A 72,089-nucleotide genomic window follows, 5' to 3' on the forward strand; every position below is an offset into this window, starting at 1 on the left:
AGGTTCTCATGGCTTTAATAAACTAGTTATTAAATCCAATAATACATGTAAAAATAAAAAGAATATTTTTTATGATTTTTTAACGTGCTAAAATATGCAAATATAATTTATTTTTGAGAGACTTGGTCATATAAAAACTAAAATAAAATTTTTATATTTTTTAAAAATATTTTTTGTTGTTATTTTTGTGGAAGATAATCGATTCGTTTAATACTGAAAAAACACCTTGCGTGTAGGTCACAATTCCACATATTAAATATGCAAAGGTAGAAGAAAAATAAAGAATTCAAAGTTAATTGCAAAATGATCTTTCAAGAATTAAAAATTGATCGAAGACCGTGTTTGACAAGACACAAATAAAATATTTTTATCAAGGTTATTTTAACTATGATATCAATTCAAAACAAATTATCACTTATCAACTCAAAACCAAACAACACCAAACATCCACATAAATCTTCTTTCAAATTTCATGTTAATTTAAATAAATCAATACATACATAAACATAAATCATGAACCAATATTTAATATCCAAAAAATAATCACATCCCAAAAAATAAACTTATAATTTAACACAAATTATTAAACAAAAAATACATATTAAATTCAAATCAAATAATAAACAAAAATATGCACAACAATAAATAATTTGTGCAAAATTTCAGAATATTATAACGATTTATCCAAAAATTATTTGAGTTTATAGTAAAATGTTCAGGATATAATGAAATCATAAACATACTGATAACGTATGGTCTCACACGCCACTACCACTAGCAGCCAGCGTGCGGGTTCATGCACCACCGCCACCGCTACTGGAGAGATGCCACCTAGTGGATTTGAAACTCCACTCCCTTTTCACCTCCCTGCTAGCGGTGTCATGCAACGCCACTCCTAGAGAGAGATTTGGTCACTTAAAAGTTCAGTTATTTCCTTCTTTCTATTTTCAAATCTGCTTCTCTCTCTCTGCTTGTTTTTAACACCACCGATCGGTGTTGTGGAGGAGGGAGGTGAGTCTGATGGCTGTATAGGAGTTCCTGATAGCTAACAGCGGCGCGCACAAAGAGAGAAGAAGCGAATGACAAAGTGGGTCTGTTTTGGGGCTTGGAATGGAAGATAGGAGTTGTTATGGGTTTATTAGTGTGAAGAGGACCTGCTGGGGGTTGGAGAAGGTTGGTGCTTGTGTCTTTAGCTGTTGATATGACGGTGGCTTCGAGAGGAATGATAGTGTGTGGGAGGCGGTCAATTGTGTGATTGCTGTTGGAAAAAGAGGTCATTTGGTTATGGCGAATATGGATGGAGGCTATGGAGAGGAAGGTCGGCTGAGAGAAGGAGGTTGAAGATGGTGGCTGTTTGGTGGAATTGGGTCTATTGGAAGAAACAACTTCAGGTGGCTATGGAGAGTTAATTATTTTGCAGTTCTTTGGTTTGAGGGAGAGAGGGCTGTGTGGGCTGCTTTCACGATATGGAGAGGCTGCTGTCATAGGGGCTGATCTGCCGTCTACAGTGGAGGAGAATGGAAGGTGGCTCCTAATCTGTTGGGAAGGTGATGGAAAAAGGAGCTCACGATTTTCTCTGAAGGGTGAAGTACCTGCTTTGTTTTTTTATTTTTTTATTTTTTTAATTTAATGTGGGTGTTCGGATAGCTTGCGCACAGCTCAACTAATTTCACGGGTTCTGAATTTAACGACCATATAAGCCTCCAGTGGCCATCATATAAGCAACCACAGTGTTCGAGCCTGAGACCATATAGGGATCAAATCTCTTAATCCTAAATTTTTATCACTAGACCATTGCCTAGATGGTTTCTATTTTGTTTTTTTTTTTTTAATGTGGGAGATGATGGCTTTTTCATAGTCTTTAGGAGAGAGAAGCATCCCCTTTTTTTTTTGGTGTCACCATTTATTTATAAACAAAATAAACCTGTTTTTTTTTCTTTTAATTGCTTGGTTTTTAGGTAATTAAAAACCTTTGATGCCTTATTTTTTGTTTTTTACACTTTTGGTTTCATGTCCAAATATTTTTATATTTTATTTTTTTTGAAAAAAACAATGTTAATGTCGATTCAATAAAATTAATTAATGATTTTGAAATGAGCATGTTAAAAACCGAACGCGTTGAAGATAAATTTTTAAATTTTAATTCTTTTAAAAAGACGTTGAAAATACCAAAAAATAACACAAACACAAAACAATATTATTTGAATTTTTTTTTATTTTTTGCTATTTTTTTTGGAATTTTTAGAAAAGCAGGAAGAAAAGGATAAAAAATCAGGTTATGACAATACTCTTGAATTTAGACTACTAAATGAACATAATACTCAAATATAATTAGATATTTGAGACGTGAATGTAGATTTGTCAAAAAATATTAAAAATAAATTTATAAATTTTTTATTTATTTATTTGAATTAATTTATATTATTTATTGATATTAATGATTCATCAAATTCACCCAATCAAGTGTTATAATTTCCCTAATTCTCGAACAAGAAGAAGAAGAAGAAATGAGAGGTTAAGTCCTTGAAATTGAATGTAATCCAAGCTTGAATGGAAGGTTAGTACTCGCTACCAGCAGAGGAGGAAGGAAAGGAATATTGGGTGAGAAGGGAAGGGAGGATGATAGAAAAAGATTGTCTTTTGCGTGTGGTTGCCTATCTTGAAAATTAAAGTTTTTTGAAATATATATTTTAATTGCCATAAAATTTAATAATTGCTTTTTTCAAAAAAAAAAAAAAAAAAACAGGCAACACTGTGCAATTCCTGCCTCTTGAAAGGAAGCGGAGCGGGCAGACAGGTTAGGGCTTTTTTTTAAATTACAGTAATAATTATAGTTTAAAGTATTTTTTATTTAAAAATATATTAAAATATTAATTTTTATTTTTAAAAAATTATTTTTAAAATCAACATATTAAAATGATTTAAAAATATAAAAAATTTAGTAAAATAATTTTTTAAAATTTAAAGAAATATAGTTTTAACCAAAATATTAATTAACTCTTATTCTTAAGAATGTTTTTATTAAATAAAAAATTATTTTTTTTATATTGCTCTCCGATTAAAAAAAAAAAAAAAGGTGAGATGCCGAAGCAGTTTGGGTCCCTTGTAATTGCCCACCTCTACGTTGTCACAAACTAGATATCACATTTTCTTTATATTTAATAATTTAAATTTTATTTGTTTTTGTATTTTAAAAGTATTTTTTAAAAATATTTAATTTTTTTATTTTAAATTCATATATTTTTGATGGTTTTAAGTCATTTTAATATACTGATATAAAAAAAATATGTTTTTATAATTTTTTTTAAATATTATTTTGATATATTTTTAAATAATTTTTTTTAAAAAAAATCATAACTATATCTTCAAACAAGCTCATCAGAAATAAATTACACTAATTTCAAAATATAAAATAAATATTATAAGATAAAATTAAAAAAAAAAATACATGTTAACATCAGAATGGATATACTAATTGAAAAACCCAAAAAAACCTTATAATATAACTGAATTTTTCTGTGGAAATTAATTTTAAATAGAAAAGTTAAAAATTTGAATTTTTAATTTTTTTTAAATATTATTTTTAAAATAAAAAAATGAATTTTTTTAACTTCCACAATATCATCTACAGTAAAATAATAATAATAATGATTCACCTCTTAGTTTTTTCTTATAATTGTTAATTATCTCTATCTTCTTAAAAATATGATTTTGACCTTTCACTACCGGGCAGATAAAAAGAAGCCGCTTCCACTCTCCTCCCCGCTCTAGTCACCACAGCTCTCTGCTGCTCTTCTTTCTTCCCATAAAACAGACAATGGGAGGTAGCAGCGACCCAAATCAAGACGGGTCGGACGAGCAACAGAAACGATCAGAGATCTACACATACGAGGCACCATGGCACATCTACGCCATGAACTGGAGCGTCCGTCGTGACAAGAAGTACCGTCTCGCCATCGCCAGCCTCCTAGAACAGTACCCAAACCGGGTCGAGATTGTACAGCTGGACGAATCCAATGGAGAGATCCGATCCGACCCGAATCTGTCCTTCGAGCACCCTTATCCACCTACCAAAACCATATTCATCCCGGACAAGGAGTGCCAAAAGCCTGACCTCCTCGCCACCTCCAGCGACTTCCTGCGCGTGTGGCGCATAAACGATGAGCAGCCGCGCGTGGAGCTCAAAAGCCTGTTAAATGGCAACAAGAACAGCGAATTTTGCGGGCCTTTGACTTCCTTTGACTGGAACGAAGCAGAGCCAAGGCGAATTGGGACATCCAGCATTGACACGACTTGCACCATCTGGGATATCGAGAGGGAGACTGTTGATACACAGTTAATCGCCCACGACAAGGAGGTATACGACATCGCATGGGGCGGTGTTGGGGTTTTCGCTTCTGTTTCAGCCGACGGGTCGGTTAGGGTTTTCGATTTACGGGATAAGGAGCATTCAACGATAATCTACGAGAGTTCGGAGCCCGACACGCCTTTGGTTAGGCTGGGGTGGAACAAGCAGGATCCGAGGTACATGGCCACGATAATCATGGACAGTGCTAAGGTTGTGGTGTTGGATATTCGCTTCCCAACTCTTCCAGTGGTGGAATTGCAGAGGCATCATGCTAGTGTTAATGCCGTTGCTTGGGCCCCGCATAGTTCATGCCATATTTGTACTGCTGGGGATGATTCACAGGCGTTAATTTGGGACCTCTCTTCCATGGGTCAGCCTGTTGAGGGTGGATTGGACCCCATTCTTGCTTATACTGCTGGTGCTGAAATCGAGCAGTTGCAGTGGTCGTCTTCTCAGCCTGATTGGGTTGCCATTGCTTTCTCTACCAAGCTGCAGATTCTCAGGGTTTGATTGAATTTGCTAGGTAGGGATTTAATTTTTCTGCGTAGAAGCTTTAATGTGGTTAAAAAAAGAGCTTAATTTAGTTTTTTTTTTTTTACTGCTCTTTAAAAATCAAACTTTTAAATCTTTTTTGGTGTACTGCTTGTAGTTTGTGTAGCTTACCCTGTAGTATTTTTGTGTCTTGCCCCTCTGATTTGCTAAAATAGGAAACTGAACTCCTTCATTAATCTAAAGTAACTTGGACTAATAGCTTTAAAGCTGGTTCATGGTTCAACCATCAATTTTAGGATCTCGATAGGAAGATTTGAGAAATTGTTATATTGAAATGCTGTTCTCAGCTGAGACTTTTGTAGAGTAGGTACGCATTATGGGCCTCTCTGGATTATAGTTTGCATATCCTCCATTATGGTTTTTATGTCCCTTCCTCTCTGTTATCTTTCTGTACAAGAGACGAAATTTTGTGGGATACTACCATTATGATTTATGATTGTTATTGAAGCTATTTGGGAATTGAAGAATTCAAGATTTTCTTCCTTGTGGAAAGATGGATATTGGTTGCCGTTTCAAATGTAGGAATAATTGCTTGAAACTTTGTGCAAAGAAGTGATTAAAGATCATAACAAAACATAAATTTGGTTATGCAATAAATTTAGCATTTGACATTGTCTTCTGCAATTGGCAGAAGTGCAATTAGGTAATGGATTGGAGGCTTTTAAATGTTGAGCAGCAGCAGTAAGTGTCACCTTCATGCCATCTGTCATCTCACTTGTTTATTGTTTCTCAGCACAAAAGCTTTCTGAAATGTAGATGACATTGTGTATGTGTACATGAACTTGTGGGTTTTAGTTAAAATGAGGCGGTTCTATGGATGGCATAGGAAGAATATTGTTTTGGATCAAGGTGGTGCAGCAAATATTTTGCCACTTGCACAATAACATTGTGAAAGAACAACCTTGCGGTAGCATCAATAGCGAATTAGATGAGAGAAATAAGGTTTGTTGGATATTTGCACGTTAGTCTAGTAATTTACTGGTAGAAAGGGAGTATACTGTGTTTTTTTATGGCAATGGAAGGTTATTTTGGAAAGCGCAAGGACAGGTTTTAGAAAGAGAGGAAAAAAGGTAATTGGGCCACGAAATTTTGTTGGATTGAATTGTTTCCCAGGTTACATCTTCTATGGTTTTCGGTGTTGTGGTCACTGGTTAGAACTTCTCAGGTGTCTTATACGGAGGCAGGAGGAAAACTTCAAGACGTGTATGCTGTTGGAAATGTTCCTTAGAGTCCTGCAATTAATAATCTAGGGTTAAGGGTATCTGGACCTGATTGTGAATTGTTTCTTCCTTCAGTTGACAGTATAAAACTTTGTTACCATCAAACATTGTAATCTGTGCCACTTCTGCTATTGCTCTTGGCACTTGTGGGGTTGTGGATGATTTACTCTAAGATTCGCCGAGGTTTATATTTTCTTTTAGTTTTGTGTCGACATCTACCAAAGCTCTGTTTACTGTCATTAATGTAGTGTAGAAAGGTAGTGTATAGATCCAAACCAGAATGCGTGCAGCCATGGCTTGACCTTGCCACACGGATATGAACTGTTTGCCCTCTTTCTTAGTCAAATCTAGGAATAGGGAATCAGAATGTTGGCATATCATATTTTATGGTTATCTAGTTTGGTTTGAATTGCAACTCGTTCTATATTCTTCTGTTCTGCACAAGCCCCAAGTGCCAGAATATGTTCCATAGGCAGATAAGTGGTGGAAAATGACCAGCTTCGTTAGTTAGATTTGGTACTAGCATGTTGGCATGTCTTATGCCGCGGTCATAATAATAAAAAAAAAATTAAGCGCAAAATGTTCATAATGTCTCTTCAAAAAAAAAATTTCGACTGAATTAAATGATATTGAAATAGAAAAACACTTGATCCACTGAGGTTAAATTGGGATAACCTGTAAAACTGGTGGGATAATCGTTAAAAAAAATTAATAAGTTATTTTTAAATTAAGTTAAAAAAAATTAATAAGTTATTTTTAAATTAATTTAATATTGGAGGATGAAATTGAAAAAAATCAATATTTAATTAAAAAAAACAAGTGAGTTTGAATCAAAACTACTTGCAGGAGAAGTCTTGCACGTTATTTAATTTAATAAATTTTTTATTTAAAAAGTTATTATTTTATTTAATTACTTGACAATAAAGCACGTGATAGATTTTTTATATGAAATATTTTTTAAAAATTAAAAATTCATGATAGGTTTAACTTAAATAAAAAAAAAAAGTGTGAAATTCATTGTTTTATATTTGAATTAAATAAAAAAAAATCATAGATAGTAAATAGTGAAATTATATATATTTTAAATTGAGAGATAAAAAAAAGCATAAAAAACAAATAACAATTTGGAGGTCAGATTCATTTCTGTTCAATGATTTGTTTTATTAAATATATTTAAGTCAAATATAAAACAACAACAATGAAAAAATCTAGTCGCGTGGCCTTGGGCATTAAAGAAAACAACCCAGGTGTGTGAGGCGAGCCTTCCCTGAGCTTGGCTCGTTTATTATTATTTTTTTAAAGGATGGATGATATATTGTTGGTTCTATTTATTTATTTTTCAAAAAAGATGGTAGATTGTTTCTACTTTTTCTAGAATCTGGCAATCAGGGTTTCTAGAAAAATCAACCTTTTAGTTTGTTTTTTTAATTTCAAATTGATTTTTCAAATTATTTTTTGACTTGAAATACCTAGAAAACATCATAAACATCTTGATAAATCTATATGTGGCCACCACAAGCCTAAAAAAACATCTAAAAAAAACATAATCAACTCGTCAAGATCATTCTCGTGGTCAGATTTACCTTTTCGGCTAGGAGAAGGAAAAAAAAAACACTTAGATAAAACTTTTATTATTAAATGCAACTCAATGACACCAAAATTGATCATTTTAGTGGTTAGAATCATCACCATAAGTAACTTTTTTTCTCTAAGCTAGAATCCGTCGATTTTCTCTTTTTTCTTTCACTAAAAAATGATTGAAAAATAAGAAAAATAAATTTTGGTACTAAAATTGGATTTTTAAAATTAAAAGGACCGGGTATCTAATAACTACAAAAAATAGGGCTAAAATAAGCTTTTAACATGAAATTTAAAACTGTCACTTATTTTATCCATTTTTAACTTCAATCTTCTTTCTTTCAATTCAATCTTTTCTTCAAAAAAAAAAAAAAAACCCTGCAATTGGATATCAATTTGGCTTAAATGACTTGATTATACTAGAAAAAAGTTTGAAGATGAAAATAAATTTTTTTTAAAAATTACTATTATAATCAATAGTGAAGTGAATTATGTGATGATGAATAATTAAAAAAGCAACCGTATTTAACCTTTATCCTCCATGTTATAGTCTTTGTTAATTTGTTTATGTGGTAAAGCACCCATATATGGGGAACTTGAGCTAAAAGATGGAATGTTGAGTGGAACTTGGGATGCCTCTAGGTGTTGTCTATACCAAAGGAATCCTCGATCAGTGTAAACCTCTCTGAAAGGACGGCCTCAAGTTCGTAGAAATCCTGAACAAGTCATCTGTTATGTGCATTGCTGATCGTTGAAGTATTACTACAGAATGGTCTTGGGGGCTCGTGGGAGTGGAGCAGACTAGAGCTTGGTGATAATATGAAGTTCTGATAAAGCATGTAAAAATGTCATTCAAGAAAATAAGTACCAAAATATTGTAATAGACACATTCAATAGTTCTTTCAGAACATCATGTTCTTCGGACTACTTTGAAGAGATAACTAACTTGTGTAATGAATAATATTTATTATGAATACAAACTTATTTTGAAGTTGACTCTTTTGAATTATTAGTACTAAAGTCAAGCTGATTTGAGCTCGAAATTGTTTGTGAATAAACACTCTGATGAGAGGAAGAGGACTGTATTTAGGGCAAGCTACTTTCGGTTTTAGCCCAGAGAGGAAACGTGCATGGTTTGTGGAGGCTGAGTTGTCTTGTGAATATGGCTGGAGAGACTCTCGGCTGAAGAGAAAAAGGTGACCTACTGGCTGCTGTGAACGGAGAAGAAGAAGTGGCTGCTGTTCGGTTACTGTGGTGCTTGCGGCGGCGGTGAATGGCCGCCTGTGAAGATGAGTTTTGGGAGAATGAGGAAGAGAGTGAATGTGAGGTGACGACTTGTCTTGGAAGACATACTATAACGCCACAAGACCTACGTCATAGAGCATAAGCATTTATTAATCTATAAAAAGATATAAACAATTTCCTAGTGTGTTGATTCATACGAAATTTCATTCAACTAAGATGCTAAATCAAGAGATAAAATAAATCAATTATTTTATATGTTTCAAGAGAAGTGTTAAATAAAATGCTATTTTATCATATTTTGTTTTTATAAAAATGCTATTTCTACATATTTTTGTAAAAATACTAAAACAGTATTCATTCTAATAATATTTTTTTTCTATTATTTTTTCTATTATATTTTTTTATTTGTTTTTTTATGAGATTAGTCTGGTTTTATAATCTATTTCATGAGTTTAATGAGTTCTCAAGTTATTGACTTAGTTGATTGAGAATTATCCGGATTTTTTATAAATTTATAAAATCAATTGAATTATAGGGTTGTTAAAATAGTTATTTATTAAAATATATTAAAATATAATTAATTCTTTTAAATAATTTTTTATTAGAGAGCGTAGATAAGCAAATATATATATATATATATATATATATATATATATATTATTATTAATTTAGCTCTTCTCAGTAGCATCTGTCATTCAAGATGCTTTTAAGTCTCGTATTCAAGTTCCATCCACCCAATGAGTGTTTTGAAGATATTTCCTATTAATTTCACCAACAAAAGTATGGTATGCCTCTGCTCTAAGATAGGTGCAGTCATCTAGAAAACAATTATACGTCTTGTAGTTTGTGTGTCGTCAACTTACTCATGTCAATTTAAGAAAAAAAAAGAATTTAATTTGAAAAAAAAATTAAGTTAAAATTTAAATTTTTTTAAAATATCTTTTTATGGTTTAATATAGTGAGTATAGAAATACTTCTAATTTTATATGTGAAAATAAATCCTATATTGCAAGCATTCTCTTTTCGATAAAGTATATGTTTTTTGGGTTTAAAACTAATATGTATATCGACAGATAAAAGGAGAGATTTTTAATTTTAAGAAGGAAGAAAAACATATTTAAACAAGGATCTAATAAGAAATAAAATTTAAGAGGCAGGGAAAAAATTAAATACTTTAAAAATTACATTAGCATAAATATATATACAATTGAAAAAAAATATATGGTAAGGGAGTCTCTTGCCCTCCCCAATCTCTAAGAGAATTTGCTCCTATTGCAAATTGATATTTTGATACTGATTAATTAAATATTTATATCAATATTTTCTTTTTTTTTAGCCAAAGAAATATAAAATTAATGATAGAAATCTTGATCTCAATAAAATAGTTTTTATTAATGGGATTTAAAGATCCTCCAATAATTAAATCAATAACTTTAAGTGGAAATGGTAATAATAAAATAAAGAGTTTTAAATTTTAAAAACAAGAGTATTTGTTCTTATTTATGTACGATTAATGCTCTAAGGACTTGGCTTGTTTGAGAGTGTAATAGAAGTTGATTTTCAAAGTGTTTTTTCATTTAGAGAAGTATCAAAATAATTTATTTTTAAAAATTTTATTTTTAATATTAGTACATTAAAACGATCCAAAAATTTAAAAATAATAATTTAAAGCTATAAAAAATTCAAAAATCTTCAAAAGCGTTGGTGGACCACGATGCTAAATAAGGCCTAAGATATATAAATTTGGAGAGTAGAAAAAAAAGTGAATCTTTTACCTAAATGACTCAAGGGGTATTTATACTCTGTGAACCTTGTCTTTCCGAGGGAATGGAGAGGTTGAAGAGTTATTTTCTCCATATGACATTAATGAGGGATAAAAATCTTTTACATATTATTAATAAGATAAAAATATGAGAGGTCTTTGGAAGACCTTTCAAATACATACATGTGTAAGGAGATGATTATTTCTGACCTTTTATACATCTAATGGTATAGGAAGATGATTATTTTGACATGAAAATGTCATGTCAATAATCTTAAGATAAAACCTTATAATCCTAACATGGATCTCTAAGGCCAATTGAGTCTAGCATGTAGCTAAACCTAGGAGAAATGAGTTTGACATTTCATCAGACTTATGATATCTTTGGCTCAGCCAGCAACTGAATCTAAGGATATTGGATTTAGAAACTCGCCACACCCACAATGACTTGGATTCAACTTGTGACTGAATCCAAGCATATCAGGTCTGACAACTTGTCAAACTCACCGTGATGTTTTTAGCTTAACTCATGACTAATTCCAAGCATATTAGGTCTAGCATCTTGCCAAACACAAGGTGAGTTAGACTCAACTCATGGTTGAACCTAAGCATATTAAATCTGGCATCTTGTTAGATCCATGGTGACTTGGGCTTAGTTAATGGATGAGTCCAAATATATTGGGTTGACATCCTGCTAAACCCACATTCAATTAGGTTAACACCTTATATTATGTGTTTGGGCTCTTTCAAAGTATAAAAATATTGAGTCTAAAATACTAACTCATCATATATTACCTTATACTCTAAATTGCATGGGTTTTCACTATTCATCCTCTCATATTTATTGAGAATGGACTATGCAAAATTTTATATATTTTTAATTTGATCCTCAAACTTTTTTTAGGCGAATTAGTCCTATTTAAGGATCAATTGATTAGGAATTCTTATGAAATGGTGGGATTGGAAGAGGGAGGGGGGGACCAAAATGAAAAACACGGCAAACATGGTGGCATACCATAAGTTTCGAAGAAGATGCATTTTGATCCTCCAATTAAAACAATCACGCAAATTATACAATTTCGATCATTCAAAATTATTCCAATTCCATTTTGGTACAAAAGTTTATTTTTGTTATTTTTTGATCTCTGGTTGAGAGAGAGAGAGAGATCGCTAAATTATAGTGGTAGAGAGAGAAACATATCGTTGACACTGATTTAGGCCACCAAAATAAAGAATATTTGTGTCAAATTGTTTTATTTAATGAAGGGAGTTTATATTAGGTGTTTTTGCACCTTAAAATTTCACAAAAAAATATATCTGAGCTTGGATTGATTTTTAGTTTTGGGTTGAGTTTGGTTTTTGAGGCGGTTTTTTTTTTTGTTTTTTTGGATCATGTACAGGTTTATCATAATTTCTAAGTTGTTTTATAGGTATTTTAGGTAAAAAAAAAAACGTGTTGAAAAAGAGGTCTTTGGGTAAAAAAAAAATATAAACCTTAATTTTCCAGCCACCACAATAGCCAGAATCTGGGCAAAACAGATTACACGTCGTCTATTTTTTTTTTTTAAAAAAGGGGTGGACGACATGTTGTCCGTCTCAAATGCAGATAAAAAAGGGGTTAGTTGCGAGGGCTTGCCCTAGTAAAATGGGCCAGGCGAGCTGGCTTGGCTTGCTAGGCCTAACATCACCTAGCCCCTTTTTTTCTTTATTTTTTTATTTCAATTAACACTTTTATTTTTTTTAAAAAAATTAATTATATTTACATTAATATCCATTCTCTCTTTTATTTTGTTTAGAAAACTTGTTTTAAATATTGGTGATTTTTTTTTGTTATGCTTTTAATTATGCTTTTATGATTTTTTTTATCTTTTATATAGATGAACTATGTTTTTGAAAATAAAAAAAATTATTTTCAGATGATATTTCTAATATGTGTAGCCTTATATATTATTTTTTTTTCATTTTATTTTATTCAATCAATTTAATATTTTTTTCTATTTCTATTATCGTTTGATTAAATAAAAAAATATTTTAATGTACAAAAATTAACAAACATGACTGGGTAAATATCTTATCTTGTGAGATTAAATATCTTAATTTATATATATCTCTCATTTTTTAAGTTTTGTTTTAAGTTGTCATTAATTATTTCTTATTTATTTATTAGCGCACATGGTTCTTAGTTTATCTGATTACATGTGTGCATAAAACTTTTTAATTTGTTAAATTTTTTGAATTATAATAATACATTGAAAAAACCTCTATATATAATTTTTTTATGAAAATAAAAATATTTAACATATGGCATCGTGAGTCACATAACTAGTGTCTGTACATATACTGTTATTTTTTATGATCGATAGGTGGATATTTTCTCGTGCTATTCTCCATTTTTATATTCTACAAATTCTAGAAAAGATTGTAAAAAAAAATAAAAATTGATTCAGATATTTGATTTATTTAAAACTTGAATTGTTAAAAACTTGGTATCAATACATGAAATTATTGTTTGTGTTGCTGGATTCGCTAATTAATGACCCCAACCCCAAGGATTCCACATTCGGTCTAAGACAATAATCAATCAAATTATATTCTCTTCCTCTTCGCTTTATTTCTTAATCATCGAATGATCATGAACGAGGGCCGTACACGTGGAATTATTGACCTAAAAGTGAAGGAACAGATGAAGTCCAAGTTCAATTTAATTATTCCCTAATAACTGCTCTGCCTGTCTCCACGATGTGAAATCTTCAATTGGTATATATAAATAGAAGATTATCCACCACCAAAATTCTAGTTGACCTCATGCTGCTTTTTTTTTTTAATAATATTTTTCTTAATAGATCATTAAAATATTAATTTATATTTCATTACATTTATATACCCTTTAATTTTTTTAAAATGCTAAAAGGGTATAATGTATACTTATTTTCATATCTAAATCAATGAATTATCTTTTCTTTTTTTGTGTGTATTTAATATCGTGATAGCATTTTCAATTGCGGTTTAAAACAGCAAATTTAAAAAAAAAACTTTTAGTTGTAGTTTTTCTAAAAATAGGTTTTAAAAAATATATATTTAGTTAAAATCTCTACATGCAAAATAAATAAAAAACATGTTATTTTAATTTTTACAAAATCAAAATTTAAAATACAATTACATTCAGGGTCAATATAAAAAATAAAACCTATTTTTTATCATACAAGAGAAGAAGGCCATTAAAAGCGGGAGATGAGAACATGGCTGTAATTCATCTGGGAAGATAGCAATGGCTCAAAAAGATGATGCCATGCCAAACAAACACAGGCCATTCATCCCTTCCCCCTCCACGCTATCCAAAATTCTTTCCCCATAATGAATATTCTATTGCAAGTGCCAATACGACCTCGTTTGAAGAATGCAAGAGCTAGCTAGTGTGGCCCACTTCCAAGAAATCAAAGGTGGAGGCCCAAGGATTGAAAACCAGATGCTGTAGAGAGTCTCAAGACTCTACAGTCTACACACGATTATGCAATCTTACATGATTGGAAAATGGAATGGTAGAGATTTGGAGACACAAACGCAAAGCATAACCACAGCCATACATTGGATGAGAGGCTATCCATAATCTAATCCTCTCTTATTTTTTCTCCAGTCTGTCTTCTCTCAAACCACTCTTCTCTACTTGTAGTGCTGCTACACCTACACAAACACTACTACTACTACTACTACTACTAGTTCAAAGAGAATTTCTGCTTTTGTCAGTGTGTTTATCCTACCATAATGGCCTCGGCTACCTTTTCTGTAGCCAAACCATCTCTTCAGGTCCATTGCTCGCAACTCTTATGCTTCTTTACACTCTACGCTTTACTAACCTGTTCTTGTACCTGGTGTGTTTTTGGTTTCCGGTTTATGTTCAAGTTTCTTAATTTCTTTGGTTATGATACAGGCAAGTGGAAAGGGATTTACAGATTTCTCAGGCCTCCGCAGTTCATCAGCTTTCCTTCCCTTTACGAAAAAGACATCAGATGACTTTGTTTCTGTCGTTGCTTTCCAGACCTCTGCTGTAAGCTCCGTTACATCAATTTCCCATTTTTAGTCGTAGTAGCAGCAGCAGCTAGCGGACGTAGAGAAATAAACAAATGACAGGCTATCAATCATCAACCAAGCATTGTAGTTTAATTACAACAGTTTATTCATGCTGTAGGAAATATTGTAAAGACATGAACTATGTCTAGCTGCATTAAAAGCTGGATGTACTGGGAAACTACATGAAATAGGACTAATATTTATGACGGATCCTTTCTGACAAAATAGTGGAAGAATGAAAATCTTTAAACGTGTAAGAAAGAAGAGAAGGGTCAGTTTGAAGTTAAACATTAAAAAAAGAAGAAAAAAAGCGAAGGTCAGTAGCTAAGGTTCTTGGATCTTGGTAATTCAATAGTCTGACATACAGACTGAAGTTTGTTATGCAAGTTCAGCTATTAGAATTTTAATTTTCATCCAAAATGTAGATAGTATATCTTTAGCAATAATTTGCTAACAGTTAATTATATATATTTTTTTGTCTAGTGTTCTAAATGTGGTAGGAAACAAACATACGCTACACATTCCAGTTAACTGCTATTCATTGATTTTGTTTTTTGTTTTTTCCTTATTCTGATGTGACTGTGAAGATGGGAAACAGCAGTGGAGGATACAGAAAAAGTGCCGCAGAGGCAAAGATAAAAGTGGCCATAAACGGGTTCGGCAGGATCGGCAGGAATTTCTTGAGGTGCTGGCATGGACGCAAGGATTCCCCTCTTGACGTCATTGCCATCAACGACACTGGTGGTGTTAAGCAGGCCTCCCACCTTCTCAAGTATGACTCCACCCTCGGCATCTTCGATGCTGACGTTAAGCCTGTTGGTGACAATGCCATCTCTGTTGATGGCAAGGTCATCAAGGTCGTTTCTAGCCGCAACCCTCTCGACCTTCCCTGGAAGTAAGAGTCTCTTTCGCTTTTGTTGTCTACTCCGATGAAGACTTGAATTACACATGATGTTCACATATTAGATAGCTGATCGTATGAAATATGTGTGCTAATGATGGGCTGGCCAATTCGTTTAATGTTAATTATAGGGACATGGAGGTCGACCTGGTGATAGAAGGTACGGGGGTTTTCGTCGACAGGGAAGGTGCAGGGAAGCACATTACGGCAGGGGCCAAGAAGGTGCTCATCACAGCCCCTGGAAAGGGTGATATACCAACCTACGTTGTTGGAGTCAATGCTGACGCCTACAACCCTGATGAACCTATCATCAGCAATGCTTCTTGCACCACTAACTGCCTTGCTCCCTTCGTCAAGGTCCTAGACCAGAAGTTTGGTAATTAAATCTATTGACACTTTCCCTTTCCTCATTAATTCTCTGTCTCTTTGCCACTTTCCTGTCAATCGAAAAGCTCTAGCGTTCCATGTATGTTAAGAGCTGCAAACTTTAAATCCTGAGCTTTTGAGCAAACACAACTTCGCAGTTGTAATTGAGAGCTAGTAGGCAATATGTAGTAGCTGAAAAGAAGAACAGTCACAGACACAGCGAACCTTGGAATAAATTTGGTTGCGCATTTCTAGTAATTAACGAAACAAAAATGCCTTAATAACATGGAAATTGAATGACAATGTGTGACAGGCATCATCAAGGGCACCATGACTACCACTCACTCATACACTGGAGATCAGAGACTGCTTGATGCTAGCCACCGTGATCTCAGACGTGCAAGAGCTGCAGCTCTTAACATTGTTCCAACATCAACCGGTGCAGCGAAGGCAGTGGCCCTCGTCCTTCCCACTCTTAAGGGTAAGCTCAACGGCATTGCCCTGCGTGTTCCCACCCCAAACGTCTCGGTGGTCGACCTTGTTGTCCAGGTCTCCAAGAAGACCTTCGCTGAAGAGGTGAATGAAGGTTTTAGAGAGAGTGCTGAGAAGGAGCTCAAGGGTATCCTATCAGTCTGTGATGAGCCACTTGTTTCAGTTGACTTCAGGTGCAGCGATGTGTCCTCAACAGTCGATTCATCACTAACAATGGTGATGGGAGACGACATGGTTAAGGTGATTGCTTGGTATGATAACGAGTGGGGTTACTCCCAAAGGGTCGTGGATTTGGCTCACATTGTTGCCGATCAATGGAAGTAGATGTAATGTGATTTCTGATTTTTGTATAATTAATTATTACTATATATATATATATATATATATATAATTGTGGAACCATTTTCTCCTTGCGGTTAAGCATCAATAAGAATCTCATTTTGAACATGGAAGCCACATGCATCCTGGATTCCTCATTTCCAATATTATTTATGGTGGATTAACAATGTTGATCTTTCTTGTTGATGTTCGTCGTTATTACTGATCATGTTTGTAGTAGCAGCAAGACAATATTGTACCCCAAGTCTCAATTTTCCAGCAGATTCGAAATGAAAACATTTCACCACACTCTGGTAGTTAAGGGACTCATCACTCATTGAGATTTTGGTTTCTAATTCGAATAAGCTGGAGTTTCCCCCCCGGGCAAGATGCCTAATATTGCTGTACTTCACAAGTGCCATTAATTTGTTGACTGAGAGTATCTCGACCCTTGACTACCAGAGAGTTACAAATATTAGGCATCTTGCCTGGGAAAAAACTACATTGAGCACCGGCCGATGATTTGAGCGATATGTCCCAGGTTTTTTTTTTCAAGCGCGGAAACTCAGGACCAGAAGTAGTAGGATTGATTCTCATAATATTATATAAAAATAAAAAATAGGTTAACCCAAGTTGACTTAGATAGTTTTTTGTGTCTTTTTTTAATTGATTTTTTTTTAATTTTATCATTTAATATTATGTCGGTTGGGATTGAACATCATAATCTATTTTGATTTGCTTTATATAGGGGAATATTGTCTCATGATCAGGGTCGTAAATTTTGGCATTTTAACTCCGGTTAAATCATGTCGTTTTTTTTTTAATTTTTTTCTGAGAGGTTATTTTGGTCTTGTTACTAGGGTTACGGGTCCTTCAACATCATAATCTGTTTTTATTTTTTTTATCGCATTGTCCCCGTCTTATAACTCGAGTCGCGAGTTTGGCAAGTTAACCCATTTGACTCAGTTTTTTTTAATTGATTTTTTTTTCAATTTCATCATTTAATATTGTGTTTGATTGAAAATTAGGCTTCATGATTTATTTTGCTTTGCTTTTCATGAGGTTATCCTTATCTTATGACTCAAAAATATTGCTTTTTTTTTTTAAATTTATTTTCTTAATTTATTCCTTCAACATTGTGTTGATTGGAAATTAGACTTTATAATTTTTTTAATTTGTTTTCTATAGGGTTATTATAGTATTATAACATTGGTCACGAATTTAACATATTAACTTGGATTAACTCAAGTTAATCCAATATGTTGTTATCCTAATATGGAAAAAAGATGTTATCTTGAAAATTGTTTTAAGTCAAACCATGTCTTTACATGTCATGCAGGTTGTTTTTGGACTAGTAAAGTCAATCGAGTCACATCGAGTCAATCCTTACATGGTTTCATCTTTTTCCACTTCAAAACACATTAGCAACATTTGAATATTTTTTTTATGTTTAAAAAAACTTTGACTCGACCCGCAGTGTAGCGCAGGTCATTGAAAAGTTTCCTTCTTAATTAGTAAAAAGTTTTAATTGTTAAAAACTTTGAGAAAAAAAAGAGTTAAAATTAGTGACTCCACAATTAAAATTATATTATTCTCTCTCTCTCTCTCTCTCTATATATATATATATATATATAATTTTAATTTTGATTTAATTGAGATTATATTCCTTCCTTAAACAATATCAAAAGCATGTATCCTTTCATACCATTCTCATATATCTAGGAAGTGATGGTTGTAAGATAATATGAAGAGCTATCTCAGATATAGCCTGATTGAAGTGAGTATGGTGTACAGGATTTGACATGGAACTAAGTTCAATCTAGCAATAGAATGAAATTGATTAGGTAGGAAGGTTGGGTTTTTTTTAACCTAAAATGTGGTTTAGGGTCTGTCAGTCATGGTCCTATTACCTGTTTTACCCCAAATTCAAAAGATCATAAATTGTAGAAAGACATGTCGTACCCATACAAGGAAAGAAGGCGAACCCCCTCCAAGCCTAGAGTTGATTTAAAGTAAATATGGTCTTGGTAAAATTATAAATAGAAAATTTTAAAATATTTAACAAATATCTTTTTATTACTTTTTATGTATAATTAACAAGTAAAGCCTTGTGCAATCTTCATTTCCTACTTGAAATCTTTTGTGAAGTGAGAGAGCCTTGGGTCATTGTCCAAGTAGCTCTTCAATTAAGACAGTTCTGCCAAAGCCATAGCGACAATGATTGTTGTTGTTGTATGAAAATTGCTATCCTCTTTAAGCTACACAAACCCATCATCAATAAGAATTCTATTTTCATCCCTACAAGTTATGTAATCCCCAAATAATAATGATAATGATAAAAATATTTCAAGATAATAATAAAAAAAGGAATAAATAAATAAAGAAGAGGAAAGTTAGTTTTATGATTTAATTGGAATAAAAATTTAAAGCGGGGTTAATTGGAAAGTAAGTTTGAGGTGTCTTGAATGCAAGTTTGATGTTATTACAATTGTTGTTTATTATGTTATTTGATTATTGTGATATTATTAATAATGTTTGGAAGTTCAATTTGATCATTTGGATTTGATTTTGATTGTATGACAGTTATTAAAATTATGACTATCAATTGATTTTCTAGGTAAATTGTTGGTTCTTCAATCAGCAATATTCATGTTTGGTTTAATTTGAAACAATTTTAGTCCAATGTATCAATGTTAGAATCAAGAATGTGCATTTGAAGTTACGTGTTAAAGTTGATTTAATTGGTTGCATTGTTTCCTTTTATTTTTTTCTTGGGTTTTTTTATGCTTCAAGCAAGTTGTAATAAGTATGTTTGAGCTGTAGATGCAAGATTTAGATCACTATTCTAGATTTTTTGTTATTTTTTGGTTTATGTTGTTTTTTAGTTTTTTTATTGAGTTTCTGGGTTTTTCTTTGAATGTTCCTAAGATTTGATTTGATTTTATTTCTCATTAATTGGTTTCCTAGCTTTTTTTATCAGCCCGATCTGAATCAATTTTGAATGCCTAGGTTTAGGTTAAAGGTTATCAAGATCAATTCATTCATTTTATAGCTTACTTTTCCTATTTTATGCCTCATTATACTTTGATTTTTGATGTTCTATCTATCTCTGTCTCTGATTTGATGCAATTTGGCCTGAAAATTCAATTTTGTTTTTAGGTTCATGTGAGTGTTCATTATGTTCTCGAAAAAGATTCAAAAGAAAAATTCTTATGAGACTATTTTGCAATTAATTTGGGCTGTGTTTTTTATCTTTTTTTTTTGTTTGTTAAGTTGGGCTGTGTTTTTTGGCTGGCAAGTCCAGTCCATATGATTGGGTTGAGACTAACTTAAGGGCATGTTTGGTGTGCCAAGAATTTTCTAAAAGAAAAATGTTTTTTTTATTCTTAAGGTGTATTTGGCAAACATGCCTTAAAGAATATTAAAGGCTATGATTTTTAGCTAAGGGTATGTTGCCAAATATGTCTTAACATTTTTTAAAAGCCTCGTATTTTTAATTTTTATTTTATTTTTTTGCTAAACGCTGCCTTAATTAATTCCCAATTAAATTTCAAATTCTTATGAGACTATTTTGCAATTAATTTTTGATTTCTGACATCTTTTTACCCTTTCATATGTAATATTTGGGCTTGTGAACTTATTTGTAAAGTGTTTTTCGGTATTAAATAAATTAGTTTTTGTTTAAAAAGAAAATACAAAAACAACAACAACAAAAAAAATCTTTCTTTTAACAAAAATATATTTATGTTTTGAACTACATATGACCAAGTTTCTAGAAAAAAAACATCTTGTTCTCATTTATAATAAAAAAATATAAAAGAAGACAAAAGAAAAAAAAATATATTGCATGATTTAACATTTCTTGAAAATACCAAAAAAGTAAAAAAAATATATTATATTTTGCATGCATCATAGGTTTAGCAACAAGTTTATTAAAGCCAATGGAAACTTGATCTAAATTTCAAAAACATCAAAAACTTTATTTGTTTATTTTCAATATCAAGAAGTATGAACTTATAAGTAAGATGTATTCCCGGTATTGAAAGAAATAAAATACAAAAAATATATTTCAGCTCTAGAATGTTTAAGTTTGACCCGTAAACCCATGGTTCATTTTATTCAAGTAGACCTATTTTAACCAATAGATTGACCAATGGTTAGAAAAACACAACAATATCGTAGTAATAATCAGACAAATAAAAAAATATAACTTACCTTAGACAGGAAATAGTAGAGATGATATTGTCATCTCTATATATAACTAGTTTTTTTATCTATACTCTAAAGACCGACCGGTTAAAATTTTTAGTGACTAAGATAAGAGGTAACGATTTTAAAACTTTTTAAGACTTTTTTATTTTTTTTCTCTCGTACCAAAATCCCGATACAAAAGAGTAATTGCCGCGACAGTATGATATATATACCATAAAGTTTTCTTGCTGCCAAGAATTGCTGCTTGCATATTCTAGTAAGTGCTAAAACGTAAAATTATTTCAATAAAAAGGCTATTTACTAAGTACACAATTATTAGAACGAGCTTATGTGGGTTTAGTTTAAAGAATATTTTACTCATCATTTTATAATTGAGTCCATTTTACTTGGCAAATGTAATGCGTAAAGATTTTAACTATTTCAATTAGTGAATAAAAATGTCAGTTCGAGGATTTATAAGTGTGAGAGAGTTGTTGGCCGATGATCAAACGAATGGTTAGCAGATCGGTGATATTAGCAGAAACAATGCTCCACCAATCAAGAATATTAGCAGAGAAAGACATATAGAAGGAAGAGCAAGCACTTCTAGCAAAATGTAAGAGCAAACAAGCGTGCAGTGAACAAACCAAATAGATGGTTGAGCTTTAATGGTTGTCTAATGTGAGAATGGGGGAGTTCAGAGAGATTGATATGTATAGTGAAAAGAGGATCTCCTTAATCACTGGAATCGGGCCACATCATCCCTTTTTAAGATAAATTGCTTGAACTTATTGTAGAAGGCTAAAGAGAAATAATATTAATGAATTCATGTCACATGAAGAGAAATAATATGAATTAGTACATAATCAATTAATTAAATTATCCAATTAATTTCAGGGACAAATCCACAAGGAGAACATTCCAAGTTAATGTCTAATGTGGAATGTTTAGTTCAGTGAAAATCAGCCTGTGATTTTGGTTAACTCCCTAGTTCCCTGTTCTAGATATAAAAACTGACAGAGCTGACAAACTTGATCTTGTGAAGTGAAGTGTGAGTTGTCACCTGTATTGTATCATATACTAATCCCGCAAAAGCTATCGAGTAATGGCACTAATGGCCTGTGTAGTTAGACACAACAAAATTTAAGGTGGACTTCATATGTTATTTTGCAGCTTAGGAGAATGGATGCCACTAACAAATTCCTTTGAGCTGGCCACCCCACACTGACCAGATCTTAAGCTCAAAAGCCCTTTGAATTTGATGAAAATAGTGACTAGCAACCAGTCATATATTCATCATCTACCGGCACTGATTGCATACAAACACATTTCACCAATAATCCCTGCAAGAGCACACTCCATTCTTGAAATGGTGGAATCTATGAGCATCTCTCACAACAATCTCCCTTCCAGTTACCTTAGAGATGAACTTGGTAGCAGTATGGCAATCCCCACATACCCTAAGATTTTTCCTAATCCTGATTACACTCCCGGGCCCCAAATTTAAGAGGCCAAACACAATGGCCAACTTCTCACTATGCAAGTAAAGCATGCTCTCCTTTGTCTCTTCATCCACATCATGCAATACAAAGTTAATATCTGGTGTGTACCCTTCTTGACGAATCCTGTCCATCAATCTTTCCAACTCTGAATAAATTAGATCTGTTTGTGGGTGTGACCTATCCCCAGCTACGAATGCATAGAGCTTGTTTTTAATCTCTATAACTGAGTACCCAGCAATTTTTTTCACTCCCCTGTTCTTCATAAGTGTTCTAATTGAATCAGCTTCTTTTCTTTTGCCAGTCAATGTGTAAATGTTGTACAAGATGACATATCTCCCAGCGTTATAAGGATCCAAATCAAATAATGCTCTTGCTACCGTTTCAGCAAGGTCTACATTTAAATGTATTCTACATGCCCCAAGAAGTGCCCCCCAGACAGCTGCATTAGGCCTTACTGGCATTCTCTCGATAAAATCGCAAGCTTCATCTAGCTTTCCAGCTCGGCCTAGAATATCAACCATACATGCATAGTGTTCGGGTCTTGGCGTGACTCCAAAATCTCTAGCCATGGAATTGAAGCACTCCCATCCTTCAGCAACTAAACCTGAATGACTACATGCTGACAATATTGATACAAATGTTATATGATCTGGCTTTACAGAAGCCTTCATTTGATCAAAGAGATTGAGAGCTTCTCTTCCCCAGCCATGCATCCCATAGCCTGAAATCATGGCACTCCATGTGATGATATTTCTCTCCTGCATCCCATCAAAAACTTTTCTAGCATAAGTTAAGCTTCCACATTTCACATAAAGATCAATCAGGGCAGTTTCTACTGCTAGTAATTGATTGTAGAAGAACCCAGTAGTTATGATCCCATGAACTATATGAGCGAGCTGGAAAGATGCTAGAGTAGAACAAGCTCGGATCACACCAAGAAGGGTGATAGCATCAGGGAATATCCCTTGCAACATCATTTGTTTTAAAAGGCCTAAAGCTTCAAGAGGCAAATCAGCCTTGACATAAGCCTCGATCGTTGTTGCCCATGTCACCAAATCCTTACTCATAATGCCATCAAACAACTTTCTTGCAACTTCCACTCTCCCACATCGAGCGAACATTCCCGCGGCTGCACTCTGGACAGACTGATCAAAATCAAGTCCATTTTCTACAACTACTCTATAAACATCATCGGCTTCCTCATGACTACGAACACAGGCCATTGCATTCAAAATAGCACCCTTGCTGGGTCTAGATCCCTCACTTAGCATCTGCCGAAACAATGAAAAACCTTCTTTACAACGGTCATCCTGCAAGCAAGCACCGATTATAGCACTCCACGAAACAGCATTTTTCTCAGGCATTTCATCAAACACTTGGCGAGAAAGCTCATACTTGTCACATTTACCATACATGGTAATGAGAGAATTGGAAATAAAAACTTGAGACTGGTACCCAAATTTAACAACATCTTGATGAACCCGAATACCAAATTCAAAGTGGCGGAGACAGCTGCAGGCCTTGATAATAAAAGGGAAGGTAAAATTGTCTGGCTGAATGCCCAATCTCAGCATTTGTTTGTACAGAAGAATGGCATGATGGTAATGTGAATTATCTACAAGGCCACGAATCATGACATTCCAGAGGAAGAGATCGGCGGATGGGGTAGAAGAGAAGAGGGAGTAGGCGTAAGAAACGGAGCCCAAAGAGGCGTATTGGGCAATGAGGTTGGTGAGGAAGTGGAGGTTGCGGTGGAGGTGGGATTTGAGCATGGAGGCATGGAAAGTTTTGAGGGAATGGAGGGACGTGCCGCATTGCTTGATGAGTGATGTGCATGTGTCTGCTTCTATTGGTGCTGATGTTTGTGTTTTTGCTTCTGCACAGACACAGCAGAAACCGCGACGAAACCAATGGTTTACCTTATTCATATTAAACAAACATGGAGGGAAATCTTCTTCTCTTACAAACCTGTATGATGGATGGATCATCATCCCCGGCTCGGTTGGCCATTTTCTGCATTGATCTTGGGCAAAAAGCCTAAAATTAGTGAGGGTACCGGCGCAGCACTAGAGGTACTACTTCAAATTAATTTTTAATGCGAGAGAAGAAAGCTTTTGCTAAATGCTTTCTCTAGTCTCATCAAGATTTTTTATTAACAAATAAGAAAATAATATATACACACAAACACACACACACAATAAAAAATATTTAAATTATAAAAAAATTTATTAACACTAATTAAAAACTATATTAAAATTTAATCTTTCTTATAATAGATAAAAAAAAATTAGATACAAATGTAAATAACTCTTTTCTTACCATCAAGTACTTTTTGAATATTTTTTATTTAATTATATAAAAATCACAATAGATATTTATAAAAAAAAATATTGATTTAAATTCTATAAAAAATATAATTTTTATTATAAATTATCTTTTCTTATTAATGTATTTTTTTTTACAAAAATATGTTTTATTAGAAGCATGGTTTATTGAATAAAAACTAAAAACAATTAAAAGAAATTTTCAAAAAAAAATCTAATCATTTGAAAAAATGAGAGAAAAAATACATGTCTTTAATAAAAAAATCTCATGAGCTTCTTTTTCTTACGAAAAAATGATTTTGTTTTTCAACAATATTGTTTTTTAAATAAAAACTTAATAAAAAAACATGAATTGATAATTTTGATACAAATATATTAAAAATATAAAAAAATTGAATAGGAAATTTACAATAAAGAAAATATAAAAATAGGTATTTCATTTGCACAACTCTACATATCGGAGCATATATAATTATTTATAAAGTAATTTAATATCACCATAAAAAAAATCTATTATTATTTAAAAACTATGAGATATTTGGATAATTATTAAAATATAATTTTAATAAATTTATTTAAAAAGAATCTTTTTATAAAATGAAAAACAATTAAGGGTTATTTTTTTTAAGAAAAAGCCGAGGATACTTGCTAGAAGTGTGGGCCGATGCGCTTGCCTATAATTAAAAAGTTGAGTCATGCCTGTGCTACTTAAATAACAACAAGCTTAAAATTATTTTTTCTGTATTCATCATAATATAAAAGATGTGTTTGTCTGTGTGAAAATAAATTTTTTATCTTTCCAATATAATTTTTAATTATTTTTGTTTTTTCATAAATCCAGTCTAGTTTCAGTTTTAAATTTTTAATCGATTTATTGGATCGAGTCGGACCGGATTTAGAATCCAAAGGAGAATTTGCTGAGCTTGTTGATGAAATTTCTTGGGCATTCATGAACATCAACAAATCTACACATACTAGATCATTAAGCAGACATGACGATTGCACCTGGATAAGAAATTTCCATGTATATAGACACACACACTTTCGGTTTTTTAAACAGATTACAACTTCCATGCACGTCAAGGTGACAATTCATGTGTTTCCAGAGTATGAGACCGTAACTGATACCAAATGCTTATCAAGGACTTCACTGCATTTTCTATGGAGTGACGAAGTTGCTGAATTTGCCGCTGAAGTCACAGCAGGATGGTCATTACTGGGTTTCGAAGTAGTTTTTATTCCTTCTTCCACAGAATCGAAGATGCAAATTATACATTTAACCAGCTTTAAGATGTATCGTCAAAGTTGCAGTGAACATATGGGGAGTAATAGCATGCAATAATTACACAGCCACTGGGGAGGATACTGAGGAAGGGACCTGATTTTCAGCTGGAATCTCAACAAATTCAGAGAGGATTGCTCGGAACTCATCACCAGTCATAGTTTCCTTCTCGAGGAGGACTTCCACAATCTTATCAATGGCCTCACGGTTGTACCTTATGTGGCTCAATGCAATTTCATATGCACTGTCTGATATCCTCTTCACGGCAGAATCAATGTCTACCGCTAGCTTTTCTGACATTGAGTTCCTTGCCATCATTCTCGTGATGACGTCAGCACTTTGAGCTGATGCGTCCATGAGTGACCATGGGCCAATTTCAGACATTCCAAACGTGGTTACCATCTGTAACAGGCCAGATTAATCATACTCCTCATTTCAATTAAATTGCTCCGATAAAATATACAAAAGGAAGTGTAGCACCACATACAAAAAACGAAAGATAGAGATACCACACGCATCACTCAAGGAGCAAGGAAAAGACAGCAAATGTCACTTCAAATGTTTAGTTACCTGTTTAGCCAAACCGGTGATCTGCTGCAAATCACCAGCTGCCCCAGGAGTCACCTCGGACTCACCAAAGATCACTTCTTCAGCAGCTCTGCCACCTAAGCCACCAACTATTCTTGCAAAAAGTTGCTGCTTGGAGATCAATGTGGGATCATCTGCAGGAATAAAAAAGGTGAGACCCCGTGCCTGGCCTCGCGGAACGAGGGTGACTTTCTGAACTGGATCATGCCCTGTAGTCAAAGTTCTGAATAGAACAGTAAGGAGCGTTAAGGATGTTCTTTTCCAACAAAGAAGATATCTCCACGAGAACAAGTGATGATAACCTGGGTAGAGAGATAATTTCGGACTCACAAACATACAGGTGAGGGGACGATCAGGTGTCTTCATTAAAGCGTCAATACAGACAAGTTTTTAGTGATGCATTTCATCACTGCCAAGTAAACTAGGATTGCATGCAACATAGAGATGGAGCATCTGAAGTCACCAATAACAGGGCCACTATTTCTCTAATTCCGCTTCTCAACATGAGATAACCATCAAATTGAGTTCCTAGCATTACTACTCAGTTCTATTCAGATTTACTCAATGACATATTTTATAAAATAAGTTGGAAATTTAATGAGGTGAATTTCCATGAGACACAAACGGGCTATTATCTCACTCACCCGCAAATGGCATGGCCAACTTCATGGTATGCAACAAGACTTTTACTCTTTCCATCTGTCATAACGGTTGCTTTCATTCCAGCAACAATCCTATCAATTGAGTCATCAATCTCTTTAGATGTAATTGCTGTCTTTCCACGCCGCCCAGCTAGGATAGCTGCCTCATTCAAGAGGTTTGCAAGATCAGCCCCGCTGAAACCAGGTGTTCTCATGGCTACCACACCAAGAGACACATCAGCATCAAATTTCTTGTTGCTAGCATGAACTTTCAGTATCTCTGTTCTTCCCCGTACATCCGGGACATCAACAGTCACCTGCATTAAAGCTTCATAATGAGGACTGCCCCGAAGAACAATATGAACCCAATACGAACATGATAACATATTCTTACCTGTCTATCAAACCGTCCAGGCCTCAACAAGGCAGAGTCAAGAATGTCTGCCCTGTTAGTTGCTGCAACGACAATGATGCCAGTATTACCCTCAAAACCATCCATTTCTGTCAGAAGCTGGTTAAGGGTCTGCTCTCTTTCATCATTTCCTCCGCCAATTCCTGTTCCTCTTTGCCTTCCCACGGCATCAATTTCATCCACAAACACAATGCAAGGAGCATTCTCTTTGGCCTTCTTGAAGAGATCCCGGACTCGAGAGGCACCAACACCAACAAACATCTCAACAAACTCCGAACCTGAAATGGAGAAAAACGGAACACCCGGTTCACCAGCAATTGCCTTGGCCAGAAGAGTCTTCCCAGTACCTGGAGGTCCAACAAGAAGAACACCTTTCGGAATGCGAGCCCCTACTGCAGTGAATCTCTCAGGCTTCTTGAGAAACTCCACTACCTCCATGAAATCCTGCTTCGCTTCATCCACTCCAGCAACATCATCAAATGTCACCCCAGTGTTCGGTTCCACTTGGAACTTTGCCTTAGATTGGCCGAAAGCTACAATAATTTCCTGTTCACTTTTTTTTTTAGGGTTTTTAAAATTCTAAAACACCAAGCATGTCGGGCGTTGCGTCACTAATAAATGGTGTTGTCCATTGAGATGCATGATACAGGCAAGTGGCCGATGATGTCTATGTTTATTCTTGTGAAGTGATTTGCATTTTGCTCTAATTATATATTTGAAAATATTTAATTAGTCAACCTATATTAGATTTTTGTATACATTCTACTAAACCTCTCTTAAAACTCTAATTAAGAAGAAGATAGACTTTTTTCAAATTATAATCGCAGACCATGCTAAACACACCCTATATTATGTAATCTTGAAGATATTTTTTATTTTTGTATTTTAAAAATATTTTTAAAAAAAATTAAATTTTTTTATTTTTTTCTTCACTTCAAATTAATATTTTTTTGGTGTTTTTAGATCATTTTGATATTAAAAATAATTTTTAAAAAATAAAAAAATATTATTTTAATATATTTATAAATAAAAAATATTTTAAAAAGTAACCATAATCACATTCTCAATTGCATTATATAAACCATTTTCTTTCTATTACCGAAGATGCAGGATGTGGTATGCATCAAATTGATGACTTTTGTTTGTTTTTTTTTTGTTTTTTTTTAAATGATTTTTTTTTCTTCTTTAACAATAACTAGAAACTAAAATGTAAAACAAATAAAATTTCATTATTAAAATATACAAAATATGACCAAATTGATATCAAATAGTAAAAAATATTGCTTAAGGGATCAAATTGAATTTTCTTGTGCCTTTTAAACTGTGCAAGTAAAGAGAGGTTTTGATTTTTCAAAATATTATTTTTAATCTTTGATCTTTAAATTTTTATTTAAAAAACATGCAGTATGTGAGAGTATATTAAAATAAAAATATATTTCAACATATAAAACCATGCCAACATAACTTATAGGGATGAGATTAAAAAAAAACAATTTCAGTGACCAAAGTGTCAAGGGAAGAAATTTCAAGGATCAAGAAAACATTTGACTATAAATAGTGATGTGAAGAGAAAAATATAAGAGGACAAATAGTTTATAAACAGTAAAAACATCAAATGTATTAGTTTCTCTTGTAATGTAATTATAGGTTTGGGTCAATTATATTTGCATATTGTGTTTTTTATTATGTTGATTAACCTTTATATTATTTGAATTCATTCAATTAACCCATGTGTTTTATGAATTTATTTAATTAACCCAATAAGGCAATAATTAATCTATATCAAGTCTTAATGTTAACCTTGTGTGCTAATTATATAGTATTTAAATATTTCTTACTGAGAAAAAACAAAATGTTTATGTATAAATAAGTTGTTTTAGAAAAAAATATTCAAAATGTTTTTTTTTAATAAAAACTCCATGATTAAACAATTACCTTTTCTTTTCAACTTGAGTTAGTTTTGTTTCAATATTTATTTCCTTGGATTTTCATTAAAAATATTTATTACTTTAAATGTTTTTTAGCTTTTAAGATGTATATGTCACAACTGTGCCCTCACAGGATGGAGAATTTTTTTTCTTTAACACAAAAAAGTACTGGCATGATTAATATTGATTTTACCAATAAGAAAAACTGAAAAGTTTATATATTTATTTAATAAAATAAATTAAAGATTATATATTTTAATAAATAATAATAAATATGTTGATTTCAATCAATGATTGAGTTTGGAAAAAAATGTTGAATATTTATTTTAGTTTGAAATTAAGTTTCTAATCTTTTAATTGATTTGAGTTAATAATTTTTTTTTTCAAATCGAGCATTAACTCAATGTTAAAACTTATTTTTAACATCACGAGAACATTATATAAACTTAACAAAAATAAAACATCAAACCCAATCACAATTTAATTTAATGTGAAATTATTAAATTGAAAATAAAAAAAGTTAAATTACAAAAAAAAATAAAGAAAAAAAAAACATTATGGGTATTGCAACTTGCACTAGATTGTGCCTTTCTTATGTTGCATTTCAATCGTTTTTTTTTTTGTTAATATTTCTTCCATCTTGCATTGCATCATGTAAGCATTAATTTTACAAAATCTAATTACAATTGTTAAATAGAAAGCAAAAGGATCTAATAAAAAAGATGTGAATGAATAAAAATTGAAGGCGGTTCACTACTCATATGATTCTTTATTTTCTATTGTCTTATTTGTTCATGATTTCAAATATTATTTCATAGTTTCCCGAGCAAAAATGATCTAATAAAAAAAATGCGAGTGGAAAAACTAAATTTGATATTGTTCACTGTTATGATAATAATGTTTTCACTCCAAATATTTCAAGGTTTTTAGTAATATATATATATATATATATATATATATATATATATATATATATATATATATATATATATATGACCTTTTTGTTCCCTATAACCACTAATTAGCATTATGTCACCTTTGAAGTCACATAACATCACAAAGAAAGAAAGAAATCAACTTGAATAGTAGAGTTTAATTAGTTAAGTTCTAAGTTTGCTCCCTGAAAGTCATCAATTCGAGTATCATAAATTCCAGGGCCACTAGAGACTTACATGGTTGTTAACTTCAGGGCCTTAGGGGATTAGTCAAGGTACGCATAAGCTGGTCCGAACACCCACGATTACAAAAAAGAAAGAAAGAAAGAAATCTTACGCCAACATGGCAAAGCAATTGCAATTATGCCCACGTTTCAAAAGAGCAATACGTAACTTGTGTGTGTGTTCCAAAAGAAATTACATCCTTTAATTTTCATAACCATTGCTTGTTTGCTCGGTGTTAGAATATGTGATTGGAAGTAATCTTCTTTTATAATAACGAAGTGATTATTAGCTATTATTAGAGATAGAATTCAAATATAGAAAGATAATAGATCTATTGTAACAGTAGCATAAGTTTAGCAACTAACTCTTGTATATATATCTGCTGCATTGATGAATAATACATCAGAAAACATTCTATTCTCCTTACTATTCATATGGTATCATAGTCGCCTCCATATTTCCTTCATTTGTTTTAGAAACTGGAGGCTGTTTTTTTTTTGTTCTTTTCTGATCATAATTCTTTCTACTCATAATGACTACTCCTACCAATAATGATGGTGTTGTTGCCGGGAATGCAAAGGCAACTTTACCAGCACTACATATGCAAGATGTCTCTTCATCGCTTACTCTAGAGAAACTTGATGGCACCAATTATGTGGAATGGGCTTTGAATGCTCAAAATAAAATTCGTGGTCGGAAACATTGGGGATTTATTTCAAGTTCAAAAGCTGCACCTAATGACACCAACTCTAAAGAATATGAAGCATGAGAAGATGAAAATTGCTTGATCAAATCCTGGTTACTTGATGCAATGAACAAAGACATCAGATCCATTTTTTTACATTTGCCAACAACAAAGGAAATTTGGGATATGACTAAACAAACATACTCAGTCAGTCACATCAAAATCATATCAACTGTACTGTGAGGTAATCTATATTCGCCAAAATGGTGGTTATGTTATTTTTTATTGGGGAAAATTACAAAAACTATGACAGGAGATTGATGCTATAGATGACTGTGCAATGAGTTGCAAAGCTAACATTGAGATATATACCACTAAGGTTAATTCTCAATGGGTTTATATTTTCTTGGCTGGTTTGGACTCATCACTGGATGGAGTTCGTGGACGGGTATTTGCCACTGTACCTCTTCCAAATCTTTAAGTTACTTATGTTATGGTTTGTGCTGAGGCAAACCGTCAAGATGCTATGATGGGTGGAATATCTATTGATGGGACTGCTATGGCTACTAGAAGGATCTCTACACGGCAAGACAACAAGAAAAGGACATGCAAATGTACTCACTATAATGGTAATAATCATGTTGTTGATACATGCTTCAAACTTCATGGTTATTCCGAGTGGCATCCCACAGGCAAGAAAACTTTTGCCAACACATCCCTACAACAACAACCAATGTCATTTGCTGCAGGATTAATTGCGCAAACTGGTATGATTAGTACTGCACTTAGCTCTCTTTCTTGTACAAAAAATAGTGAAGGGATAATTGACATAGGTGCTAATGATCATATGACTTGTGATTCTTCAAACTTTAGTTTTTTATCCCCTTCACATTCTATCTTAGCTATTACTAATGCCAATGGTGTGTCATCCCCTGTTACTGGTGTTGGTAATGTTCTTATATCCTCCACCTTATCTCTCTTTAATGTACTGTATGTTCCATCCCTTACATGTAATATACTTTCCATTAGTCAAACAACCAAGGCCTTTAACTTTGTTGCTTTACTTTATCTTACTTATTGAATTTTTCAGAACATACATACCAAGGAGAGGATTGACAGTTGTAGGCAACGAGAAGGATTGTACTATTTAGAGGGTGGCATATCATTACAGGTTTACCATAGTCTAGCACATATGATGGATAAAAATCAATCGGTAAATATTGCAGAAATATGGCTTTAGCATAAACGACTCGATCATCTATCGTTTGGATATATTAGACGATTGTTTCCATTTTTATTTGCTAACTGCAAACTTTCAAACTTCATTTATGAGACATGTGCTATGGCTAAAAGTCATCGTGCTATATTTTCTTTATCTTCTAATAAAGTTGCTTCACCATTTTCATTAGTACATTCAGATGTATGGGGTCCCTCCCTAGTTTTCACAGCTAATGAAATGAAATGGTTTGTTACCTTTGTGGATGATTGTACTTGAATGACCTGAGTATACTTACTAAAACATAAGAGTGATGTCTGTACAGTTTTCCATCTCTTTTATCAAATGATACTCACTCAGTTTGATAGGACTATTAAGGTGGTACGTTCAGATAATGGAGGTGAATACTTCAAGAGAGAGTTAACTGATTTTTTCCATTCAAAAAGTATTATTCATCAAACATCACGTCTAGAGACTCCACAACAAAATGGAGTAGCTGAGCGAAAAAACTGACAATTACTTGAGGTCATTTGGTCATTAATGATTGGATGTAGTGTGCCTACTTTCTTATAGGGAGATGCTCTCATTACAGTTGTTTATGTGATTAATCGTACACCTTCCAGTACCTTATTCTTTCAATGACTGCTTGATGTCCTTGCTAATCATTACATGGAAGCCTTTGGTTAAATTGATGCCTCGTATCTTTGGATGTGTAACTTATGTACACTTTTCACCTTAACATCGAACCAAACTTTAGTCAAGAGCATTGTAATGTGTTTTTTTTTTGTTATGGGTCTACTAAAAAAGGTTATAAATGTTATCATCCAGACACTCATCGGTTCTATACCTTTATGGATGTTATCTTTAATGAGTTAAAATTCTATTACTCTCCTACAGATTTAACACTTACATGTCCTGAAGATGTTCGTCACCTTGCCAATCATAAAGAAGTCTTGTGTTTTGATATAAAATTAGCAACTCTACCCACTAGTAGACCATCAGATGAGGACACTTCCACTATGGAAACACCTACAGTTATTGATTTTTGTTCACGGGACACATCTATGGACACATTTACAGCTACTGATCCTTGTTCACAAGACTCTAATGATCATTGTGAAAAGTCTCACCAACCTCTTGATAGTATAATACCTCTTAGTGCACCGGTCAACTTCTCTCAGAGTCCTTGCCGATACTAACACTACAAGTACAACTCAACAATTCTTCTGAAATTTGTTTGCCATTTGACATTGCTTATCATGCACTTTCACCACGATCTTCCAGTGGGATTCCACCTGTTAAGTATGAACTTGATCCAAAAGCCAAAGTAAAATACCCAATAAGTAATTATATCTCCTCTCACAAGTTGTTTGCATCATATGCATCTTATGTGTGTAAATTATCCTCTATCTCTATTCCTAGTACATTACAAGAAGCTTTGGAAGATTCTCATTGGACTACAGCTATGGCGGAGGAAATGAAGGCTCTAAAAAAAATGCTACATGGGATCTTGTTACCCTTCCAACAGGAAAAGAAAACTGTTAGATGTTGATGGGTTTTTGTTGTCAAACATAATGCAGATGGAACTATTGAAAGATACAAGGCAAGACTGGTTGCTAAAGGGTACACACAATCTTATGGAGTTGACTATCAAGAAACTTTCGCTCCAGTTGCTAAACTCAATACTGTGTGAGTTCTTCTGTCTTTAGCAGCTAATAAAGACTAGCCTTTACTCCAATTCGATGTCAAAAATGCATGGATATCTTAAAAAGGATGTGTATATGGATCCATCTCCTGGAATTTCAAAATATGAAGGTTTTACTCAGGTTTGCAAACTCAGGAAGGCTTTGTATGGCTTGAAACAATCTCCTAGAGCTTGGTTTGATAGATTTACTCAAGTCATGAAAACGTTTGGTTATACTCAAAGTAACTCAGATCATACTCTGTTTATAAAGCATAAAATGAGTAAACTCACTGCCTTGATTATATATGTTGATGATATGGTAGTGACATGTGATGATGCTGAGGAAATTCATTGCTTACAACATCATTTGGCATCTGAATTTGAAATGAAAAATCTTGGAGACCTTAAATATTTCCTCAAGATTAAGGTAGCTCATTCCAAGCATGGTATATTTATGTCACAACATAAATATACTCTTGATTTGTTGTCTGAAACATGGATGCTTGGATGTAAACCAGTTGAAAATCTAATGGAGAAGAATCATAAAATCTTTCAATGTTCTAGTGCTAGTTGTACAGATAAAAGGGAGATATCAGAGATTTGTGGGAAAATTAATCTATTTATCCCAGACTCGACCTAACATTGCTTATGCCGTGAGTGTTGTAAGTCAATTTATGCATAATCCACGTCAACCTCACATGGATGCTGTGGAACGTATATTGCGGTATTTAAAATCTTCACCAGGCAAGGGACTATTATTCTCTAAACATGGACACTTAGGTGTTGACGGGTATACTGATGCTCATTGGGCTGGTTCAGCTAATGACCGACGTTCTACATTTGGTTATTTCACCTATGTAGGTGGCAATCTTGTGACTTGGAGAAGTAAAAAACAGTTTGTGATGTCAAGATCAAGTGTTGAAGCTGAATATCGAGGTATGGCTATTGGAGTGTGTGAATTGTTGTGGTTAAAAAACTTGATGAAAGATTTGGGATTCTCTCAAAGAACTGCAATGAATCTTTATTATGATAATAAATCAGCTATACAGATTGCCCATAATGCTATTCAACATAATAGAACAAAACATGTAGAAGTGGATAGACATTTCATCAAAAGGAAAGTTTGAAATCGGCATTATCCAATTCCTTTTTGTAAAGTCAAAATTCCAACTTGTTGATGTTCTTACGAAAGCAGTATCCAATAAAGTGTTTACAAGTTGTCTTTACAAGCTGAGCATGAATGACATCCATGCACCACCTTGAGCATTTTTAGATGTGATTCGGAGTAATCTTCTCTTATAATAATGGAGTGATTATTAGCTATTATTAGAGATAGAATTCAAATATAAAAATAAAATAATATATCTTTTGTAACAGTAGCATAAGTGTAGCAATTGACTCTTGTATATATATTTGCTGTATTGATGAATAATACATCAGAAAACATTTTATTCTCCTTACTCTTCACACTCAGGTGATCTGGGATCCTTATTTTGTGCATTTTTAGAAGAGATGACCAGCCTATACAAAATAAATATGCAACACAAACCAGTGAAAACTAAGATATAAACCACAATAGCGTGGCAAATAACATATATTGATATTCAATAATAGAACACACCAAAAACTAATCCCACTTAGCGGTATACATACAACTGGAAACCATGTCAAAAATTTAAAACTTTCAGTCTAATGGTCAGTTTGCACAGTGAATGGACAGAAAGAAGTTTCAAACAAATTTTAAAAAGATTCTAAGTTCTACTCATACAAATATCAAAGAGGATTCCTGTTGTTCATTTATCAAAGCCTCCCTTCCACAGTTATGAAACCAACAGAATATAGGAGTTCAGAACAAAATCTTCATAAATTTCTGAGAGTATCATTTCTACACAATATGTATGTACAGTACCTGTCTGTTTCGATTGAAATGCTTGAAGACACAACTGAAACCAAAGATGCATTATCTTTGACCTCTCCACCTGAAAATATGCAATTAAGTTTAGATTTCTGTCCTCTCTAGCCAGACTTTGTCAGAAACATTATCTAAACTGCCTTCTGACTCATCAGGTGCAAGCAAAGAAATTCCAATGAAAACAGATGTCATCTAGCATAAACATTGTCATCCTTAGAGCATCAAATACCTATTCCAAGTACAAATAAGTTTGCCAGTTGAACTAAACCCTACAATATAGGCTACATGAAACCAGTTCGATAAATAAGCCTCCAGTTATGGAGATATCAACATTCCATAAACATAAAAAACACAATGTATATTGACTAGCTAGCTACGCGCAGATCAAACTCCCAAGCATTCTACAAATTAGGAGATGAGGGCAGACACCTTCTGTATCAAATCAGTGCCTTAAAATGTAATAGATGGGACTTGTACCAATTGAAAGGTACTCAAAAGAGAAATAAAACCAAGATAAACGGGTTTATCAGTGTGCCAGGCAATGAAGGGAGGAAGGAGAAGAAAAATATAACTCAATTCAACACTAGAATGCATAGAACGAAGTTTTTTTTTCTTACATCACAAAGGACAAGCTTTTCTAATTGTTGCCAAACTCTGTGAGGTCCACCCTTAATGGGAGCATCAATGTACAAACTGGATTAATTCAAGCATGTCACCGAGATGTGTGTTCATGTGTGTGTGTGTTTGTTTATATATATATATATATATATATATATATATATATAGAGAGAGAGAGAGAGAGAGAGAGAGAGAGAGAACCTGATGCTTCTAAAAGTATACAAATCCTGTACAAATGGAGAAGAAAGTCCAACCAATCTGAAACATTGGCACAATGAGAATTGTATCAAACAGTGTCAGCCCTTCATTCAACCTTGTCATCTGCATAAACAGGAAGCAGCACAGGATTAGATGTTTGGCACATTGTTATCTCCACCATGTTACAAATAAGAAGAAACCATTTGACTTGTATTATCTTACCCAAAATCCAGCTGTATTAAGAAATTAAAGAAGCATGGAGTAAGTAAAGCAGTTGTGCAACTGATAATCACTATACATGGATAATCTTAACAGATTGGAGATGGAAGCCAAACGCTTGCCATAATAATAAAACACAAATGCCCAATTTTAGCAGTTCTCAGAATGGCAAGGAAATGTTAAGCAGAAGCATACAGAGATTTGGCAAACAATACTGAGAATGATCTGACTGCACCCGAAACTACAGCATACGAGAAAGGAAGAAGCACGTGCTAATATGGTCTAAAATCTTGTCCTGAAATGGCAAGCATAATTTCTCTTCTCTTGCATATTGTTGCCAAGGTCAAATGTGAAAAACAGTGAGATTTTGACTTGAAGATTCATCCCCAAAACAAATGAGAAATGATAGCCAATCTCCAAACCTCGCCTGTAAATGTAATGGTGCAAGGCAACAAGAAGTATCAATATCAGACAGTAAAAGAGGAACGTCATATTGCTGTATTTCTCTGTCAACTGCTCTGTCGTGTATACTGATAAGATTCAAATGAAACATACGACTAGAAATGAAGTTACAAGGCATTAACCAATTTATGGCTCTGGCTTGTAGCTACAGCCATAGAGATAAGGAAGAATAATGTGCGTGATTTATATTTACATATCAAAAATAGTGAAGGAACTGAAACAATGTTGGAGATGGAAAATACACAATTAGAAGCAAGAACATAGATGAGATCCATTATTCTACAAAAAGCAATTAATTGATTTTTACTCTTACAAGGAATAACATTTGATGGACAATAAACGACATTATAATGCATGCTTTTATTATAGGGGTGTTTGAGAGTGTAATAGTAATTACTTTTTAAAATGTTTTTTTTGTTCGGAAATGCATCAAAATAATATTTTTAATTTTTTTAAAAAATTATTTTTAATATCAACATATTAAAATCATTTAAAAATACAAAAAATTATTAATTTAAAGTTAAAAATATATTATTTTTTAATTTGATACAACCTTTTCCTCTTTTTTCTTTCAACCTATATCAATTAATTTTTTAAATAATTGCATTTTATTTAAAGTTTGTTTCCACTTACTCTTATCAAAGATGCTTCAACACTTTCTACACTCTTTAACATTTTCCCATCAAATTTTTTCACCCAATACCAAACTCAACCTAAATGATCCAATGTTAATAGATCTCAAAGGACAAAACTATAATAGCCCTTTCTGGGTTGTTATAGCTAATTATGCAACTCACAAGCTTTCCCCACAACTTGTTCTCAATGCTAAATACAATTTCAAAAACTCATGTCTCTTCTGAATTTTAAAGAACTTTCAAAAGTACCTGTTATGTTACCCTAGCAAACATGGACAGTGGCTCAGAAACTAAAAAAATAGGGAAAACAAGTGTAGCAAAGACAATCGAGTACCAGGATACTGATGATTTCCAGAAGCAACAAGAAATGTATTTCCAAGAATAATAAAGGCTGTGGCTACCAGGACTCTAAAAAAAAGAAGGAAAATATCGATCAATTGGGATCAACTTAATAACACCAATGTGATTAGTGGAATGGAAAATATATAGTTCTGTGATCCTTAAAATTTGTGTCACTTCTTATTTCACATACTCGACAGTGACCATTTTGTTCAACATGAAGTAAGAAAATGCAATGTTTGGTACAAATTGTATAGATTGAATTAATCAGAATCCTTTAGCAATAAACTGCAAACATCAGATCTAAATTTTGAGAAATACACAAAAGTCATCAGGAACAATGTACAGATTGCTAATAATCTTTACTTACTCCCGATGACTTTTATATTACTATTAAGTATAAGCATATGTGATATACAACACATATAATGTTTAAATTTGAGTTCAATCATCTACAATATCATTTTTTTTTCTTTTAGATTTTATGTCTTTATCAATAATACCTTATAGATGATACTTCAAATATACTTAATGTTTAAATTTGAGTTTAATCATCTACTCAGTCATTTTTTACTCATTATAACCCACATTTAGCGATAAGACAAATAAAGTCACATTTTAAATAATTATTTTAGGGTGAAAGTTATAACACATATTCTATTGATCTTTTTATATACTTTTTTTTTTATTAAGATGACGTACATATCATATATTAATTTCTATGTTTTTGTGCTACTCAAATAACAAGTTTAAAATAATCTTATCTCTATTCATTATAATATAATAGATTTGATTGCCTGTGTTAGAAGGCCAATCTTTTATTTTTCCAATATAGTTCTTATAATTTGTTATTTTTAACATGTATATAAGTATAACATGTAACTTATGTAATTAGGCATCAATAACATTATTATTATTATTATTATTATTAGAAATGTACATGAACATTATTGGAAAAAAATATTTTACATTAATACATCAATATCCGTGTAATCCTAGTGACTTAACATGCCTATTGAAAACATCTATTGAAATAGGCTTTGTAAATGGACCTGTAATCAATTTTTGCGTACATATGTACTTTATATTCACTTATTTATGTGAAACCATATCGTTAACAAAATTATACTTGATATCTATATGTTTGGTTTGTCCACGGTACTTGGGGTCTTTTATATATGTTATAACAACTTGACAATCATAATTCACTTATACTAAGTTAATAGCACTATTAGACACCCCTAAAATGAACTAGAAAAAGTCTTAACCAAATAACCTCTTGTACTACAATGAAAGTGCCACAAATTTAGATTTCATTATGGATAAGACTATACAATATTATTTCTTACTACTCCATAATATGGTGTCATTATTCAAGAAGAAGAAAAAACTAGAGGTGTAAAACCCCCAACCTAAAAATTGGTAAATTAGTGTTAAATAGTATAATTTTAATTGAAAAATAATAAATTATGAGAAAAAATTGATGCGAACACTTCTCAAGATACACTAAAATTATATTTGAATGGTTTGCAACTTGACTCAACACGAACCTGCCATGAAAACTAAAGTAATATACAATGATCACTCTCATCCTATGTCTATAAAGAGATGTGAACAAGTATTATAAAATCATAACAAAGTTTATCAATCCTTTAAAGATTTTGTAAGTTCAATCAAGAACTTAATATTGGAATTACTTAACCATACAAAAAGATAGCAAAAATGATATGGTTCAGGTTTAGCCTTGGATTCCTTATAGTAGGCATTTGATTATGTGTTTGAGATTCGTTGTTAATATGGTTTAGATTTGGGTTTTCATGATGGGTTTTTTCCTAGAGATGCATTCGATCAAATTGAGGTTTTTATGGATGATGGGTTCGACCTGATTCTTTTGTTGGGTAATTTTATCAGATTAGGACAAGCTATGCATGAGATGTTTTTGGGCATCAAATAAAGTTTATTTGGAGTGTATTTTTGGTCTGGTTTGGTCCATATTAATGAATATGGGTTTAGGTTACATGAGTCCAAAGTTGGCTTGGTTTAATTAAGATGCTGAGATTATATTAGATTTGTTTAGGGCCGATTTCCTAATTCTACAAAGACTTAAATCAACAAAATATTCTTCTAAAAGTCAAGGAAATTTCATTTATTTAGGAGAATATTTAACAACAAAGAAGAAAGTTTCCTAGTCAATAAAGGATGTTAGGGGACTTCCAAGCTAGAAAGGGTTAATTAATGATTCTCCTAGTGTAGGAAGGAAACTAAATTAACAAGTATAAAAGAAAGAGATTTTCTTCATTAATTGTCCATGTAAAACAAAGAAACCAAACACAATAAGGCAATATGATTTCAGAATTAATTCTACATTCAGATCACGTTTCCTAGTCTATTTGGGACTTTTTAGGGGTGATAAATTTGATTTTGGCATATCTAGGATATTACTTTTGGATTTTTATTATTTTTAGTCACACAATTCTAAGTAAATCTGATCTGATTCCAACATTTTAATTAACTCAAGCCAAACTTATAATCATATGCATCATATCTTTAATTTCTAAATAATGTTGCTATTTGATCATATTAGCAATATCTGTACTTAAACCATTTAAAAATCTAGTCATTGTGGCTTTCTTATCTTAAAAAACAATAGCTCTAATCATAACTATTTTTTATCTCCTTAAAATACCCATTAACACTTTAGAACTCTGAGATAAAGATTGCAATCTATTATAGACTTCCCTATAGTAATGATTAGGGACAAACCTTTTTCTCATGACTGTTTTCATCTCCTCGCATGTGTCAATGAGTCTTTCTTCATTACACCTCCTACTTGTAACAAATTGATCCCAGCAAATAATGACATAATCAATGAATTCAACCACAACTATCTAGTTTTACCTTGTATTCCTACGAATATCAATGGCAATTAAATACAAATTCTACCTTCTTTTCCTAATCTAAATAAGCATCTAGATCATTCTTTCTCTGATATACTAGAGTTTTAAATTTTATGCTACCCAAATTACGATCTAAATCATTAAAATCCCTCCCTTGGCCAAAATCCCAATTTGGTTAAAATCTACCACCAAACTCTCTCCTTCACCATGTCTCATATAAAGGATTTTGATGTGTATGAGACTTTCTTCCATGATTAATTACATCATCCTCCTCCTCCTCATCAAAGTTTTTAGTTACACTATCATTTAGAGGGGAGAGTGCTCGTCTAGTAGACCTTTTAACATCTTTTTTTTTTATGACTATAAAAATCATGTCTATAAATCATATAAGTAAATTTTTCCATCTTTCTCATCAAAACCTCTATCATTACCTCCAACCTATCTTGTTTCTCTATAAGATCCTTTGTCTTCGATTATGTCACACCTTTTGAGATTGTGAATACTTGCAATAGAGGTTAGTAGCAAAGATGAATTTCCTTACAGACATTCTATTTAATGTCACTCCACTCATGTTTCACACAACTTAATCGAGATTTTCACTCTAATAATCTCATTATACCCTTTTACCTTACTATTCTTTTAGGTTCTTAGAGGTAACTTAACAACTTATCAAATAATCAATCAAAACAATATAATGATTTTATAATAATGAAGACTCAAGAATTAAGAAATATATGTAACTAATCGAAATGAAACATGAGGACAAATTTACGAATAACAATGTAAATTAATAAGAAATATAATGACGAAAAGAAGACATGAAATAAAAGTAAGGGAGTTTATGTTAGATATTTAAACAAAACTAACTAATTCAAGAAGTCAAGATTCAACTTCAAGAATTTCAAGAAAACAATTAAAATAAAGCAAGAAAGATCTATTCTAACTAATTTGTAATGAAATAAGACAAGAAAATCCAAGAAAAACAAGAATTTAATTCGGCAATTCCAAGATTTGGTATGTACCTATTCGGCAAAATCAAGAAAATACTCAAGAAACTTTTGGCCAACCCTAAAATTCAAAAGCTTGTATTCAATTATGCCTTAACTTGTCAATTCAATAAATTCTTGCCATTTTCCTTTAACTTTTTCTTTTTTTTATCCACACAATTTGGCAAGAACAAGATTTCTTTTCCTTTTTTTTTTTACTCTAGGCCAAATCAAGAAGAACAAAAATTACACACTAAAATCATAATTTTTCTTTGACGTGTTCAACAAAATTAAGAATCTAAGCAAGGTGATTTTTTTTAATATAGGGGTTGGCCAAACTTTGAAATAATAAGAGAAGAAAATATTTGTTAAAAAAGAAACAAGACCTTAACTGAACTAGAAAGGAAAAAAAAGCAAGAAACAACACAAACTAAATATTAAAGGGATATAACTTGATAATAGAACAAGCTATGATATCAATTGATGCGAACACCTCCCAAGATATACGAAAATCATATTTGAATGGTTTGCAACTTGACCTAATAAGAACATGCCTTGGAGAACAAAAAATATATACAATGATCACTCCTATCTTATGCATATAAAGAGACGTGGACGAGTAATATAAAATCATAATAAAGTTAATCAATCCTTTAAAGAGTTTATAAGTTCAATCAAGAACACATATTGAGTTTATAAGTTTAATCAAGAACATATTATAAGAACCACTCAACCACATAAAAGATAGCAAGAATGCATATTTATTTATTAAAATTAGTCCTTTTTTTTTCAAAAAGTTTCTGCAAAAAAGTATTTATATTAGAAAGAATCTTAAACCTAATGGAATATCCTTAATGAATATGGATAAACCTAATAAATAATAACAAAATAAACCCAAATTTAAATAAATGCCCTACTATATCTAAAAGGCATAATAATAATTAAAATATAAATAAAATAGTAGCCTAACTAATTTAAATAAGACTAAAGTCATTTTCATAATCTGCTAGCAGAATTAAAACCCAATTTCAAATACATTCTCTCTCATCTTAATGAATTAGAAGGCGGGTCATATATCATTGGAAAGCTACGAATGTTTACTTTCCAATTCAACTAAAAGTGTATTAACATTCCTTTTGTAACTCCATTTATGACCAAAACAGTAGTGAAAGGTCAAAATTGACAGTTTTGAATCTTTTTATTCCAATGTTTTTGTAATGTCTGAATGCCCAGCTATAAACCCTTCTTGAACATGAATTAAAATAATCAAGACTTGTATTTCATTATTTAACATCTTCTTGAAACTCACCTTAACCTATGTATCTTATATAAGTTAATTGAAAACATCTCCGAATCTCTTAGTCATAAGTCTTGTCACTAGACCAACTAGAACTTCTAATGAATCTCTTTGTGTTACTTAGATTGCATAAGAAATTATTGTGATTTGGGATGAACATATCCATTAAATTAACTTAAATTTAAGATGAAATAAAGTAATAAAATCAGTACATGAAATGATAACTAGTGATAAATCGCGTAAACATCCCGATAAGATAAAATAATTATTTTAAATGAATAATTTTTATAAATTTAAGGTGAGAATATTTATAAAAATAAAAGGTAATGCTAAATAAATTAACATTTGATTTTACATGTAAATATCTCTAACTGCCCGTATAAGTCTCAAATACAATCACATAGTTTTTAACCAAAAAGGAAGAAAATATGAGGGAAACATTTTTATTATGATAAGGGATGAAATTATTCAATGAATTAGTTTGAGAATATTGATGATTTAAGTAAACAAAACAATATGGAAATTCATTTTTTCGCGTAAAAAATACCTATTGTCCAAATTTACAATATCAAACATAACTCTCAATCTGATTGTTGAATCAAGCTAAAATTTTACAAGGTATCTTCTCACATATTGTTTTATATTGGGTTAAACGTTTAGGGCAGTTTGAGTTCGGGAAGGCCTTGCGAGAGTGCAGATGGTCGGAAACAAAATACAAAAAATAACATATGAACTCATTAATGACATTGTCATAATTTTATCAAAACAATTCCCCCTAGCACTATTCATGTCGATAGCCTTTACAAGAGAAGAGAAGAGAAGAGAAGAGAAAGAACTGGATGTTGATGTTTTTTACATAAGGGGAAGAAGAAGAAGAAGAAGAAAGGAGGCTTGTTTGTTGTGAAATAAGGGATTCCATACTTTTTATTTGGGGGTTTTACTCATGGATAATTAAATATAAATATTTTTAATCATTCCGTTGGTGATATTTATTTTAAATTTTAAATTTAATAAAAAGTTTTTAGAAACCATCAAATATCATCGATGGCTTTTTAATTCATCAGTGATTCCGTTTGTAATATTTAATATAAAATTTTAATTTAATCAAAAATTTCAAAAACCTGCCAAATAGCACCGATGACTTATCAATCCGTTAGTGATTTTGTATGTAAAGAACAATAATTAACAATGCAATTGTGAAGTAAACAGTTCTAGAGCTCTCTAGAAAATACTGATGGGATTTTTCATCGGTGATTTTCTTTGTAATTGACATGATGAATAGTGTTAGAGAGAAGTTAATAGTTTACCAATAGTTTTACTGACGACATTAATTTCGTTAATATAAATGATACATCATCATATTTTTTTGCTTTGTTTTAATTATTATTTTTCCTACTATAATTCCCTCGGTATATACCGAGGGAATATTTTCATCGGTAAAATTCATTGTAATTTACCGACAGAAATATTTCATTGGTATTTTCATTTGTATTTATTAATTTTCTAGTAGTGTGTAAAGTCACACTTACATAGCGGGAGGTTGGACGATTTCTCTGGCAGTTTACTATTCCAATGTTTCACTCTTTCTTTCTGTCCTTGTAAGCCCTTCTCCTTTCAAAACTCCCATCTTTAGAACCCTCTCTTTTTAGAGAAATCATTAAGTAGACATGACAATTGCACCTGGATAAGAAATTTCCATGTATATATATACACACACTTTCAGTTTTTTAAACTGATTATAACTTCCATCCATATCAAGGTGATAATTCATGTGTTTTGAGTGTATGAGACCGTAACTGATACCAAACATTTATGAAGGACTTCACTACATTTTCTATTGAGTGGTGAAGTTACTAAATTAGCCTCTGAAGTCACAACAAGATGGTCATTACTAGGTTTCGAAGTAGTTTTTATTCCTTCTTCCATAAAATCAAAGATGCAAATTATACATTTAACTAACTTTAAGATGTATGGTCAAAGTTACAGTGAACATATGGGGAGTTAAAAGAGTTTGACAGATTGTTTAATATGGCTGTAAAATCTCCTTAACGATGTGAGGAGAAGACTTGGCATTATATACTAACATTATAGCTAAAGAATCCTATTTATTAGGATTGGATAAGTATAAATTAACAAGCTAATAGTTACAAGGAATTCTATGTTAATTAGAATGGAGATATCTTAGGGATAACTCTTATCACCCCTTGTAAGGTAAGCGTGGGAGAAGGGTGGACGCAAAGCTTGCTTCGAAAAAGAAAGAACTGTGGTTTGGACACACCTCTAGTAAGGGAGTCAGCAAGCTGCAAGGAAGAGGGAACAAATCGTAACTTTAAGAAGCCATTAATAACAAGCTCGCATACAAAGTGGTAGTCAATGGCAATATGCTTAGACTGTGGTCGAGTAACAGGATTAACAGCCATGAAAATAGCATTTTGATTGTCACAGCACAGAGTAGGTGAAGTTGGTAGTGTAACATGAAGGTCTCTAAGTAATTGAACAAGCCAAACAATGTTAGCGGTGTTCGACCGCTAAGAAGCGATATTCAGCTTCTACACTCGATCGCGAGACAATATTTTGTTTCTTAGAGGACCATAAAATTAATTTGGAACCAAGAAAGATTGCATAACCAGTGGTAGATTGACATGTGTTGGGACAACCAACCCAATCAGTATCATAATAAACAAGAAGTTCATGAGTGGACTGTTGTTGCAACCAAAAACCATAGTGAACTCTGCCTTTAATATATTTTAAAATGTGTTTAAGTGCATGAAAGTGATCCTCTGTTGGAGCATGCATAAATTGGCAAATAAAATTAACACTGAATGACAAATCAAGCCTTGTGACAAATCAGGCCAATGAACGAAACAAAATAGGATTAGTATATAAAGGCCCTTCAACTGTCAAATGTTGTCCCACAACAAAGGGTGTAAAGATTGGCTTAGCATCAACCATGGAAGCTTGTTGCAAGAGATCAAAGGCATAGTTTGTTTGACTGAGGAATATACCTTGATCATTAGGCTGAACTTTAACACCAAGAAAATAATGAAGAACACTTAAGTTTTTTAGTGAGAACTCTTTGGAAAGTAAAGCAATAAATTGATGAATTAAAGATGTGCTACTGCTAGGATAGATAGATTATCCCTAGAGCAGAGTGATGGACAAACAATGATGAATCAGCTTTGGTGCTTGTTTTAAGCCATATAATACTCGTTTAAGGGAACATACATGCTGAGGAAACAAATGATCAGTATAGCCTAGAGGTTGTTCCATGTGGATTTCATCATGAAGGAGGCCATGGAGAAAGGCATTATTGACATCAAGTTGATGTAACTGCCATTGAGAGAATAAGTCAAACAGTAGTTGGCTGAACAACATGACTAAATGTGTCATCAAAATCAAGACCCTAAATCTGAGAGAACCTTTGAGCCACAAAGCGTGCTTTATGACATTCAATGGACCTATCAGATCGAAGTTTGATCTTAAAATCCATCAGCAACCAACCACATTATAAGATGCAGGATAAGGGACCAGAGTCCAAGTGTCATTCTTCTTCAAGGCTTGAATTTTAGAGTCCATAGCGGACAACCATTCAAGGTGTTTGACAGCTGATTTAAAACCACGTGGCTCTTTGAAAGTAAGAAGAGCCTGAAGAGGTTGTGAAAAAGAGAAAACAGTCATAACATGTTGTGTCCACGGTTTAAAAACACCAGCTTTCCCTCTAGTAACCATGAGATGTTTGTTAATGAGTAGAGAAGGTTGGGAAGACTAGAGAGATGTTGAGGCTACAATGGAAAAGGAGGGAACAGACAGAGATAGTTGTTGAGTGGAGGAGTCTGCAGATATAGGAAGTATTTGGGCGGGACTGTCACTATAGGGTAAACATGGAGAACTGAACAATTATGGTGAGATGACAAAGTCGATCAAAACATGGAAATCCTTTATGAAGAGTACTATAACCTAAAAAGGCACATGAAGCGGATTTTGGAAATAATTTATGTGGTGAATCGTGTAAATAAGGAAAACAAAGACATCTAAAGGTATGAAGCATGGAATAATCAGGTTTCTGACCAAATAATAGAGCATATGGAGTCTTACAACTAAAAGACGGTGAATGGAGTCGGTTTATGAGAAATACTACAATGGAGAATGCCTCAACCCAAAAGGATACTAGTAGACAAGCGTGAAACATAAGAGTAAGACCTGTTTCCATGACATGATGATGTTTGCGTTCGGCAATACCATTTTGACTAGGAGTGTATGCACATGCTAGACGAAGAACAATATCATGCGATTGTAAATGTTTTTAAAATTTAGTATTTGTAAATTCAGTCCCACTATCACATTGAAATGATTTTATTTTTGCTGAAAATTATGTTGTAAGGTAATTTTGGAAATTGATGAATGTATATAAAAAAAACAAATTTATGTTTCAAAGTAAACATCCAACTAAATCAAGTACAATCATCGATAAAAACAACGTAGTAGCGATAACTATTAATAGAAGAAATTGGTGATGCACCCCATAAATCACAATGTAAAGGATCAAAATGAATGTCACAACGTTTATCATTAAAAGAAAAGGGTAAACGATGGCTTTTACCAAACTAACAACCATTGCAAAGAGAATAATCTATTTGTATCAATAGATCCTATTCTAGAGAAAGAGGCAACAAGATGAAAATGTGGATGACTTAGTCGTGCATGCTATAGACGAACTGTTGCTTGTGGCTTATTGGAAGAGATAATTGAAGCAAAAGCACAATGATGATATAGACCATTCTCATATCGACCGAATCTTAGTACCGTTATGGTACCTTGATCCTGTATAGTAAAGCCAAAAGAATGAAAGATAACCCGACAATTAAGTTGTTTTGTGAGTTGACTAATAAAAATAAAGTTTTTCATAATGTTAGAAATAACAAGAATATTAGATAAAACAAGGGAGCTTTGGGAAACAATATTAGAAATAGAACCTTTATGAGAAATAGAAAGAGATTGTCCATTACCAATCAGGACACGTTCATTGCTAGCGTATATAATGGACACATCTAAATTGTCTGAGTTGTTTGTTATGTGAGAGGTGGCACCAAAATCAAGAAACCACTCATGATTATTGAAGTCTTGGACAGTGCATGCAGAAAAGGCTTCAGCTATGTTAGCGGACTGTTTCTTTTTAAGTTTCAAGAAACTCCTGCAATGTTTGGCCAAATGGCTCTTTTTGTCACACAATTGACAATGAACAGTAGTGTTGGATGGTGTTTTAACATTGTCAGAGTATGCAGAAGTTGTGGAGAATCGTAACTTTCCTCTCTTTGGTTTTGACTTACGTTATATCTATTGTGTATAATAAACAAAAGTGGATGGCGAGTGGGAAACAAACTTGGCAAATATCTTATGACTCAAAGCTTTTGGAACGATCTTTGAGAATGAGGGTAATGGAAGTTATGAGATCATTGTCGTAGAGAAAATCTTGTAGTTTAGTCCTAATACTCGTAAATACCAATGGACTTTATTTATGTCATCAACAGGACGACTAATGGCAGCCAATTGATCACAAAGTCCCTTGAAAACTCGGGAGAACTCAGCAATGGATTGAGATCCTCGTTGCATCAGTTGGAATTCATCCTTGAGATTCAATTCACAAGTATTTGATCAGTTGGAGTTCATCCTTGAGATGCAATTCACGAGTATTTGATCGGTGTGAGAAGGAAACTTCAAGAACTTGCCAAGCCTTAAGTGAATGTCATAAAACTAGTACCTCACTCATGGACTCCTTTGTAAGAGAAGAAAACAACAAACTCAGAAGCATTTGGTCTATATGCAGCCAAGAATTGTGCTCATGATTTGGCTTTGTAACTCCACTAGAATAAGTGATCACAGTACATGGAGCAACGATATTCCCAACCAAAAAACCAAAGAGTTCTGGACTAGTTAACAGGGGAATAACTTGATTTCTCCACCACAGATAATTGAAAAAGGTCAGTTTAATAGTGAGTCTGTGCACTATTGTGTTGAGCAAAAAAGTAGGGCATGAAAAAGATAAATCTGTCATGATTAGAATCTCCAACCGGGCTTTGATATCATAAAAGAGTTTGACAAATTGTTTAAGAAGCCTTGGCATTATATACTAACATTACAGCTAAAGAATCCTATATAATAGGATTCGATAAGTACAGGTAAACAAGCTGGTTACAAGGAATTCTATGTTAATTAGAATGCAGATATCTTAGGGATAACTCTTATAGGAGTAATAGCATACAATAATTACACAGCCACCGGGGAGGATACTGAGGAAGGGACCCGATTCTCAGCTGGAATCTCAACAAATTCAGAGAGGATTGCTCGGAACTCATCACCAGTCATAGTTTCCTTCTCGAGGAGGACTTCCACAATCTTATCAATGGCCTCACGGTTGTACCTTATGTGGCTCAATGCAATTTCATATGCACTGTCTGATATCCTCTTCACGGCAGAATCAATGTCTTCCGCTAGCTTTTCTGACATTGAGTTCCTTGCCATCATTCTCATGATGACGTCACCACTTTGAGCTGATGCGTCCATGAGTGACCATGGGCCAATTTCAGACATTCCAAACGTGGTTACCATCTGTAACAGGCCAGATTAATCATACTCCTCATTTCAATTAAATTGCTCCGATAAAATATACAAAAGGAAGTGTAGAACCACACACAAAAAACGAAAGATAGAGATACCACACGCATCACTCAAGGAGCAAGGAAAAGACAGCAAATGTCACTTCAAATGTTTAGTTACCTGTTTAGCCAAACCGGTGACCTGCTGCAAATCACCAGCTGCCCCAGTAGTCACCTCCGACTCACCAAAGATCACTTCTTCAGCAGCTCTGCCACCTAAGCCACCAACTATTCTTGCAAAAAGTTGCTGCTTGGAGATCAATGTGGGATCATCTGCAGGAATAAACCAGGTGAGACCCCGTGCCTGGCCTCGCGGAACGAGGGTGACTTTCTGAACTGCATCATGCCCTGGAGTCAAAGTTCTGAATAGAACAGTAAGGAGCGTTAAGGATGTTCTTTTCCAACAAAGAAGACATCTCCACGAGAACAAGTGATGATAACCTGGGTAGAGAGATAATTTCGGACTCACAAACATACAGGTGAGGGGACAATCAGGTGTCTTCATTAAAGCGACAATACAGACAAGTTTTTAGTGATGCATTTCATCACTGCCAAGTAAACTAGGATTGCATGCAACATAGAGATGGAGCATCTGAAGTCCCCAATAACAGGGCCACTATTTCTCTAATTCCGCTTCTCAACATGAGATAACCATCAAATTGAGTTCCTAGCATTACTACTCAGTTCTAATCAGATTTACTCAATGACATATTTTATAAAATAAGTTAGAAATTTAATGAGGTGAATTTCCATGAGACAGAAACGGGCTATTATCTCACTTACCCGCAAATGGCATGGCCAACTTCATGGTATGCAACAAGACTTTTACTCTTTCCATCTGTCATAACGGTTCCTTCCATTCCAGCAACAATCCTATCAATTGAATCATCAATCTCTTTAGATGAAATTGCTGTCTTTCCACGCCGCCCAGCTAGGATAGCTGCCTCATTCAAGAGGTTTGCAAGATCAGCCCCGCTGAAACCAGGTGTTCTCATGGCTACCACATCAAGAGACACATCAGCATCAAATTTCTTGTTGCTAGCATGAACTTTCAGTATCTCTGTTCTTCCCCGTACATCCGGGACATCAACAGTCACCTGCATTAAAGCTTCATAATGAGGACTGCCCCGAAGAACAATAAGAAACCAATACGGACATGATAACATATTCTTACCTGTCTATCAAACCGTCCAGGCCTCAACAAGGCAGAGTCAAGAATGTCTGCCCTGTTAGTTGCTGCAACGACAATGATGCCAGTATTACCCTCAAAACCATCCATTTCTGTCAGAAGCTGGTTAAGGGTCTGCTCTCTTTCATCATTTCCTCCGCCAATTCCAGTTCCTCTTTGCCTTCCCACGGCATCAATTTCATCCACAAACACAATGCAAGGAGCATTCTCTTTGGCCTTCTTGAAGAGATCCCGGACTCGAGATGCACCAACACCAACAAACATCTCAACAAACTCCGAACCTGAAATGGAGAAAAACGGAACACCCGCTTCACCAGCAATTGCCTTGGCCAGAAGAGTCTTCCCAGTACCTGGAGGTCCAACAAGAAGAACACCTTTCGGAATGCGAGCCCCTACTGCAGTGAATCTCTCAGGCTTCTTGAGAAACTCCACTACCTCCATGAAATCCTGTTTTGCTTCATCCACTCCAGCAACATCATCAAATGTCACCCCAGTGTTTGGTTCCATTTGGAACTTTGCCTTAGATTGGCCGAAAGATAAGGGGAAACCAGGACCACCAGGCCCACCCATTCCTCCTGATGAGCGTCGAGAAAGGAGGAACAGACCTCCAATTAAGATTAAAGGAAAAGCCAGGTTTCCAATCAGGTTGAATAGCAGAGAACCAGAGTCCTCTTGAGCATTATGTGCTGCAAAGTCAATGTTCTTCTCTCTAAACTTCTGAAGCAGCTCTTGGCTGAGTCCTGGAAGTTGCACACGAACTCGCTGGACCCGGTTACCCAACTCAGGGGAAACAGCCTCTACAATAGCAATGGTTCCATTCTCATACAAGTCAACCTTATTCACCCTACCCTTATCCAAATACTCCAAGAATCTAGAATAAGACATCCTGGAGGAAGAAACACCTTGCTCATCAGCGTATGCTCTCCCACTTCCCAGTAAAGCGGTTCCACTCATTCCCCCAAGCAAAACCTTCAGAAAACCCCTTCTTGCATCATGCCGTCTCTTGTCCAAAGCTTCCTTTGCAATAACATTTCTTGAGGTCTTAGATGAAGGAAGGAGATTGGAAGAAACGAAAAGGTGACCGCCATAGAAGAACTCCTTGGTCGAATTCTGCTTGGCATTACCGGTGGCTGACAAACCGTTTCCAACTAGACACGCTGCCGAGGACGCTGCCATCTGGAAGCATGCGAAAGCAAACACTTAGTTCAATAACAGTAGTAATATTAGATAAACACCAGTCAGTTCTTCTTTATCCATGCTTTGACGCGAATGTTGTTTCTCAAGAGTTTTTTCAACTTCAAAATAATTCTTTTAAAAATCTTTATTTTTAATATTAAAATCATAAAAATAAAAACACTTGAGAAACACTAATTTAATACACTTTTTTTATATAAATAAAACATCCCATTTCAGGCAGGATTTATTTAAACCATTAGAATAAGATTCATAGCATAATTCGATCGAATAATAGAGTAACAAATAAAATACCGAAATCAATTTAAGAACAAACGTATCAAGAAAAGGAAGGAAATGGAGAAGAAGCAGGAATAGCGTAGCATACCATACCTTCAAAGAAACAAAGGAGAGGAGAGGAGAGGAGAGGATTACTGGTGAATGGAACTTACTAATGGCTGTCAGGGCTCCTTTATATATATGTCTACTTGGAGGGGAGGCGGAGTCGTTACCTGTTGTCGTGGATTTTTCACGCTCTTGAGTTCACAAACAAAAATAAAGTCTGGATGTGGATGAGGAATGGCGTACGTGGCGCTTTTCTCGTGGCGGAATCCCGGATAATTCTTTTCTTTCTTCCGGTTCTTTGATTTTGCGCGCGCTCTCTGTCTCTCTCTCTCTCTCTGAACACAAGTATCATTTGTTTAGATGTGAGATATTTAATTTGATAAAGTAATTTAATTCTGAGATTTTTTTTTCTTTTAAAATCTCTTTTTTTCCATCTCTTCTTCTTCAATTGAGAAACTTCGTCTCTAGTCACTTGTAATTTCATAGTTTTTAAAGTCTTCAATTCTCACCCAAAATAATTAACAAATAAATATAGAATTAATTAAAAAACCTCTTGCTTATCTACAAAATTGCATGTTTTAAAATCAACCAGTCGACATGGAGAAACATCCTACATAAACAAGTGTATTTATATATTTACAACCAATATCTTGTAAATATTTAATAAGTGATTAATATGAGATATATCTATTTATAAATTTTTTAAAATATCTAAATTCTATGTTATTTTGAATAAATATAAAGGTCTTTGTAAAAAAAATTTTGAATAAATATAAAGGACTTAACCCTTCAAACTCGGGACTTACTCGGGACTTGAGTTATAGACTCCACTGAATTTAATAACTTTATTTTTTAAAACTATATTTTTAATTATATGATAACAAAAATAGACGCTCGTAAAATTCCAGCATCAATCCAATATCGAGACATTTATTTGTGACCGTGATATCCTCATAAAAAGCAAACCTAAACAAACTATGAAACTCAATTTTCAATTAATCTAAGTACCTGTCAAATAAGTGATCATGAACTCTACTAAGTTTAATAACTTTGTTTTTTTATTTAATTAGATGATAACATAAATAGATGCTCACAAAATTGAGCACCAACCAAATGTTAGGATATTTATTTGAGACTATGATAACCTCATAAAAAAAAACCAAACCAAATTACGAAGATCAATTTAATATCAACAACATATTGAATGATAAAATTAAAAAAACAAACCAATATTTTTTTTAAAAAAAACTCAATGCTGAATGATGAAATTAGAGGAAAATCAAGAAAAATATGAAAGGAAAAAAAGGTTGATTCGTCTCCAGCTCCTTTTGTTTTAAAATGAGTGATTGGTAGCCTACAGTGGCAGGTGACTTATCGACCATTATGGTGCCTGCTAAAAATATGACAACCACTATGATTGTTGAAAAATTGATAGAGTATGATCTAATAAAGAAGAACTTGTTTTGTCGAGTGAAAATCGTTGATACCAAAATTGATTTTTTTTTTTAGTGAAAATTTGGCCATATAGCAAAAATGTGGCCTATAACTTTCTCTCTCATTATCATTCTTAGGTGATTTTCTCTCTTCCATCTCAAACTCAAGGCTAAAATATTAAGAAAATGAACGTTTAGATCAAAATTAAAATTATAAACATTATAGGGGTTGTAATGGAAGAAAAAAGGAAAGTAGATATTTTCTATTGAATTTGAGATTGATCATGAGATTTCTTCTATTTTTACATTTTTATCTTCTTTTGCTAAATTATTTCTTTCCATAATAAATATTCATAAATTGATTATTAATTTGGGTGTAGAAAACTACAATTAAAAAAATGTTTTAGGATGAATGAAATTTATAACTGCCAATAGCTCCATCCCTTCTTTTTCTTCTTCGCGCCCATTTTAACACAACTCTAGGTTGTATCCTCACATATTAGGCCACCCCTAACACTTAGTAGTGTCAGCATCCCTATCTTTGTTCAGTTATTTCTAAATATTCCCTACACCAAGTAAGCAAACCTACTCATTTATGTTTTAGGTTAATTTATTGATGTTTTTATTTAGTAGTTTGCTTGTATATTTTTATAGCCTTTTTATAGAGAATTTTGTTATATTAAAATATGATTTATATGTTAGGATTTGTTTGAAATTTGGAGAAATTTGATTTTGTTTATAATTTGATGAAATTGGGTTTAATTTTGTGGCTTAGGTGTATTATACTTGAATAAATAATGAGTTATTTAATGGGTACCAATTATATTTTGTTAATTTTATTGCTAAGTTAGAAATTTTAAGAAAATTGATTTTTTATGGAATTGATAATAATTAAATGGTATTAATTTAAATTAAATAAGTTTGAATTGAACAAATGATAGATAATTAGTTGGGTACCTAATACTTGTTTTTAATTTGATTTATTTTGTTCATATTTTGATGCGACATTGAATTTTATACAAATGAAAATTGGTTATTGGATTTTGAATTCATTTTTATTTACCAAATTTGAATTTTGAATTGAAGGTTATATTATTAATAAATGTTGTCATTACTATTCTATATAGGTTTCTTAAGCAATGGATGATCATTTTTAGATGTATCGAGATTCACCCTAATAGTTATATAGGGACGATTATTATAAAAGGGGTTAAGGGTTTTATTAATTTTGTACTTTCAAAAAAGTTCTACCATTTAGACGTAATGATGATGCATCTTCTAAAAAAAAAACATTTCGCAGAAAAATACTTGTGTTGATTTGCACATAAAAAACCCTATGTTTCTTATAAGACCATGTTAGAAAGGATTGTTAGCTCAACATTTAGCTCTAGCAATATACATGAAATTATAGATGATAATAGCAATTATTATAGGAGTATGATGATGGATGCAATGAGAATGAATCATGATTATTCATGTGAAGGTTCACGTGTAGATGAAGAACTAAATATAAATGTAGCATAAGTGTTCACCATTAAGTTAGATTACAGGTTGTTTGGGGTTGATTATGATAGTATCATTGAATGGGAAAAAAATATTTTACCTTAAAGAAATATGTTGAAAGAGAACTTTTATGTTGTAAAATCTATAATGGTTTGGCCTAAAATACAAAAAATATTGATATGCCCAAACAATTACATGTTGTACAATGATAAAGATGCAAATTTAACTGAGTGAAAAACATATAGGCATTTTCAATATAAACCTAATACCAGTAAAGGAAGGACACTAATCACATACAAAAAACTATCCGATCGAGACGTTAAGTTTTTGAGTTACTTTTGGAAGGTTTTGTGGGATAAGCTAGGAACTAAACTTTTATATTCTACTACTTGTCATCCATAAACAGATGACCAAACTGAAGTTATTAAGCGGACTTTGATTCAATTGTTAAGGGTTATCATTCAAAAGAATCTTAAAAATTAGGAAGATTATTTGTCATTCATTGAATTTGCATATAATCGTAGTATGCATTCTACTACTGATTATTCATCATTTGAGATTGTTTATGGTTTTAACCCTTTGGCACCATTAGATTTGATTTCTTTGCCTGTTGATGAAAATGTTAGTCTTAATGGTAATAAAAAAGCACAAGTGGTGAAAGATCTTCATGCAAAAATTCAACAACAAATAGAAAAGAAGAATGAACAATATGCAAACAAAACCAATAGGGGATGAAAATTGGTGAGATTTGAACCAAGTGATTGGGTTTGGATGTATATGAGGAAGGAAAGGTTTCATAAACAAAGAAGATCAAAGTTGATGCCTCGAGGAGATGGTCCTTATCAGATCATATAAAAGATTAATGATAATGCTTACAAAGTGAATCTACCAGGTGAGCATGGTGTTAGTGCTACATTTAATATTTCTAATCTTTCTTTGTTTGATGTAGGTGATGATTCGAGGTCGAATCCTTTTGAGGAAAAAAGGGATGATGCGATCTAACCATCAAAAGATCCATTGGAGGTTCCAATTGGTCTAGTTACTAGGCTTAGGGCTTAGAAGTTTAAAGAAGTTTTCAATAGACTTCTTACGATACATGGGATAAGGTGGACTTCAAAAGGATTTGTAATAATAAAGAGCAACCCTTGATTAATCTGATTCATGTTCAAGAGGAGCTTGTTGGTGGAACAAAGACCATTACACAAGGATTGGGAGAAGAAGACTAGATTCGGATAGTTTGATCTTTCGTTACTCTTTTGGTCATAACTCGAGCTAAAGAATGCATTTGGATGTGATTTTAGTTGTGCTGGAAACTAGACTTTCATACCTTTCCAACGGTATATGGCATGCCTTCTAATTTATTAAAACAAGAGAGAACCATCCGTTTTAAGTTGGGCTTTGCTGTTGTCAAACAGAATGCGAAAACAATGAACTTGTCTTATTTAATTAGTTGGGCTATCAAACTTTATTTATTTTGAGAGGAGACATTTTGTTTGGGTTTTAGACTTGTTTATCTTGTTTATTTTAATTAGTTTAGGCTAGTTTTAGCTTGGGTTGATTATTATTTAAATTGAGTTTATATGAGGCCCATTAGGAAAACTAGAGTTTTAGCTTGGAGTTTAAATACTCTTTAGGAATAATTTCATATTAGACTTTTGATGATAATTTCATTATTGTAGCCAAGTTTTTGGTTGCTAATCTTGGTTCTTGATTGAACTTTCAACCCTTTAAAGAATTGATCATTCTTTGTTGTGAATTTATACTTCCTTTACTCGTCTTCAAGTGTAGGCGTTGTGATTGAGTTGGTTTATAATCTTGTTGCCTTGGAGCAAGTCTTTCATTATGATTAGCTCATTCAAATCTCAACAAACTTGGATTAGATTGATCTTGGGGTCGCGAATTCTATTAAATTCCACTAGGGTTCGCATCACTAGGGCAATCCCTAACTTTTCCTTTATTTCCCTACTTGTTCTTCATTTCCTCCCCTCTCTCTCCTCTCTCTCCTCTCTCTCTCTCTCTCTCTTAAGTATAAATGGCCGACATTCTCTCTCTATAATCTGGGGTGGTGCTCTCTCTCTCTCTCTCTTACATAATAATAATGCGCTCTTTCTTTCTCTCTCCACCACTTAAGGTTTGATATTAATGGTTTGATGATTTTTTCTTAGATTCATTGGTTTGTTCTTGTTTGTTTAACTTAGAATGCATGTTTTAAGTACTATATCCATGTTTATTTGTAATTAATATCATTATTCTACTTAAATTTTGGTGGAGAAATGAAAATCCCTAAATTTTAAGTTCGTCAGGGTTTGCAATCTGAATATGGAAACATTGGTTTAAGTTATCCTTAGTGATTTTGTGTAGAAATAACATGATTAAAATGCAAATTGAAGAAATTAAAGCCAATCATAGATGGCTGGATTTTATATTGTCATTCTATTTATTTATTTTTATTATTTATGAATTTGAAATGAGTTTATAGAAATAGTGAAACTTATGCTTGTGGGTGATGATTTGGTTGGAGAATGTGGTTTTCATAATTTCTAAAAAAAAATTAGTTGGACCCCTATATGAAGGAGGTGCTACTAAAATCTTGTTAAAAACAATATAGATACAGTAATACAAAAACGTATAAACCATAGATTGAGAGTTGAATTAAATGTACTTAATTATTTATTTTCTTATATATATATATATATATATATATATATATATATATATATTGTTTAGATACCGAGAAAAAGTTTAGTGTCGAGAAGTATCACTTCTTCTTCTTCTTCAAGAGCAATGTTGTTAAGCGTACGATGTATTTAGGTGTTAATTTTAAAGAGACATTTGTTGCACACGCTACCAACACATGTTCATTAAATACAAGTTGCAAATCTAAAGTATGGTAAACCTAATATGATATAAAGTTGTGGTTAACTATTAGATCATATGGTAGACCTAATATGAATCAAATTTATGATATCTCTATGACTATAACTTAAGAAATGAGAGCGGGTTGTAATGTCTTGATTGTAGGCACCCTACAATCCCGCCTGAGGCAGCCATCACTAACCGTTTAGGAGTTGGTTCAAGAACAAATTGTTGTTGGGATAACCGATCTGAGGGTCAAACTATAGGCGCAATATGAAGAAAAAAAGTAGGAAGCAATGAGAGCAGATAATGGTATAATTGTCGAAATATTATCCTCTCACTCATGGACCTCTAGTAGATTGTCCTCCCTCTCCGCATCCACCTACAACTTCGGCTTCTTTCTAATGTATAAAGACATTTGTAATTGATTTTACAATTAAATTAATAATATAAAATATGTTCTTCAATTTAAATTAGCTTGTTTAATGTTATCTAATGTCAAATTATTTGATCCAAATAAGCATGTATTAAAACAAAAAAATTACTTAAATACCAATAGAATCACCGATAAACAAAAAGAATTCTATTTGTGATTCTATCAGTAATATAAACCTATTTTCCTCGAAGAATTATAGAGTTGTGAACTATTTTGATATACACCAACAAATTCACTGATATAATTTTTATATCGGTGATTTCCTTAGGGAATTCATTAGCTATACACCAACGAATTCACTGATATAAATACCAATAGATACTTTGTCCATTAATGATCCATCAATAATATTTACTAATGGATTGGCCGATAGAAAAATGATTGGAAACTATTTTTTTATGAGAATATTATGTCGGTGTTTCTGTTGGTAAGTAACTTTACCAATTGAATTACCTATGGACTAGAAATCCCTAATTAGACATTTATCGATAACATGTTTTCATTTGTAAATTTATTGGTAATTAATCTATGAACAAGATCTATATCTATATAGACACATAAACTCATGGAGCCATACATCTCAATCAGAAAAGAATAAATAGAAAAAGAAAGAATCAAAATTGATCACTATATTTCTTGAAACAAACGAAATGGAAATGAGGGATGAAACATAAATAATGGATCAAGTCCTCTCGGAGACTTTCTTAAGAATAAAAAAGAGGTAAATACCATGGAATAAGGTTTGATCTTATTTATGAGGGTTTCGTAAATATTCCATTCCAAAAAAAAAAAAGCAAGTTTGAAACAATTGGGATTTTTTTTAGAGTGGATGCAGTTGCTTATTCATTATCTGGCATGTAAAAAATGAAAACTTCATTATCAATTCTATGATAATTTTTTTGAAAGCCTTTCATTTACTTCTCTTTGATGAAAGTTTTATTTTCCCAAAACGTATCCTAATTTCTGGCCTAATTTGTTTTTTTGTAATGATTGATTTAACCTTTGATAAAATAGATATGCATTGGTTATATTTCTTCTCTTCAACGAGTTAGTAATGAGAATAACGACACTATTGTTCTAATTGAGATAAGAACCTATGATTAGATTTTCAAGAAATTTCCATCACTCTAAAGGCAATTAGTTCTCATTGAATTACCAGCTAAATAATTTATTTAAAAAGAATAAATCATCCTCACACAGTCAAACGACTTGTTACATTGTAAAATAAAAGTAACCAAATAATGGAATCAAAGCTAGGGTGTGTGCGCGAAATTCCTTGTGCTAAAAAAAAATTAAATTGATTAAGTGGTAAACTCACCACCATTGTCTGTTTGTAATTATTTAATGGAGGTGGAAAAGAGATTTTCTGCAATTGTTTTAAAATTAATAAAGGTTGCAAACACGTCAAATTTTTGTTTCAAAGGATATAACCATGAATAATATGAATAATCATCAACAAATAAAACATAGTAGTTATATTCGCCAATTGACTTAACAAGGAAAACTCATACATTAGAATGGATTAAAGCTAAAGGAACTATGGATTGACAACTAGATTACGAGAAAAGGAGTTGCTTAGCTTTGCCTAGTTGGCAAGTTGAACAAAAATTTAAATTATTGGATTGGCTTTTGATAAAGAGTTTATTTGAAAGTTGGGGAACATTCTAAAATAAATTCATGTTTAATTAGTATCAATATTTTTTTTTTCATTTGGAAGCATTATTGGTCCCTAAATTACAAAATAAAGCTTTTATGCAATAGGGATAGACATGCTCGCTTAATATCACCTTACTTATATATCGAGGGAACTTGTTTCTACATTAAGTTAAATCACTTTGAAATCGAGGACCACATATTAATCAAGGTGTAACATAAGTATTGAGATGACCAAACTCTGATGATTGTACATGAAACTGAAATCACATATAAGTGGTACATGTGCTCCATCTTATCTCCTCTCCCGGTTCCCGTGAAGACCCACCTTCTTCTCCTTCTTCAGCCCCTCTTCTAGATGAATTGTATTTAAATTGATAAATTTTTAAATCTATAATAAATATTTTTATTTTATCTTAATTTAATTTATTTAATTTATTTCTACTTTGTTTATTACATTTTTAAAAAATATATTTTAATAAATTATTGACGATCTTACCAATGGATTATGTTAATTGGTATATTTTAGAGAGTTGAAAAAGAATTACTAGAAATGCCACTAACACTATTTAATCACCAACAATTTAATTTTGTTGGTAATATTAAAAAAAATCACCAATGAAATTACAATATGTCTTTTTTGTCGATGATATATCATATTCACCAAGGGATATACTGATGTAATAAAGTGACTAATTTTTTTTGGCACATTTTTCCATCTGTAAATTCAATGTGATTATATTATTGACCAACTGACCAGTAGAACATAAATCACCGACAATAAGTTTTTTGATGACCAGTAATTGTCTGTGAGCCCATGGGTTAAAAGTCATGCTAACGAAATCAATATCTAACTACTAACAAAATATTTCATCGGTAAATTACAAAATTCTTGTAGTGGTGGTGTGCATTGTGTTTGTTATGGAAAGAATGAGGTGTAACATATTAATTGTGAATGCTTTTCTAAAACAATTTCTAAATGAGTGAAATTTGAATAAATATTTGATTATATTAATAATTGGATTGTGTGGTTATTGAGATGTTGTATTAGGTTGAAAATTTTAGTATTGAAATACAAAAGTAACAATAATTAGATAAAATGGTATAAATAGATAAAATGGAACTTAGAGATTAAACAAGAGCATTTTGTTTTATGATTAGTCAATTTATAGTCATATATGAATAGTAAAAGGATTTTCTAAATGTTATTTAAGTACTAAAAGGGATTGTGTATGTCTAGTTGCTTGTTTTAATGTTATGTTTAGGTATGGGTTGAAAAGGTTGAAAATTGTGAGTGTAGTTTCAAATTGACCAAATGATTAAATTTTAAATTTTAAATTTTAAATTTTTAAAATTTTTTAGAAATATAAATAAAAGTTTTGTTGATTTATGTTATTTCTATGTTGTTGGGTATGTTGACAAGAGTAGAAATTAGGACTATGTGAAATTGTATGTGCATGGAAAAGTTTGGTTTAAATTGTTATGAGATGTTGTGTTTATATTGAAAGGTGAGCATAAAAGATTATATTGGGATAAATTCTTGGTTAAAAAAAACAAAAATAAACATAATTTGGTGACATAGAATGCTTATAATAAATGAAGTATAGGGTTGGCATATATGGAAATGGAAAAGTGTTTTATTGGAATATGAAATCATTGTATTGGACTTTGAATGGTTTTTAAATGTTGGAAGACATATGTTTGAAAAAAAAAATGAGAAAATTATGATAAAATTATGGATGTTGTTAAAATTAGCCAAAGCATTAGTTGTAAATTTTTGAAAATTTGAGAAAGTTGATCTTGATTGTTTGATTTAATTTTGTTGATAATTATGTTCAAATGCTAAGTGTAAGATAGTTTAAATTCAATTCCCACCATGTGGTTGATGAAATGTTAAACATTAAAATTCACTAATGAGAAACTAAGTTATATGAACATTGAAAATCCATCGACAAAAAACAAGGTCTTTGGAACATTGAAATTCATTGGTGAAAAATTTAGTCATTTAGATATTGAAACTCATCAATGAAAAACTAAGTTATTTTGAACATTAAAAATTCATTAATGAAAAATAAAGTCATTTAGAAATTAAAATTCGTTGATTAAAAACTATGTTATTTGAACATTGAAAATTCATTATGAAAAACTAGGTCTTTTGGACATTGAAATTTGTTGACAAACAATTAAGTCATTTGGACATTGATAAATTACTGATGAAAAGTTAAGACATTTATACATTAGATGTTAGTATAAATGGATGCTAATGTAAATGAATGGAAGGGATAAACAAAAATAGCATATCCATAAATTTATTTACAAAAATATTTGAGTATATAAATTAGTAAATGTGATAAATGGACTAGGAAAGTTTAAGTAATGATTTGGATGTTCTATTGGAATGTAGAAAAAGTATTTGGAGTGGAACTTGACTTTTCAAGAGCATGTATAACACAAATACAAGGTAAGAGATTGCCTTTTATTGCTTGTTTTAATTATTTAAAAATGTTTTGATAGTTGTTAAATTGTTTTAAATGAATGTTTAATTGTATTGCGTAAAATTTAAAAGCTATTTACGTTTTGTAATTGACCACAAAGACAATAATGTTATGTATTAAATGTGATAAACTACAATGGCAATAATCAATAAATAATTGTGATAAGTTGTAATGGCAATAACCAATATATAATGGTGATAAACCGTAATAACAGTAACTAATAGATACTTGTAAAACATCACACCAGTAGTAGTTAGTGGATAACTGTAATTGACCGCAATGATGAAAATCAGTATTTGATTATGTCCATCCATAATGACAATAGCATATATATATATAAAATTATGAACAACCACAACGACGAATATCCACTTATAAATTGTAAATGATTGTAACGAGATATACCAATGTATGAACCTTAAATAGACCATAATGTGGAAAACATTAAAGATACATAGTTGGCCATGTAACAAGATTAAGGTTATGAATATGACTAAGGTATTGGATACTTAGTCGGCCATGTAACAGGACTAAGGTTATGATATTAGATATTTAACTGGCCATATAACGAGACTAAGGTTATGAATATGTTAAAGAAATATGATTTATGGAAGGAGTTTAATATAAGAAAATTAAATTGATCACCATATCATAATTTAATACGATTAACCACGACAATGAGAATTTAATTAAATATACCACAACGACGGAATTTAATATGTGAAATGTTAAATTATCACAACACTAAGATTGAATTATGGACTGTAATGATGAAATTTAATACAAGAAATGTGAATGTGAAAGGTATAGATGGACCACTAATGGGCCAAATAAATATTGTGAATGTAAAAGGTGTAGATGGAGCCATAAATGAGCCAAATAAATATTTTGAATATAATTTTATAGTTGAGCCATAAATGAGACAAACAATTATTGGTTAATATAAATGTATAGGTGGGTCATATATAGGCCAAATACATATTGTGAAAGTAAAAGGTATAGATAGAACATAAATGAACCAAATAAATATTGGTGAATATAAAAAATATAGGCAGGCTATAAATGAGCCAATTGAATATTTTTTATTGAAAAATATATAAATGGGTTATAAAATGATATATTCAATAATTGAGGATGCAAATCTAACAAATGAGCTATGAGTGGGCATTAATAATAATTGAGAATGAAATTCTAAGATAATTTTGGACCATGAACTAAGAGTATTGTGAAGATTTTATAGAAGTGATTGAGTTCAAATATAAGGGATGATTGTAATGGGAATCATGAATTGATAGAAAATATGATGAAAAAGTACTTGGGTTATGTTATTCTTAGATTTGATAAAGTAATTTATTGAAATGAATAATTGTATACTGGAAATCTTATTTTATATTTTTATATGTTCTATAAGTGTTTTATATTCATTTAATGTATCTCGAGATTATGTTCAGACCTTTAAAATTTATTTTTATTTTGGGAAAAAATTGCAAAATTAGTTAGTATTAAAGAATAAATGATTAGATGTCTACCAAGCCAAAAATAATATATAGATTGTAATTATAATAAAAAGGAAGGAGATAAATAAATAAATACCTTTTATGGAAATTATATATTCAAGGAAATGTCATAAATTTATTATCTTGTATTTAATATTGTGTATCTTTATTGTGTGTGTGTGTGTGTGTGTGTGTATTATGTACACTATAATTGAAAAGAAAATAATTACACAAAATATTTGTGGATGATAAATAGTAGAAGATAACAATTTTATTACTTATTTTCCCCACAAAACCTTTTAAAAGTAGCTAAGAAATTTAACATCAAGGTCAAACACAATGCATTTAGATACCCTATAAAGCCAAACTATCTTAGTTAAAGGTACGATTTAGATACCCTATAAAGCCAAACTATCTTAGTTAAAGGTATAACTGAAATATTGAAATTCTTAACAAATCTTCTATAAAAACTAGTTACACTATGAAAACTTCTTACCTTAATTATTTACTTAGGTATGAGCCATTCTTGGATAGCCCTAACTTTTTTCTTGTCCATCTCAATACATTTTGTACTAGCTACATATCCAAAAAATACAATCTTTTCCATGCAAAAGTTGTACTTTTTTTATATTAGCATATAAATATTCTTTTGCAAAATAACCAATACATTTCTTCAATTTTCAACATGCTCCTCTAAATTTTTTCTATAAATTAAAATATCATCAAAATAAATTACAACAAACTTACCTATAAAATTACACAAAACATGGTTCATTAATCTCATGAAAGTACTAGGAGCATTAGTAAGTCCAACATATATTATCAACCACTCATAAAAACTATATTTAATTTTATAGACAATTTTTCATTCATCTCCGTTTTTCATTCTTATTTGATGATTTCTACTTTTTAAATAAATCTTAGAAAGTATACAAGACTCATGTAATTCATCTAACATATTATGAAATCTAATAATTAGATGTTTATAATTTATCATAATATTATTGATGGCTTGAAAATCAACACACGTCCTCCAAGTCCTATTCTTTTTTAGTACTAATTGGGTTTCTAACTCATGCTTTTTCTTATACGCTCTTCTATCATCAATTCTTCCACTTGTCTTTGAAGTTCTCTTGTCTCATTACGATTACTTTTATAGGTTAGCTAATTAAATATAAATGCTTTAGGTAAAAGATAAATTTGGTGCTCAATTCTGTTAATAGGTGTCAACTTACTAGGAATCTCACTAGGAAAGATGTTTATTAAAATCTTATAATAAAAAAGCACAAACACTAGAAAGATAATTATCAAGGTTATTAGTGTTAAAATATATCTTATTGTATATAAAGAAAATAATAGGCATGTCAAAAAAATAAGCATTCTTAATCTCACTCTCATTTGCATAAAAATTAATATATTTCTTTATTTTTTTTCACACTCTCTTGTTTTCTCACCCCTCCTTTCTTCTCTCCTATTTTTTTCTCTTTTTTCTTGGTCAAATCCCCATTAATTTCTATTTTGGCCAAATCTTACCTTCTTCTCTCTTGGATCTTTTTTTTTTCACTCTACGTCACATCCTCACATGGTTAATTTGTTTTCTTCGGCTTCGCTTTCACCTTACAATTTCAATTGGTTTTCATCATTTGTCTAAGGGAGAATGGTACAAATATGAATATCTTCACATCATTCTCAAAAGAATACTTATTATTAAACCTATCATGCTTGATTTTTCTATCAAATTGTCAAGGGTCTCTCTAACAATAAATAAGTAGCATGTATAAGCATAACATCACACAACATCTCATCCTTATATTTTTCAACTAAAAAAGAAAGCAAAACCTGTTTAATAACTTTTACTTCTCCACAATCATTCAATCATTGAAGTTTATAAGACTTTTCATATTTAATAGTGTTTATATTTAATTTTCTAACAAGTGTACTACTAGCAACATTAGCACAACTCTTACTATCAAAATTCACATTATATATCTTATTATTTATATGGCATATAGTATGAAATATGTTCTCTCTTTGTTGCTTTACATCATTCTTATTAATCTGAACAATAAGTGTTCTTTTAATTACCAAAACCTTTATATCAACTGAATATTGAACATTATTATAATTTTCAAGTGGTGACATCTCATCATGCGTGATGACTCACTGTTAAATAAAAAATATTATTATATGAGTCATATATTTACTATGAACATCTTTAATATTGTTTTATAGACCTAGTTATAATAGAAGGATATGAAAATATTCAAGTAGGTGGAATAGTTTGAGGTAAGGGTGTGTTTGCTTGGTATTGTGCCTTGAGGGGTGCTTTCCCCAAGCTGGTGCTCTCAGGTATGTTTGCTTCTCTACCCGAGTGTGTGACCTTAACATTCTAGCTCAACTCAGTCTAGAGACTAGTGTATTGTGAGTCAGCTGGGTTAACTGAGTTTTGTGAGTATTTTGTCACCCTTACTGGTCTAAAAGAGCGACGAGCTTTATGATGTGACTGGATCCAAGGAAGTATAATTTACACTTGGGCTTTGAACTTCGGAGTACGCTTCGCAACCCATTAGATTTTTAGACTGTTTCTTTGAATTTTCCCTTGCACTCTGCATCATACGCCTTGTGATTATAGGTTTAAATCTTCAACCCATCAATTACATTTTATTTCCAAGAGAGATTAATGCAAAATACATGGAAGTACGAAAACGTAAAACTTGCAATAAAGGAAAACATCTTAGCTGAATATTTGCTTATATCACCGAATTCCAAAGAAAATCTACCCGCAATATGTAGGTAGTATAAGACAAGCAACAATTACTAATCACGTAAATCCACAAGTGTACGAAACACTGCAAGAGTCATCAATCTTGATAGTGTATTCATGGCGAGTCCTTGAAAGGAAGGGTGGCAAGCGGACCAGTAATTGACAGACACATTCGTCATCCACATCATTAAGCCACCGGCAACAAGTATCTTCTTGCGTTCCTCCATGGCCATGCCTGTGTCCGTTCCTATGCCCGTGGTTGTTATCATCATCTACAGGGAAGACAATGGTGGAGGGAAGGGAGGTGGCTGCTGGTGGCGCTAGAAGTAAACTTCCACACGCATAGTTCACCAGTGCAAGTTGGGAGACACATAATGGGCGTTGAGGCATAGGATTCAGCTGGCCATTAGCGTCGAACACAAGTAATAAGAAGACAGCGAAAAATGTAAGCACAAGAACCTTGAGATTCTCCATATGTAACTACAGTATATGTATATCTCTCTATTTGCAAGTATACATGCACCAGTACAAATTGAATGTTTCTGAATCTGATATAAATCCTATCTAGCCTTGCCTTCTTTATATACGGATGCTCTGCAGTCATAACCTTTTTGTTTCTAGTAGTTGAAGTTTTGATGCTTTGGAAGATGATTCAAGTGGTGATCAGGAGCGAGGCTGATATGTTTAGGTATACATTAGAGAAGAGAACAGTTTCTGAATAGTTACAGAAAGGGCATTCGTTTTGCGTGCTAAACAGTTAGGTCGCATATTGTACAAGCATGGAAGTTCATCTGGGCTATTCGACTAGTAATAATTTTTTTTTTATTAATTTTTTTTTATTAATATGAATATTCGGGTCAGTTTATACACACCTCAATTAATTTTATAAATTTTAAAATTAACAATTATGAAAGCCTTTAATAACTCTAAAATTTATAAAACTCGAACTAATAATTTTTAAAAAATAAATTTAAAACTTGATCAGTTAAATTATATTTTTTAAAATTTCGATCATATTCCTACCAATGGAAACGAGTTTATTCTGCAAGGAAGCCGACTGGAAGTTTGATCTTTGCTGTTCACAATTTCCCTGGTGGCTTATAATTAAGAGGTTCATCTGTCATTGATTCCATTTTCAAGGTTCTGATTGTTTAGTTTTTTTCACAGTAAAAAAAAATTAAAAAAAAATAACAACAATACAGTTCAAAACTTATTTAAAAAAATAAAAATAATACATGGGAAGTCGCATATAAAATATACATTGTGATGCTCTTAAAAGAAATGTAAAAGATATATTTTAAAATTTAAATTTAAAAAATAAATCAAATTCTATACTTCAACAAGAATAAGTGCTCTATTCTTATAAAAACTCTACATTACAAGATCAAGTATTTTATTCTTATAAAACACTTAATTTAAAATCATGTGCATAATTCTTTTTATTTGTAGAGTTTGTATTTAAAAATAGAGTTAATAAAATTTAATTTATTTTTTAAGCTATAGGTAGCTAGATACTATCATGCTAAAAAAACATTAATTACTGCCAATTAAGGACGCGCATACGTTTTTTAAAAAAGCCCGTGACACAGTCCGATGCTTTTGTTCATGGAAAAAAAATGAAAATAATAGTAGAAAGAAGTAATATAAACATGTTTTAGAAAACTTGTATTAGTTTAAATATAATTATATTAAATAATAATTAATGAATTATTCTTATTATTTATTGTGTAATCTATTTTATTTGTAGAAATAATTTTTTTTTAAAATTGACATAAAGTTTTCTTCCAAGTGTCATTTTTCCTCTTTATCTTTCTATGTTTTTTTTTATTCTGATGTTATTATGTTGTTAGTTAGTTTTAATATGATATATTTATAAGTGTGAAGAGTTATTAATATTTGATAATTAATATTATAGGATATAACTCTTCATCTTTTTTCTTTATACTATATATTTTATTAATATAAATAATATTAATATGGATTTAATTGATGTATCCCAATCCAGTTATTTTCTTCACTCATGATACATATATATTTTGGGGAGTATTATATTGAAAACAAGCATCAACATACTAACTACTACCTTGACCAATCAAAGGATGCATGCAAGTTATCTGCCTATTACCCAATCAACTTTTTTATAAATAAAAACATAAAGAAATCATTATTTTAAAAAGTTAAAATAAGCTGAGAAATGCACAAGGAGAAAGCAGACTATATTTAGTCGTTCTATCATATCTTCGATAATTCCATGGTTCCTTCCTATATATATGATGTGGGCAAGTAACCCACTTTGTCATATCCGAGAAAAAGAGTTCTAGTTAATTATCGTGCCTAGTTTTTCTAATCTAGCCAAAATAGTATAATAATAATATTTTTTGTTTTTCCTGAGCCCTCCATTCTCAACAAATAAACAAAGTTTAGGGTGACAATTCATTATCTCTTAGCTTAACCAAGTGTTGAGCCAAAATATATGTTGGTACGGTGAATTACTAAACCCATCATCTTCTAGCTCAACTAAGTACTCAACCCAGACTTATGAAGATCTGCGCGTTCACGGGCTTAGTTAATCGTTGATCTCAAACATGTGTGAGTCTGATGAATTGTCAAACCAACTGTCTTCAGACTCAACTAAGCATTGAGCCTAGACTTGTGTGGATCTGGCAAGTTGTCATACTCACCATCTATAGGCTTAACCAAATTTTGAGTCCAAGTATGTATTGGTTTGGATTATATCTTTGAGCTCAGCAAAGCATTTAGCCTAGGCTTGTATAGGTCTGATAAACCGCTAGATCTACAGTTAAAGATATTTTACTCTGATGAGTCTGAGATGTTTTATCATGACAAGACAGAGATATTGGTTGATTTATGATTCTTTTATCCTTCCATGAAAGGAGAGAACCTAGGAGCTATAAAAAGGAACCAATATAACCTCCATGAGACAACTCTAAGGAAATGACCTTTTGCAGGTATTGAGCATAATCCATCATCCATTTTGCTAAGAAAAGATGGACCAGATTGTTAGGACCAGGAGATTAATAATCTTATCCTAGGTCTCAGCTTGACTTTCAAACCCATGAGATAAAATCAGACATCATTAGTGGTGTCATCTATGGAAAAATGATCAAAAAGTCATTGATTGCTCCTCTAGGAGCTAGGCCATTATCATCCTTAATTACTATTGGAGTTGGAACTTTGAGGTTTTAGAAAGCCTTCAATGGCTATCAACAGAGTATTGGTTCAATTCGTGCAGCTTCAGGATTTATTGCAAATTAAGGACTCTTACCAAGCTTGTGAACTTGACAGGGTAGATAATCCTTAAATTGGAACGTTACCTTCTCTTTTGCTAGTCATATTTTCATAATAAATTAAATAACTATGTTTATCTGGGGAACAATCCTTTTAACGACTACCTAGAAAACCTTCATTGAAGAAACACAACTCCCTCTCTTCTTTGGGCCCCCAAAGCGAGATAGAAATGTGTTATGGTCAATGACTTAGAAATGTAAGTTTCTTGTATATGAATTATATTGTTCAAAATAACAAATGTTTCTACTTATCAGGTCTTAAATCTAATAAATTAGGGATGGATTTACTCTTTTTAGTGAGATAGCTCATTTACTTTAGAAGTAATGAATCTTTCTAGTACTACGACACATTTTACCTTAGAAAGGATTGAAATATTCTCCCTAAAGCGATCGCACTTTTCTTCAAGGATGTGATAGACACTGCATCAATAACGAGGATGGATACAGTCTCCTCAAGATGCAAGACTCTCAAAGCTTCCAAAGATGTGATGGATTTACTCTTCTTAGTGTGATAGGAAATGTACTTTGAAAGTAATGAACGTCTTCCTAGTGTTACAACATATTTTACCTTGGAAGGGATTGACATGTTCTCCCTGGTACGATCACACTTTTTTTCAAGGATGGGATAGACATTGCATCAGAAATAGGGATGGATACAGTCTCCCTAGAACGCAAGCCTTTTAAGTCTTCTAAAGATTAGATGGATTTACTCTCCCTAGTGCATAATATATTTACTTTGAAATTAATAAAGTCTCTATA

At 32.2% G+C, this 72,089-nt stretch overlaps 6 protein-coding genes and 1 pseudogene across 7 annotated transcripts; 2 read left to right on the forward strand and 5 right to left on the reverse strand.

Annotated features, from left to right (window-relative positions):
* The first annotated feature begins 3,710 nt into the window (after positions 1-3,710).
* LOC133690750 (WD repeat-containing protein LWD1) lies at positions 3,711-6,544 on the forward strand. 2 transcript variants are annotated; one of them, XM_062111018.1, is made up of 2 exons: positions 3,711-4,871; positions 6,014-6,544. In XM_062111018.1, exon 1 carries the CDS (start codon positions 3,818-3,820, stop codon positions 4,856-4,858), a length of 1,041 nt encoding a protein of 346 aa, XP_061967002.1. In that variant the 5' UTR covers positions 3,711-3,817; the 3' UTR covers positions 4,859-4,871; positions 6,014-6,544. The 2 variants fall into 2 exon arrangements, with proteins under 2 accessions (XP_061967002.1, XP_061967001.1); XM_062111017.1 differs by lacking the exon at positions 6,014-6,544 and adding an exon at positions 5,532-5,718.
* A 7,722-nt stretch (positions 6,545-14,266) lies between these two features.
* Positions 14,267-16,984, forward strand: LOC133692630 (glyceraldehyde-3-phosphate dehydrogenase A, chloroplastic-like). Its single transcript, XM_062113709.1, has 5 exons — positions 14,267-14,509; positions 14,634-14,750; positions 15,361-15,668; positions 15,806-16,050; positions 16,354-16,984. The coding sequence occupies exons 1-5, from the start codon at positions 14,468-14,470 to the stop codon at positions 16,854-16,856; spliced, it is 1,215 nt and encodes a 404-aa protein (XP_061969693.1). The 5' UTR covers positions 14,267-14,467; the 3' UTR covers positions 16,857-16,984.
* Positions 16,985-21,911: 4,927 nt separating this feature from the next.
* Positions 21,912-24,647, reverse strand: LOC133690699 (pentatricopeptide repeat-containing protein At3g26782, mitochondrial-like). The gene has a single exon (XM_062110956.1). The coding sequence runs from the start codon at positions 24,532-24,534 to the stop codon at positions 22,372-22,374; it is 2,163 nt and encodes a 720-aa protein (XP_061966940.1). The 5' UTR covers positions 24,535-24,647; the 3' UTR covers positions 21,912-22,371.
* A 1,219-nt stretch (positions 24,648-25,866) lies between these two features.
* Positions 25,867-29,893, reverse strand: LOC133691754 (ATP-dependent zinc metalloprotease FTSH 2, chloroplastic-like). Its single transcript, XM_062112352.1, has 5 exons — positions 29,888-29,893; positions 27,773-28,369; positions 27,382-27,695; positions 26,720-26,960; positions 25,867-26,551 (listed from the first exon to the last, which is right to left on the reverse strand). The coding sequence occupies exons 1-5, from the start codon at positions 29,891-29,893 to the stop codon at positions 26,210-26,212; spliced, it is 1,500 nt and encodes a 499-aa protein (XP_061968336.1). The 3' UTR covers positions 25,867-26,209.
* A 6,332-nt stretch (positions 29,894-36,225) lies between these two features.
* LOC133691755 (probable magnesium transporter NIPA8) lies at positions 36,226-39,098 on the reverse strand (annotated as a pseudogene).
* A 10,979-nt stretch (positions 39,099-50,077) lies between these two features.
* On the reverse strand, positions 50,078-53,569 carry LOC133692060 (ATP-dependent zinc metalloprotease FTSH 2, chloroplastic-like). The gene is made up of 5 exons (XM_062112735.1): positions 53,435-53,569; positions 51,854-53,044; positions 51,463-51,776; positions 50,801-51,041; positions 50,078-50,632 (listed from the first exon to the last, which is right to left on the reverse strand). Exons 2-5 carry the CDS (start codon positions 53,042-53,044, stop codon positions 50,291-50,293), a joined length of 2,088 nt encoding a protein of 695 aa, XP_061968719.1. The 5' UTR covers positions 53,435-53,569; the 3' UTR covers positions 50,078-50,290.
* Positions 53,570-68,079: 14,510 nt separating this feature from the next.
* Positions 68,080-68,496, reverse strand: LOC133691756 (uncharacterized). The gene has a single exon (XM_062112353.1). It carries the CDS (start codon positions 68,494-68,496, stop codon positions 68,080-68,082), a length of 417 nt encoding a protein of 138 aa, XP_061968337.1.
* Positions 68,497-72,089: the final 3,593 nt, after the last annotated feature.

Source organism: Populus nigra, chromosome 4 (genome assembly GCF_951802175.1).
Source record: "Populus nigra chromosome 4, ddPopNigr1.1, whole genome shotgun sequence".
NCBI classification, from domain to species: Eukaryota; Viridiplantae; Streptophyta; class Magnoliopsida; order Malpighiales; family Salicaceae; genus Populus; species Populus nigra.

What these genes read in the sequence shown, in the direction of transcription:
- LOC133690750 (XM_062111018.1), top strand. Translation starts at nt 3,818, where the DNA reads ATGGGAGGTAGCAGCGACCCAAATCAAGACGGGTCGGACGAGCAACAG.
- LOC133692630 (XM_062113709.1), top strand. Translation starts at nt 14,468, where the DNA reads ATGGCCTCGGCTACCTTTTCTGTAGCCAAACCATCTCTTCAG. An exon ending in CCTCTCGACCTTCCCTGGAA is followed by an intron (nt 15,669 to 15,805) that starts GTAAGAGTCTCT and finishes TGTTAATTATAG; the next exon opens with GGACATGGAGGTCGACCTGG. An exon ending in GGTCCTAGACCAGAAGTTTG is followed by an intron (nt 16,051 to 16,353) that starts GTAATTAAATCT and finishes AATGTGTGACAG; the next exon opens with GCATCATCAAGGGCACCATG.
- LOC133690699 (XM_062110956.1), bottom strand. Translation starts at nt 24,534, where the DNA reads ATGATGATCCATCCATCATACAGGTTTGTAAGAGAAGAAGATTTCCCT.
- LOC133691754 (XM_062112352.1), bottom strand. An exon ending in CTGGACGGTTTGATAGACAG is followed by an intron (nt 27,696 to 27,772) that starts GTAAGAATATGT and finishes GCTTTAATGCAG; the next exon opens with GTGACTGTTGATGTCCCGGA. An exon ending in GTTGGCCATGCCATTTGCGG is followed by an intron (nt 26,961 to 27,381) that starts GTGAGTGAGATA and finishes TGTTCTATTCAG; the next exon opens with AACTTTGACTACAGGGCATG.
- LOC133692060 (XM_062112735.1), bottom strand. Translation starts at nt 53,044, where the DNA reads ATGGCAGCGTCCTCGGCAGCGTGTCTAGTTGGAAACGGTTTGTCAGCC. An exon ending in CTGGACGGTTTGATAGACAG is followed by an intron (nt 51,777 to 51,853) that starts GTAAGAATATGT and finishes GCTTTAATGCAG; the next exon opens with GTGACTGTTGATGTCCCGGA. An exon ending in GTTGGCCATGCCATTTGCGG is followed by an intron (nt 51,042 to 51,462) that starts GTAAGTGAGATA and finishes TGTTCTATTCAG; the next exon opens with AACTTTGACTCCAGGGCATG.
- LOC133691756 (XM_062112353.1), bottom strand. Translation starts at nt 68,496, where the DNA reads ATGGAGAATCTCAAGGTTCTTGTGCTTACATTTTTCGCTGTCTTCTTA.